The following is a 72,089-nucleotide window of genomic DNA, read 5'->3' as shown; positions in this document are numbered from 1 at the left end:
TGATAAAGACGCGGGATGAGTCGAAAATTTAATGTTTAGATAACAAAATATGCCGCCCCGTCAGTGCAGAGAGAGAGAGAGAGAGAGAGAGAGAGAGAGAGAGAGAGAAAGAGAGAGAGAAAACTATTTGTCTTTTTTCTCTCCTTTCCACTAAATTGTACGTGAAAAGTTTGTAAAATTTCCACACGCTTCTAAATGTTCACTCAGCTTTATTTTACGGCATTCCGGTACTTGAATGTGTTGCTTATGTACACGAATTCTGGCTGTAAGAGTTGTTCCAGTCTCTCCGATATAGATTTGTCTACATCCGCTATATGTAATAACATACATTGTATATCAAATTCTTAGAGCCATAAGACATATCCGCATTTACGATGAATTCCTTTCCGTTGATTTTCAACGTTTGCCCCATCCGCTAAATATGGACAAGTTTCACACCGGGGATCTTTGCATCTGTTGACTCGGAAATCAGATTTACTATGAAATTTGGATGGACATAGTATTCTACGGAGATTTTCTGGTCGTCTTTTACTGTTAATGAATGTGTTATTTCGGAGGACATTTGTCATTTCTTCATCTGATTTTAGAATAGTAATAAGTTGATGAACCACAGGAGTTTTGGTTATGGTGGTTACAAATGGTAATATTTTGGAATCTACGTGGTTTCGTTGAGGCGGGTTGATAAGTTATTCTCTGTTAAGCGCCTTGGCTTTCTTTTTTCCATCTTTAATGATGTTTAGGGTAATTTTGTTCTGTCAAGTAAATTTCAAGTTGATGTAAACGCTCTCTTATTTGTTCATCATCGACTATGGCGCATATTCTCCTAGCTAGTTTGTACGGAATAGAACACATTGTGTGTCTGGGATGAGATGATCCAAAGTGAAGATATTGATTCATATCCGTACTCTAGTAGTACCTGTCTGTTGTTCATTTATCATGTTGTTTAGTAACCAGTACATCAAGGAATAGAATGCCCGTGGAACTTTGGTAGGCCGTGAATTTTATATATGGACAAATATTTTAGATATTCCATTTTAACTTTTTACAAACTTAGTGGAAAGGAAAGAAAAAAAATATTTCATTCGCTTATTTAGACCTACACTTAAGGTAAGGTTTGCGACAATTTGACATGTAACAAACAAAGTTGTGTTTCATATAGGTATGTTTAGTAGGAATTTATCTTTTACAAATTGACTTTTTAAAACAAATTACCCTCGCCGTTGTTTGAGCAGATGGACATATTTATGTAATGTTTTACATTTTCGGGATCTTTGTACAAAAGGGAATACTAGTGGTATAGAAGCATAGATATGGGTTACCCCATATCCAAGAAATTCGACTTTTGATTTACTCGTAGCAAATACTGTGACCAGTCTTGCTTCTCTAGCAAACAGTGCGCACACCTGTACTTGACCTTTTAACCTTCAAAAAAAATGTACAATTACATGAACAATACTAAAGAAGGATCATTGAAAATATTGTTTTTATATTAGCTGAAAAATACATATATAGAGTAATGCAAAAATCAAGAAGGTCAAAATCACTTTGTATATTCACTATGATATTCCCCACCCCATCTAATTTTATTTCCTAGAAAATAAATTGCCCAATTAGGTTATTTCTTTTTTAATTGAAAAAATGCCCACCCCAGAATCAATTGTGTGTCCCCTTTCTTGATAAAAAAAATAGTAGAAATATCTTATCTCCAAACCTTTAATCCACCCCTCCTATTTTTTTAAAATTATCTTTGATATGGTTATATTTGTATTTTCTAAACCTTATGAATTCATAAATTTTGCACATGAGGATCCCAATCTATGCACTTATTCATCAAGAAATGTATACTTTGCCCTTATAGATTTTATCTATATATTGGAAAACAACCTGGGAATCATTTTGAATTGCAGGGAATTTCGTAAACGAGAGACTTAAATAAAGTGTTCTGTGTAATTGTTTTCCCATGCAAATATACCACCTAAAACCTCATCTACGCAATACCGAGCTGTCTAGTAGAGAATATTGCAGATGTAATTATTTTTTACACGTGTTTCTTTACTTTGTTCACTGACAACAAGCATAAATCATATTAACTGCAATATAAATGTTGATAAGTTGAGTACCTTTAAAAAAGAAAAAAAAACTCGTCACTCGTACATTTTTACATGTGTTATATTTTTAGAAGTTGAAAAACCCCACATATATGTATAACTTTAATAAAATGATTTGATAGCCTTTTGTCTTTCAAAACTACCGTTACCAGTGGTAACATGTTTTCCTTTAGATATCACATTTATTCTCTTTTCTGTTCAGTTGTTTCCCTCTGCTCTGATTACATGTATTTAATTAATACCAGCGTCTATGAAGCCATGTTGACAAAGAGTCATGCTTGTTTATAACAGTCGATAACTCGTGGTCGTACGTATTGTATAAGACAAATACCGATGTCAAAATCATCGGCATTTACCAGAAGTGCTCTGTTATACATATAAATCCTTATAAAAAAGAAAACAAACTCACAAATTTAGTGATTAACATTCTCTCTCAGAAGAAATTGTATGATAATAAACGAACAATAATCATGAAAGGAAAATAATTTCAATCGAAGAATGGTCTATATATTTTCGTGAAAAACACTGAGGAGGCAGCTATCGTAGGAATATGACTACTTCTTATTTACATTTCTGGTGAAAAAGTGATTTTCTTAAAATCATTTGACGTTAATTTTGTTTTCTTCTACGTATTACATACACATCGACATTCTAAACATTTGTTGTATCTGCTGATCATGAATGGAACTCTATTTTTCAGAGCAATTGTTTGAAGAGTACCTGAATCTAGTAATAAATCTTGAATAGATAGTATGCACTGATCGAATTTAAGGGGTAAAAAGCTTGTAGAATTTGTCGGTAGAGTATTATCTGTAAGATTATACTAATTGGTAAAACAAAATATCAAAACACAAAAATAGCACTTTTTATATCTAGAATAAAATTTGAAGTAGTTGCCATGACAACACAAAATGCATATTGAGCAGCTTTACAAGATCTACGTCAGAAATTTTTTACTTTAAACATACTATTTGGACCATGAACATTTAAGAAAGCATATAAATTACTACCCACCGGACTTTGTTGTCATGTTAACAGATTAAAAATAATCATTTCATTCATGCTGTTTGTAACTTTGTTATATAATTGTACAACTTTTGAAGAGTGCGTTGAGCATTTTCATGAACAAAATACAATTTCAGCCCAAAAATGATAAATGATATTTATTTGTCAAGTATTGTAGTATTACATTTATAAGAAATTAAGATGTTTGATTTTTTGTTTGTTGGTTTTTCCTCAATTCAATACAATACAATATCTTCAATATGAATTCCGTGTTTTAGTAGCCCGAACCTGTCTTATCTACAGTGTACTATATCTTTGAAATAAATTCCCTATTATTGTTCCATAGTTTGATGTTTGTTTACATAGTTGAACATATATTGTAAAATTGTAACATTCGCGACAGCCCTGTCAGTGGTGGATCCAAAGTGTGGGGGGAGGTAACGTAAATTAGTTTGTTTGTTTTGACGTTTTCCTCCGCACTCAACAACTTTTCAGTTATCTGGTGGCGCCCAGTTTTTATTAGTGGAAGAAAGAACAAAGATACAATGTACCTAGGAAGCGATCACCGACCTTCCAAAAGTAAACTGGGAAACTTTCTCACTTAACGGGGACCAGAGGTGAGATGTCGTGTGATTTTGAGCGCGATGCTCTAAGCACTCGGTAAAAATGACTCTATTAGATATATTTTATGTCGACAAGATCCATCTTGTTATGCAGATATTCCTAAGACAAAATTAAGACTATTTTAAGATATACTAGAGAAGACCCCTCTTTTATTCTTACGTGATCATATCAGTCGCAATTTCTACATTTCAAAGGTCATGTGATAAATCGCTTGATCAGCGCAAGTAGATGGCATAGCATTGATATGTAAAGTGTGTGTAGCTAGAGAGGTAAAGCATTTTCGTTGTTTTTTTTCATGCTTTTGAATGTCATAGAAATTCCTAGCTTCGTTAATGTCGAACCTTGTTTTTGAGGATACTAATTACAAACAATGATCGATTATAACAGCATTAAAATCAACCCGTCTTTCCCTCGCAAAATTCGCAGAGATTACATGTGATCATCTTTCACATAAAATGTCAGCAATCGTACCCGATCATCATCTTTTACCAGAGTCATGTCGTTGTTTACAAATAACTTTATCCATGTATTCCAACTGTCGATGCCCATTAGAGGTGATTTCAATGTCACAACAAGTTTTGATGGAAATTAACCGTAGCACATACTATATATGTATATATAAAAATTGTAGACTTTTATAATATCAAAGAAAATAATTTATAAATGATCATTTGAGAAACATTATTATTATTTTGTCACAGATATGTACACATAAGCCCCTTGACACTTGACAGCAATCGTAACTAATCGCCTATTTTCTTAACCGCAAATGAACCTCGTATGTGGATCGACGCCATCACAGTCTGTTGCCATGTGTATACAAATGCAACTATGACGTCACAGGCGTACGTTACAATATGAAACGCAAGCTTTCAAATGCATCTAAGATACCGCATATGTGTAAGGTATTCTACCACTATTATTTTTTTACTTTTATATTTATGTATTTGAGTGAATAAGACGTTAATGATACCGAAACTTAATCTCTTGTGGAAAAAATACATTATACAGGGATTCGGTTTTGGCCTTTAAACCTCATCCACAGGCCCGATTCCGGCGAAGAAATCCATCGATCTGATGCTATTATTGTGCCGATCCACGTCCGAGTCTTCTTACCGGTTACGGAAAAAGACGAGCGCGTGATCCGATTGACTTGACAGCGGCAATAGATAGCAAGTAAATATTATAACATTTCCCTCGACACAACTAAGACGTGACACATTTTTTTCATTATGAAGTCATTAAGCGCGAAGTGCACTGAGGTAAATCAAGAGTTACCTCCCTGTTGTTGCAAACCTTACCTTAATATGCTAATGCAATGTTTTTGCATTACGTCACAATAATACGCTCCAAATGACTCCCTCTGTATTGTGACGTCATTATATTGCTATAGCTATAACAACATAGTTTGTTTTGATATTGTAAAACGTTTCAAAATTATTTTTTTTAAATGAAAGCGCATACCTTTTACAAACTGTTGTCATATATTTTTTTAATTGTTTACCTATTGATTACTAGACACTAAAACAATTTTTCATATTTCATATTTGGATATAAAAAACAACTAAAACAAAACTCTAAACACTTTCTAGAAATATTTCGACCGTGTTACCGGTCTTCTTTAGTTGTGTTTATCTGCCATAGCAACGTAATGCAATACTACATACACAAAAGTACTATGGCGTCACAGTAAGTATTTTATAATTGAAAAGTAACGTCAAAGTTAACAATGCGCGAAAAACAATTGAAAACGGTAAGAGTCTTATAATAAAATGACAATACTCACCCAACCTCGTGGACACATTCTAAAATATGACTATGTGTACAATTGTATCAATTAATTGCTATGACAGATAAACACGACTGAAAAAGACCGGTTACACGGTGGAATTATTTCTAGAAAGTGTTTAGAGGTATATATATATATATATATATATATATAATTATATGTAAAAAAAACTTTCATAAGTCACAGTGGGAGTGTGTATAATCAATTTATATGACAGCTTTCATTACGAACAATGGGAATGCATGTACATGTATATTCAATTCATCCATTTTCTGTACCCTTAGTAAAGTACAGCTGCAAACACAGTAATATATGCAAAAACGGCGGAACATGCATTCCTCACAGAAGACATGGACGGTTCAGGAGATGCATCTGTCCGGACGGGTGGACAGGCAGACGTTGTAACGGTAAGCATTGTTGTTTTTTACAATGTAGCTCATTACAAGCTATTGTCATCTACTGGTTTTTTTTTATCATGTTATCAATATAATTTAAGTTGCCCTGTCATCACAAACCTAAAGTAACCCAAGTTACTATGCTCTATAGAATATTGCTCATTCACCCTATAGTGTTATGCCTTTTAGAGAAGCAGACGTTGAAACGGTAAGTAACGATCGACTGATCACAGATTAAACAATTATATATTGTCACTAGGTACATGTATTACAGACACGGTGAATAACTTTACCCTTACACAGTTTAAAGTATCTATGATTAGAAAAGTTCGCAGTGTTCCTGAATGATTTTGGTCAACATAAGCGAAATATTTTGGGTTGGTTGAAAATTGATGCAGCATCCACACCTTTTTAATTTACTAGCCTGAATATGATAGATAAGTTTTCACATGTAAGCAACTTCATAAGTAACCTTAACTACACAGATGACCTAAAGCATACATACGCATCGAGTTTGTAGTGAACAGAAATTCAATGTGCCACCATCTACATGTACCTACGTTTTATATTCACAGCTTCTTCACATTTAATATTCATTCTGCAAATTTAACATGTCCATCTAAGCCTAATGGAATTTGAGACAAATGTATTTCAGAATTCATGTCAACTATTACGTGAACGCTGAATTAGCCGATCGTAATTCTACACTTATTATTTGTTTAAATGTGATTTTAATTTTAGTTCCTTTGAGGAATAAAGTATGCAAAAACAGGAATTTCTGCAAGAATGGCGGGACCACCGTGTGTTCTGGGAGATCCAGACGATCCTGGAAATGTATTTGTACGGACTGTTGGTCTGGCAAGCGTTGTGATGGTAAGTAGTATGTTTTGCGTTAAAAACGAAAGTGAAAGCAAATAACCTATGATCAATTTCTGACATCAAATTTACATACCTATTAATCATTCATACGTATTAATTAGTCAATGTATATGCAAAACAAAAGTAAGTACCAATAGGACAAGGATCAAACACCCCACAGTTAAGTAGCGTGTGCTTGTAGTATTCACACAATAAAAATGTTATAGCCTCTTTTGGACCTGTTTATCTGCCGCCTACCGATTTGTAAGATCGAAAGAGATTATCGGTTTCTTCTCCGTATGTCCGTCCCACTGACTGTCATATATTGTTCATAAACCTTTTCCTGTTATGCTTGCGGGAATTTATTTGAATGTTTCTACAGATCAAGTTCGAATTTTGTAATGTTTGGTTGACGCTTTTATATTCATTGAAATCGTATTCCGTTTGAAAGGCTTTACAATTAGGACACATGGACTCCCTCAATTGTAAAAATTCGGCCACTAATTGTGCAAATAATCACTTAATTAATTCAAACTCATCAATTGTAAATGTATTTTTCTGTAGTTGGTGAGCGAAGTCTGATCAGTCGGCAGACAGCATTCCTCAATTTACCCCATTCCTGCAAACCAACTTAAATCATGGGTATTCGAAATCCCATGGAAAGAAGGTGTTGCACGCCTAATGTTTATTTTCCTAAAGGTGTTGCATGAAAGGTCGATAAATTTACGCTATTCAAATATATGATAAAACCAATTGGAACGTATGTTCTGATTCAAATTTTTTTTTAAAATAAGTTTAAAAGACGTGTATTGACCAAAATTAGCCAAATAGTTCGAGTTGAAATCAAGCAATAAGCGATTTATATGATATTTTTAGCGTTAAAATGGAGGGGTATCTCCAAATTTCAAACAAACTGCCTTCGTGAAACAAACTGAACTTAGCTTGAACATGTACTTCTAAGTTTTCCGCTAGAGAATTGTCGCTTTTCAATTTTATTTCACGAGGGCATTTTTTGTAAATTTCAAAAAATCGAAACGTCTTCAGTGATCTTATTTTCAACTTCACTAGTACGTTAAGTGTCCGTAGTAATATACGGTCTACTACATGTACGTTGTTCAATGGGTAATGTCGTCGAATTTTATTTGTAAAGGTGTTTTCTTTTTTAAAACGACCGTGTTCGAATACCTCACGAATACAGTTTTTTTTCATGTTACGTTTTCCATCCTCCTTAATTGAAAAACGCTTCTAATTTTTATAAATGATTCATGTCAAATATCTGTATATTGCTATGTGCCGAATTTGAACTAAACTTCCAACCTGGAGACTGTTTGGTTTGTGAATAGGACTCGCAACAAACACATCGAATACAACATGCAATGTCTTAATAGTCAAGGTTGCCAACAAGAACTTGTATGTTTTCTGAGTGAAAGGTGTTAACAAATACACGGTGCCTTCTACGAAAACCGTTGTGAACTTTGCAAAACTTTGGAAGGAAAACTTTAAGGCCAAACAAAGTAAATAAGCGTTAAGCACTTTAAATGGATGACATGCGTTCTAGAAGCAAATTGATATGGTGAATATTTTTTTATACGTGCTTGTACTTCGAATTATGTTGAACTTTGAACATGCGTATTAAGCTCCCCATATACAGTTGCCAACTGGTTTTAGAAAATGGAACATACGAGTTTAAAGCTCTGTTACTAGCTTGAAAATACGGATGTATATTTAATTGCTGTTATAAAATTTAGAAATTCATTTCAAAATTAAGGATTATCTCCCTCATGCATAGCCCTTATCCTTGGACGAATTTGGCTCCACTTGTTTGGCACGCTGTTTTTGGCTATATTTAGATCTAAAACTTCATAGTTATTTCGGATTTCAAACATTTCGGTTGAGCATCACTGAAGAGACATTATTTGTCGAAATGCGCATCTGGTGCATCAAAATTGGTACCGTATAAGTTTTACATGTAACCGTATTCATTGTATCTGATACACAAATGAGATAAGACAATTTAATTTTCACGATTTAAAAATATATGCGTATACTACATGTGTAATGTATTGACACATACAATGTATCAAGTTTGTCCTTAGTACTGGGGAATCCTACAGGTATCTAAACGGCAAATACGCAATAAGAACATAAATATGGATGAAGGTCTGTTCTACGTCACAAGTGCTGGCAGACACGGAGCTCCGATTAGAGAAAGATCTCGCTTCGGTGTAACACCTTCATTTGTGGGTGGTACAGGTGGATTCAACATGATCGAACTAGCTTGATTCTAATCCTCTGCAATTTTAAAAAATATTTTTGAAGGGGATTAAAATTTAACGTTACTGTTGAATGGTGGTTTGGCTTTAATGGACAATAAAGGTGGATCTGACTTGATCTAACTGGTTTCTTTCCAATCCGCTACAATGTAAACAAAAATATATCAGAAGTGGCCCTTATTTCACTTTCAGCACTGCAGACTGTAATTTATGTAATTTTAATTCGTATTTCAGAATATATTGGCAAGGAGGAGTACCAGGAGTTCGTGTCCTTTATATTGCGCGATCCTCAAATGCAACAAAATCCTCCATCTATTTTTATGACCACAGATACACCAACCGATGTAAAAATTACTACACCGGAAACATCTGAAGACCAAATGACTAGCTTCGACTCCTCGATAACAATACCGTATCCAGAATTTGGAACCAATGTCTCGCCAGAAATGAAGGCGATCCGTATTCGCTCGAAAGAAAGCATAACAGTTGCTGTAAGCGCTCATCAAGATATCACTACCCTTATCCCCACAGAAAAGTTGTCCACGTCATATATATTCTCAACGCCAATTAGAGATTCTGCATTTCAGGCATTTATTGCGATATCGGTAACAGCAATTCATGATAATACCTGCATTACATTTTCTGACTTGGGGGATTCTACCTCCCAGGAATACACCCTCAATGCCTTAGAAACTCGTATACAAGAATATCGCGGTACAGACCCGAGAGCTTATAATGTACAGTCCTCTAAGCCAGTCGCCGTTTTTTGTGGGATGTACTGTATGTCGGATGCAAACTGCAATAATATAATTGAACAGATACCACCATCCAGTCAATTGGACACCGTCTATATCATCCCCCCTAATATTGATAAGATAACGGCTGTACTAATTGTACCTCAAAAGGACACAACATTGTTTGAAGAAAACGATAGCTTCCCTGTCGTCGCTGGTAATATCTACCCTGGTGGAATACTTAATGATGTCTTAATCAGGCGAAGTACAGATCCCATTATTGTGACGACTTATGCCCTTGATGAGGATTTATCTGTCGGAGCCCCGTATTGGACAGTGGTTCCTGGAGTGAACCAATATTTACCTAGGTATAAAATCATCATACAAAATGGATGGAATAGTAACTACATTGCTATTATGATCAGGAAAAGTGCTGTTGGTGGTTTGCGAGTAAATGAGCAATCTATTGACGCTAACTCAATTCGATTCGAGAAAGATGTTGTCGTTGAAGCCGTGGAATACTCGGTCATTGTAGCAGAAGTAACAGAAGGCGAGCTGACCTTGGATACCATCGATGATACTCCCTTTGGTTTAATGGTGTATGGTTCTCGACCGGTAGCCGGATATGGATTTGCAGGCAACGTTATTCTTCCTTAAAGAACGTCACGGATAGTACTTTGAACATTACATACGTGCATGTGTTTCTAAATCTCACAAGCCATGTAAAAATAACAGTAAATTATATTGCAGACAAATTGTTAGGTGTTGTCTTTCTGTCTGATGGTTCGTTGGGTAATCATTTTTGTATTCCCGAACTCCAGCAGTGATACCCTTAAAGATCATAGGAGACAATTAAAAAAAATGTTTTGCACGAAACGGTGTTCTTCTTTAATAACTTAACATATGTAAATAAGTCAATCAGGAAAAAAATCGTGAGGTAACAGACGCTATAGATCGTCAAATGTTGCTCTAGTATGAAGAATTGCTTGATGACTTAAAAAATGACCAGCTTGACGCAAAAGTGAATTTGTTTATACTAGAAAGTCAGTTGTTTCAATGTACTTTCGTCCAAAGGATCGAACGTTCAGAAAGACTTGTGTGTGAAATTTATGTATATAAAGAACTCGAAGTTGTGTAACAATCATTTTACGCAATCACGGGGGTTGATGAGGGTCAGTCTCGTTATCGTTTAGGTCTACAGTCTGTTTTGGCAAGCATAATGAGTATAAGAAATTAAATCTTCGACCAGATGCACTCCCAAAATGAAGAAATAATGCGGACCAACAGCAAGCACGGCGAAGACAAGAAAATCCTGCAAAATGTTGACTGTATAATGACCGTAGTGCATGTACAAATATTAATAATTTAGTATTTACATGATTCAATTTGTTTATAAGTGAAATTTAACAATGAAACAATCATATGAAGTTCTGCTGATCGGAATTTTTACTCTAAATATATACATGCAAGTAAGTAAACTGAAGACGAATATATCTAACTTTATATTATATGTTGATAATCGCAGTACATGCATCAAACATCCCCCACTTTCGTTCTGTTTGAAAAAAAAGAATATCAAACGAAAATGGCGATGCGGTCATTGAGATATTGAAATTACAAGTTTATATATTACGTGAAATAAACGAAGTCTAGGGTCATGCAAGAGTTGGGAGATGATTTATTTTCTAATGAATCACAAAAAAACATGTTGGTATAAGAACCTCCCCACTAAACTTCTTTCTCCCCATCGCATCTCCTTCCTCTCATCCTGTCCGCCCCCTCTTATATCATGTATGCTGTTACTACCTCTTATCAGTTTTGGGGAAATAGCAACGGTTATAGATATGTAAGGAACAGAAAGTAGATCGAGTACAGGACAGCCTGAACCCAAATGGACCCCTACAAACGACATGCGTATCTTTGATGGAATTTAACCAATTATCCGATATCCAAATCTACATAGACATATATACAAATACATATAATAATTTCTCTGATATGTACTGGTCAGATGACAAAACACACACGATTCTACAGCATAAAATATACATAAATGTAAATACAAAACTTTTTTGAATTATGTCAGAGAAAAGTACGATTGTGTACGGTGCCGTCGAAGACTCTCTGATCTGCATATAGTACTAAATAGTGATGCTTTTAAAAGTACGCTTAAATATTACTAATCAATTATCACTGCATGTATAATCATACAAGAAACTGTACTGTATTGATTGAATATTGTTTAACGTCCCTCTCGAGGATTTTTCACTCATATGGAAACTGTGCTTTGTAAAAATCGAATCTATTATATACAGTACAGAGTACACAAGGACCTGCAGCATAACGGCATTACGGCATACATATATTTTATATAGGACAGGAACTTACATGTATATAGCATAGTTTTTCAACAGGGGGAGGGAAAGCCGGAAAAAATTCCTACACCATTGTCTGAATTCCTTGACGAGGAAATAAAAATAAATAAATAGATAAATGAACAGATAACCCCAAAACATAAAATAAATAAAGTTCTTCTTTGGGTCAATCAGCACTTAAATTATATAAACTCGGGATGGGGATGCAGAGGTAACTTGCAACCTTAAAAACATTCCGAAACATTTTTTTAATTCAGGGGTGTTACATGTATTAGCGTCGACTAATAAATAATCCCAAACTTCGACTTCTTGAGTAGGGGAGGGGGTTGCGCACCTTTCAATATACGTAGACAAGTTCAATTCATAACTTCGACTTTACATTTTTATATTTCAATACTATTATAAAATATGGGAGGGGTCACCAAATATATATTTTATCATTAAAAGGTGTTGCGAAAAGTTGGGGATGGCAACATCCCCTCCCCCTATTCTACGTGCCTGCAGGAAACACAGGTTTTGTATTATATGGTTGAACAACCCAGGTACCGTGAAACCTCACATACATTACTCTCTAATTTATTTCTCACTAGACGTCGCTCAGTGTCTGATCGGGAACTTCTTCGTTCCGATGAAAAAACGGCTTACTGTGAGACACATCAGCGAAAAAAGCATCGGTGCCGATGGTGTAGTTATATATGTGTGATCGAGGCAAGACATTTTATGCATAATCGTTATAATATATATAGAAAAAAATTAGTAATAATTAATTTAGATCATAAAACGCTGTAAATATATGGCACACTGTATTATCAATATATTCACCGTCGCAAACCATGACTAATGTACATACGTACCGTACTCCCGGACTTAGTAAGCGTGACTAGCACGGATGAAATATACATGTATTTGGCTTATTGTATTATAATCGTACCAAGCTATTGACGCATTTTTGATCTACTGAACAATATTAAATTGGAATTTGAAGAGTAAAGGTATCTAATTTCTATAGGCATATGGTTTGTATGTATTATAGGTTTATAAACCTTATATTTGAACTTATACTACTAGTTTTTATGACATTATTACGTACCTGGCGTAAATATTGTGATAGTTTATTGGACAATTTTTCTATTTCAAGGAAAGAAAAGGATGAACAACTTATTTGACCGATTTATGGATCATTGTGTTGCCATGGCAATCATAACATCAAATCATACTACATAATTCAAAACTTACTGTAGCAGTTTACTGGTCAATTTGTATATTCCTGTAAAGAAAGGATGAAAAATCAACAACGTAAATGTACCGATAAAAACCAACAACATAGTTTGTGATCCATGGGCACATTTAGTTGCTATGATAACTGTAAAAATTCGGTACGCTACATAATTAGAAGCTTTTTTTTCATTTTGAAAATTGTATGAGTTATATTCTAAAAATATGCGTAGAGAATGTTTTAATTTTCATTCAATTTTTCTTCATCAAGTTTTAATGAAAATCTTAAAATGATTACAGATAGTCTATTGTAACTTATGCACATCTTGGACTTCAATGTCAATGTACATGTATAATTATATTTACAATCAGGGGCGGATCTAGGAATTGTGGTTAGGGGGACACCACTTTATGAAGCAGTGGGTCCAGGGGTCGAGACTCCCAGAAGCTCCTGGATTTTGCAGATTGTATGGGGCTTGAAATATTTCTCTTATTAAGTCGTTTGTACTATTTTCTATCATTTTAATAAGGTGGAATGAATAACATGATCCAAATGTTAAGGGTTTTTCGGAAAAAAAATTAAGTTCTCCCAGTAAAGTAATTCAAGAAGTCAAAGGTTTTTGTCATTTATTTCTCCGGGAGTGGAAGAAATTATTGCTTCTTTTATCGTTTAGTACATTTTCCGAAACAAGACACCGCGATCTACCTTAAATTTGAAAATGTTAAGGGGGGGGGGGGGCTGCGTCCCCTCTAAATCCGCCACTGATAAATGACATTTAATTTCATTTCACTAATCATAAAATTTATTTAAATGATGGCTGATAAACATTCAAATGGTATGATTTAGGTGACGGAAATGGTGAGAAAAAAAACCCACATTTATGGGATTCGTGGGGTATTTTGTTATCATGGCAACCGCTACATCACTTTTTAGTGCATGATTAAAATCTTCAAGATTGATCCTTTCAGAATATGCATAGGTTATGTTACGAAAATGTGACTAGAAAATGCTTTAATTTCAATATGAAATATTTGTATCAGCTTTGAAGAAAAACTCAAAAATGTCTGGTAGTTAAAGGGTTAATAAGGACATATTTAAAACAAAAACACGTTATATTAAAATAGCTGCACACGATATGTTCGGGTAAACGCCCTAATGAAAACAAATCCAATATACAGCGATGTGCAAAGGAAATTCGGATCTGGCTGTACAATATATCAGAATCAGGGTGGGATTTAGACTTCAAAACTTCTGAGAGAAAAAAACACGATGCTGCGCGTCTGCATGGGTTTAACATATTGCAGGTAATAACTACCTTTATTCATCTTAATGTAATCAGAATATATACTCTGAAAATAATCATACATTTATCATTAACCACTGAGTCAGTATTATTTCAACCGACTCCATTTAAATGGGATATTGATCTTTCTTGTTCGTACTCCGATGAAAGTGCGTCGATGTGGCTGGCATTTGCATTACTTATAAGTTCAAAGTGATATCCTTGTTTAACAAACTCTGATTCCTCATTCAAAAGCTCCTTCAGTTGCATATAAATCGTTCATGGGTGTGCTTTTGTTTCCATTAGCTAATCTGATTGTGGTCCCTTATGACGTCAAAAATACGGGGAATCAGGAACGATAGTCGGGTAACGGTTTTCTATTCCGAGTAAGTGTGCACTTCTATTTCTTAGAGTTGATATCACTAGTTATCTTTGAAAACACTTTCTATGAGGAGTCTATGAGACAATTATGGAGAGAAAAGTTATTGTTAAAAGCTGTGTCCTATGACCTTTAAGTGTAGTCAACCGTATACAATTCGCTATACGTATATATTAATGATTAATACCTTTATACATGCACATGAATTATTTTACAAAATCCGCTTGTGGAAAACATACTCTTTCTCTGAGAGAGAGAGAGAGAGAGAGAGAGAGAGAGAGAGAGAGAGAGAGAGAGAGAGAGAGAGAGAGAGAGAGACAGAGAGAGAGAGAGAGAGAGAGAGACAGAGAGAGACAGAGAGAGAGAGAGAGAGAGTTATGGACAGATCAGAATCCATCTGTTCCAATGGGTATTACATTTTTCGTTATCACCATTCATGTAAAATATTAAGTTCATTTTACTGTATAAATATTGTTTTTCAACCAAAACATTACAGTATTTTGAATACAAATGATTTACCAGGAATACGTAAAATGAAATCGTTTTGGTAAAAAATAATTGAAAGTTTGTTATATCTTCTATGTGAAGTCGAAACTCACCTAGGAAGGTTTAATTAATCCAGAATTGTTTTGATGACTTTAAAAGTAGGTTACACAACTCTCGATAAACCGCCACCTTTTTGAGGAGAAAGAGTTACTTTTTGTATATGTAAGAGTTGTCTTTCCTCTATGTACAAACGTAATGTAAAAGATATCTCGTAATTATTTTTCAGGATTAAAATAGTTTTATCAATGGTAAGGCTTCATTTCAAAACAATACAGACATGACAAAAAATAAACAGCATGTTTCAAGTTTTTGAAGTAAACCTTGTCCAGTGTCGGTATATGTATTTAGCGCACCGCAAGGTTGTTTCCTGGTAGATGAGCCGTCATTAAATGGACGAAGATCAACGAGTATTTTAAAGACAATTTTTTGCAGCCAAAATATATCTCATTGTCTTCCTGTTCATGGAATGTTCCCATAAAACAGTACAATAACTGGACATTTCTTGTTGGGAACATTTCGGATGGTTTCCGTGGTATGTATTAATTTGCTTATTTTCTTAGAAACTCATCAGATACCTCTTATTTGGCGAAGCCATAACTAAACTGAAATATTTTTCAATGAGGTAAAAACAAGATTACAGTTCATTTTAAGTAAATATCTTGTTTATTTAATACTGGGTACCTCCTGTCCAGGTGTACGCCAGAGATCGATAACGACCAATTTTCTGCATCACTGATCACATGCAGCCATGGTGTTCTATCGAGTAAAAAGGTACGATTGTATATATAAAAAGGCCCAAAAATTTTCTCTCTATAAAATATGTCTGGAATTAACCTTAATAAGCGTTTTAAGAAAGTAAAATATATGCCAGGTATACTATGTCAACAAATTCAGAATGGTATTTCTAATTGGATAGCATTATGGCATCATGAATAAGACATTTCCCGCCTTTTTTTCAAAATAAGCCTGAAAACTGTCAAATGTCATACAGATTATTGCTCAGGAAAAGATGTGCGCATTTGTCGAGCAGAATAAAAATGATATATATTGTGTATTATTTTAAGATGAAAAACATACTTGAATATGAATTTGCTCGACGCATGCGCTGTATGTTTTCTGAAAAGAAAACCACCTGAATTTGTGGATATTTTCATTGAAAATGGCATTTTTGCAATTTTATGCCAACTTCTAGCTCTCGTCATATGACATAAATCATTTTGCTGACCAAACTGAGCGGATTTTGGGTTTGCTAATCCATTCCTTCTTTGAATCCCAGGGTTTGAGCTCCTAGTGAAATCATCGATATTTTGGGCCAAATTACTTTAGAAACTGTACCTACTTCTTAACACTTTGATATAGACTTTTGTACTAAAAAGACCGTGGCAAATGGCGATATGGCATTTGGCGTTTTAACGAGAATTTTAAGTAATAGGAAAAACATTCTTAGAAATATGCGGCGTTATAACGAAAATAGCGATAAATTGAGTGGCGATAACTCGAGAATTAGCTGTAGCGTATTCAATTCACAATATGTGAATTTATTTACTTTCAAATTTGTTACGAAATTACTCCACACCTATCTGTAGAGAGAAGATGGCTTACCCAAAACAATTTCATTGAAACTATAAATGATTTTACCCAGTTAGGTTAAGGGCTTCCAAAGTAAAATGTACAATAATCATAGGGTGAAATTACACCTCAAATCCACAGGTATCATTACACTTGTTACGGTTAAACACCGAAACGATATTACCCATATGTTGACTGTGACTGAGCTACCGTAAATTTTCCTCATGGTAATTCCCTGTGACGTCAGTTGATTATCACGTAAAACTTTAAATTTGGAAAACAGCAAGAGACCCTACTTGTGAACAAAAGTTCAGGTTCATACGGGTAACCAGCTGCATTTTTTGTAATATACTCAGAAATGAATAAAAATCCTTAACATGAAAAGTGTTGGGAACAAATGTATATTCAAACTTAACATGATATATAAATTCTCAACATATCAACAGTCATCAGCCAATTACCGGGGTTGTCCATATTCCTATGTAAGTTGAAGATAACGAACAGTGATCAATCGCATAACTCCCACAAGCAATACAAAATACATAGTTGGGCAAACACGGACCCCCCGGACACCCCAGAGGTGGGACCAGGTGCCTAGGAGGAGTAAGCATCCCTTGTTGAACAGTCACACCCGCCGTGAACCCCATATCCTGATCAGGTAAACGGAGTTATCCGCAGTCAAAATCAATGTGCCAAGAACGTCTTAACAATCGGTATGAAACACGTCAGACAGCATTTGGCCCAATGCAAGGTTGTATTGACGAACTAGATCGTTATAACGACCATATAATTTGCAAAATGCTGACTTCAATCGAGACTGTTGAAACCCCTGTACCATCAACTAGTTTGTCAGTAGCTTACCTCGATTTAAAAACTGATTATATGCAGAACAAGCTCTTGCATATTGAATCAGTTGCGATATATAAAGACCATATGCAGGTGATAATGGAACATTGCTACATAAATATGGGAAGTTGACGATGGAGAAGCTGAAATCATCCCGTTTGTCATACAGTTGAGTTGTCAGTTTCCCGTTAGTATCTACTTTCAATAAAATATCTAAGTATGAAGCAGAAGTGGATGACTCTGTGGTGTCCTTTATTTCGAGCTCACAGGGATATATCAAATCGTCATATGAATGAAAGATATCATTGTTAATAGACAAAACGTCATCGATATATTTAAATGTCGAATTGAAGGCCACAGCGAGGGATTTATTCTTCTCATGAAGAAGTTTTTGAATAAATTCTGCTTCATATGAATATAGAAACAGGTCAGCTAAGAAAGGAGCAACATTCGTGTCCATGGGAATTTCAACAGACTGTTAGAAGATCTGATCACCAAACACCACGGAAGTATTGTCAATGAGGAACTTTAGCATATATTTTTATTTCAACTTCAGAGTACTTGTGCGTGGAATCAGAGTGGTGTTTAACAAAGTAACTTTTTGAATGACTGATCACTAGATATGAATATTTCCGTTTTCCCGTTTTTTGTTGAACTGTCTATGATGTCAAAAAGTCTAGTCTTTAATTTATTGTGAGGAATGGTCGTGTATAGTGTTGAAAATTCATAGCTTTTAATGTTATTGATTTGGGTAAAATTCCGCGATTTCACGTTTACTATAAGTTCTTTGGAATTGTTTAGAATCCACATTTGATTAACACCACTGCTGGCATATGTAGTCGCACAGTAAGTTTGACATTTCTCCTTCACAGCTGTTATTATTATCGTGAGGAGCAAAGATAGGGGCTTGGTAGAACAATTGCTGGATCCAGCAATGTATCTTTGTTTGTAAGGTTTTTATGTAGGTTAGGAATCCGGTATAGGTACGGTAACTCATATTCATTCGACCTATTGACTGGGATATGAAATGTGTCTAAAACTGAAGCATGCTTTTGAAGAATTTCATCTTTTGAAAAGGCAGTTGGAGTATAAGTATGATTACCAAAAGTGGAATTAATGCCAAATTCGTTTAAATTATAGTTGTAATAATGAGCTTTACAAACAAAGACAATGTAGTTACTAGCTTTTTCAGCTGGAACCAAAACATATTCCATATCTAACCTATCTAATTCTTTTATCTCTTCGGGTTTACTAAACACAGAAGGATAGATGGTACGTACTTTTGTTTTCATATGTCGAATGTGGGATTTTAATATCCCTCTTATGCTTTTAACCCATTCTGACAATGTATCAAGTTCTTTTGCATATGTAGCCCATCGTCTGGCATAATCTTTGACAGAATTCATAATAGAGATGAAGTTATGTCGCCAAATAAAAGACCGAGGTTCTCTGTATTTAGGACCTTTTAGAATAAGTGATTTGAGGTCCTCATTTTCAACGATATCAACATCACCAGTAATGGCATGTCCAGCTGGACTATAGTTGAAAGAAGATGAAGAACAAGAACATGTTGGTGGATTACGTATAAATTGGCCTATATCTAAACACTGTACAGTTTGTTTATAAATAAACAGTTTGGATGCAATGGTAGAAGTATAGTTGTAGGAAATGCAGGGTGTAGACTTGAACTTGAAATAAGTTGGAATACATGATTGAATGTTGCTTACGTTGACGGCATATATTCCTTTGTTTATAAATTTGAGCTTAAGGAACTGGCGGCATGATTTGGAAGGAATATCAGCCATGGTCCGTGCTGGTTTATAGAGCCTGTGGTAGGCAACATCCATAATCATAGAGTTCAGTCTATATTCAGGTGTTGAAAAATCCAAGTATAGACTAGCCTAACTTCTTCAAATAACATGTGTAAAACTCTCAATGGACCAGAGTAAAGTTTTGTACGAATACGATGTGGACCTAATTGTCTGTTGACGTAAAGCAAAAGGGAATCAAACGTGACACCATTTATACTTGGTCTTTTATATGAACGAAGTCCGTGACAGTTGATATACCAGACATAAATTGTTCCCCGCACTTTTCGAATGCATAAATATATCTAGATTATATTTCAGAAAAATTCATATTGTTTTATTCCACATCACTCGGATAGCCTTAACTCAGCTGCGTAAATTCATCATTTTAAGGTGATCATCCTCACATTTTTGACAAGTGCATCCTTCTTTGCCCTTTTCTGATTCTTTACAGTAGGCAATAGATGGGTTAGGGATGTACTGCATGATATGATACAACAATGGTAACACTATTGTTTTAATAACTAATATCTTTACAATTGGAGTTAAATACCCCCCCCCCCCTTGATTTAGCATGTATATAATTTTTACTAATTTTGAATCATGATTTAATTTAGGTATATTTTGAAAATTGACATCAAAATGTATTCATACTAAAGTGGATTTAGTGCTACTCAAATTGAATTTACTTTTGGGAATAAGAACATCGTTACTGTATCTTTTTGAGCCAATCCATACTGTTTGAGTTTTTTTGGGTAATTCATATATAGTCGAGACATGTCTGTGAAATCATGGGGAGTTTTGAGAGTTTCTGATAAACATTGTTCACTACCATCCAAAATAATTCACGTGTCATCAGCAAGTGGTAGTTATTCTATCTTGGAATAAATACGACATAGAATTAATCATTGACCAACAAGTTATCCATATATGATCAACAAAACTAAAAAGAGGAAGACTAATTTTGCCTGACAGTATCTTAAACTGTTTTATACGAGCAACTAATCTGTTCAATATGTTTCCTATTTCATCTACATCACACATGGTGCAAAATGTGGAATATTTCGTCGAAGATTTGATAGCTTCGAAATGAATCCTTTGTCCACCATAACCCCGTCATCATTCAGTATTTACCACATTGTTTGAGTTCTGACAATTCTTTAAGGAAACCAGTTTCCTTTGTAATAATCTTATCAGATATTGATCCAGAGTTTAGCATGGACACATATATATAACAGAGTCCCTTGGACAAATGCTCACACGTCCTTTCAAAATTGTACATGATTTATATTCAGAATAACATTGATTCGTCGATTTAGATAACTTGAATTTTGTGCTTAAAACTCCGTACAGTCAATAATGACGAGATGGGTTTTTTGTTTTTTGTTTGTTCTTTTCAGGCACATTTTCAATTATTACTTCAAGATGAGACAATATATATAAACTTCAACGGATCTGTGTCTCACTTTTGTATACCCTAAGAAAGGTGAAAATAACGAACAGTGATCAATTTCATAACTCCTACAAGCAATACAAAAAAGATAGTTGGGCAAACACGGAACCCTGGACACGGCATAGGTGGGATCAGGTGCTTAGGAGGAGTAAGCATCCCCTGTCGACCGGTCTCATCCGCCCTGAGTCATATATCCTATTCAGATAAACGGAGTTATCCGCAGTCAAAATCAATGTACCAAGAATGGCTTAACAACCACTATGAAACACGTCAGACAGCATTTGACTCAATGATAGGTTGTATTGACGAACTAGATCGTTATAACGACCATAGAATTTGCGAAATGCTGACTTCAATCGAGACTGTTGAAACCCCTGTACCATCAACTAGCATGTCAGTAGCTTATCCCGATTTAAAAACTGTCTATACGCAGAACAAGAGTTATGAGATTGATGGCTGTTATCGTCACCATACACTTCCTAGTCTGAAAAACATGGGTGGATATTACACTGCAGTATTGCACAAATATATCAAACCTAAAGAAATGTTTAAATTCAACATTTTATCTCAGTTTCATAAAAAAAGAAGAAAGAGCGGATCCTTTCTTGACAACGATTATGCACTTTAAGTGTTTTATTTCCATGAAATAGAATATTCCTCTGTTATACTAATACGAGTATAGAACATTGAACTGGTATTAGAAAACACTGTGTAATACTGATAATCAGTGTCCTAATTAAATCGCCCTGAATTATGTTGTTGCAACTCAAATTTAATTCGGAGCAGTTTCCATCTCTTCAGTTAAAGTATTATTGTAAGCAACAATGACCAAAATTTGAAATGGACATGTCTTTCTTTAGTATCCATGGGTGATAAGATATTGTAAAACATCAAATAAAAGAATCCTGGGCGACCTTCATTGGGGATGATTTACATCCAACTCAACAAGGATCAGTGATAAAAACACGACCTTTTCTATAAATGCCATGTAAACCAAAACCCATCGGATATCTCATACGTATCTACCCTTCCAATGAATTTCAATCGCATAATTTAGGCACAACTGGTATTACCCATTACAAACTCCGTGCAGCAGAAAGCTGTGTATATATTCCAAAACCCCATCCTTCCTGTTTTGACCTTGATTGCATTCAATCCCTTACACAGGGATGGACTGAACTGAATGTAACACTGAGGGATGCAATTAATTTGGAAACAAACTCTATCTGAAAGTCTGAACCAAATATGACATACATAACGAAGTAAGAGAATAACAGTAAACAATTTTGGACTAATAATCAGAAGAAAAACCGATGTAAAACAGAAATTTGTAAATAACCCGTTTCAGATATGAAAAAAAATGGTTTCATATCTTCCACTACAACATATGCCAAACAACTGTATATCAGAAAAACAGGACACCAGCTTCACAATATAGGTTAGAAGGTATACACAGGACTATTGTATAGGTGCTACTCTTGATGACATTTTGTGCGACAAATATGAAAGTGGCTTGATTGAAATATAATGAACCAAAGAAATGGTGACGCATTCAACTTAAAACATGAGCATTTCCACTGGTGTCAAGTCCATGGAGAGCTTCTAATCTAAGACTTCATTACATACACCATACACAACTTCTATGACGACATATTTTATACAAACAAATCTCCCATGGATGTGTTAGTTCAGAAACTAGCTGACGGTTTAATGTGACTGCAGACGGCCTGATGGGATGGGTGACTACAGACGGACCCATGATGTCATTGAATCCAGACTGACCCCATACTATTACGCTTACTATTTATACCACATGCGTTAGTGTTAAAAATTTTAACTGTCATTTGTAAAGTTATATCAAAATCAATACAATTCTTATAATTTACATTTTATAGGTTATGAAAGAGGAGTTAGTGCCCTTAGGACAACAAAGAAAGAAATAGACTCCGTAATAAAATTTGTTTAGTGATGATTTCCACCCAAGGACCAGATCATGATGACTCCCCTTCTGAGGAAACAGTAACCTTATGGAAAAGCTCAAAACCAAGAATGACCAACGTTTACTAATTTCATCATATATGTATGAAATATTGATTCGTTTAATCCAGGTTGTTGTTTTTTCCCTTGTTTATAATCAAATATAATGTATGATACATATCAAACAAAAACTTCGTGGGGCGCTTCGCTTGGTACAATGTGTGCTTGGGTGAGGAGGATTTGTCACTTTGAATGGGTATGTCCTGTCCATTGAGAAACATGATAAAGAAGCCTTACTGAAACGGCCTTGAGTGGCATACTATGTATAGGTCTAAGTTTGTGATTCTTTACCTAAAGCCCGTAATGTTTGTATACAGTAAAAACGTCTCCAATAGATAATGTACAAAGACACAATCAGGAAATGTTTATTCATTAAATATCCTCGATTAGATAAAAACTCTCAGCAACAATGATGATGTTTAAATTCAATATGTAAGCATGTTAATGTAGCATAAGTTGAAGACTGCCCATATATATATATATATATATATATATATATATATATATATATATATATATATTTGTTATTCTTAATTCAAAGAAATATTATTGGCATATTAATTCAACAAACTTGACTGAACGCAAATCCCAGAGAGCATTGGAAAATCGAAGTCACAAAAATTCAGATCAAGAGATAATTCATTCTATCCTACATGATAACTTTATACGAAGTAACCAACCAGAGGTCTCAATTTTGCAGACCTTCACAGGTAATAGTGACGTCTCCATCCGAATGAAATTCAACCAACAGAGAGATGTTGAGAATTAAACCCGTAACCTCCCAGCATGCAATCTCCCCACTTGTCTACCACAATCATTTTATTCAACTTTACGGCTTCTATTGCAATAAAAGGATTTCATTTAACTTATATTGGAAATACTTTTTTGAATAATCTGAATGAACCAAATATCTAATTTGCGAGAGCTATTATAAAATCGATGTTGTGTTTTCATACGAATAACAATTAAAATTATGTGATTACAATTTAAATAAGACATTCTTTTAGAATATCGGGAAATTGTTCTTGAAATACAGTATGTTGTTAATTAATTGAACAAATTATTCATCCCGGATGTAATTAATGATACTTAAGGATTCACACATTTTGAAAAACAAAAAGATTACCAAGTGGATTTTACGACCTAATAAGACTGCTTAAAATGTATTTATTGATTTTATTTAAAGCCACTATAGTCATTATTTTTAGATTAAAGTACGATTATTGATGGAGCTGCAAAAATACGTAGTTAGAAGTACATTTCTCTAAGCTATAGGGATTATTTACTCGTATTTCCTGATAGCATCTTCTTCAATTTGTGAACGGATATGCAGAGTGTCAATCGTGACCGATACATTAGAATTGTACTTGAAAATCGAGTTGCATCCATATTCGTTATATTTGGTTTTAAATGTGGAGAGGAATCCTTGATAAAAAAAAATATCATTGGGGGAGGGGGTCAGATATTAAACCAATGCTTGATCATTATGTAAAGGGAATATCATTTCCCCTGCAATTATCGTCAGAAGAGGTTTTAACGCACTGCTAGTATTACGGATTAAAATGGCTTGGCGATTAAAGCGCTCCTATCGTGACTGGGATGCCACGTCAAAAGTAGAAGGTAACTTACCTTTGCAAAATCCTCGACATTTTGAAATAAGAGTTTCGGGTCATTGACATTTTCAATATAGACTTGCGGACCTTCCGCATGAGAACTTACGAAATAATGTGTCACATCTAGGTAGGCGTTGATTTGTGTCACTTGAGTTATAACTGATGACGTCACAATAACAGTGTAAAAATAACGCACAATAACGTTAACAGCGATTCATGACAATACCACCATTACATTTCCTGACTTAGGGGATCCTACCTCCAATGAATACACCCTCAATGCCTTAAAAACTCGTATACGAGATTACAACATTACAGATCTGAAAGTTTATAATATATAAACCTCTAAGACAGTGGCTGTTTTATCTGTGATATATTATATGTCGGATGCAAGCTGTGGTAACATGATTAAACAAAGTCTCCCATCCAATCAACTGTACACCGTCTGTATTACTCCTCTAACATTCATCAGCTAACCGTTTTGAAAATTGTACCTCAGCATAACACAACATTGATGGACCAAAACGATAGCTACCCTGCCGTCGCTAGTCATATCTACTTCGGAGACATGCTTAATGTTGTCTTAGTCAGGCGAAGTTACTGATCCCATTTTTATGATAACTTTTGCCCTTCATTAGGATTTATCTGTCGAGAGTCAGTATGGGACAGTGGTTCCTGGAGTTAACCAATACATACCTAGGTATAAAGTCATCATACAAAATGGATGAAATTGCCATCATGATCAGGAAAAGAGCTGTCGGTGGTTTGCGAGTAAATAAACAATCAATTGACGTTAACTCGATTCGATAGAAATGCGTTTGCTGAAGACCTGGAATACTCGGTCAATATTGCTGAAGTAACAGAAGGTGAGCTGACCTTGGAATCCATCAACCACACTCCATTTGGTTTAATGGTGTATGGAAACCGAGTGTAAGCTACGTATGGTTTTACGGGCAATGCTCTACTATCCTTTAAGGAACGTCTCGAAAAATACTTTGAACATTAGAAAGATTTGTTTAGAGAATCAAACCGGAAACCTCCCAGGATTCACCCTTATAACTTCTCTACAACAATCATACGGCCTGATTTATATTGAAATGAATGCATGATAAATGCTGTCTGATGTGTTTCATAAGGATTGCTAAGCCGTTCTTCGCACACTGATTTTGACTGCGGATAACTCCGTTTACATGATCAGGATATAGGGTTCAAGGCGGGTGTGACCGGTCAACAGGGGATCCTTACTCCTCCTAGGCTCCTGACCCCACCTTTGGTGTGTCCAGGGGTCCGTGTTTGCCCAACTATCTATTTTGTATTACTTATAGGAGTTATGAAATTGATCACTCTTCGTTATCTTCGCCTTGCATATGACTTATAATAGAAATAGCATTTCTTAAATAATCTGAATGAAGAGGTCATATTTAATTTCTGACAACACGTATCAAATTGATGTCGTCTCTGCAGGGGAAGATCAATGAAAATGATGTGATTACACATGCTCTTGAAATATCAATCGAACAAATTATTTATCCCGGATGTGTTCAATGATACGTAAGAAATCACACGCTTTGAACGAAAAGATTACAATTTAAGTGGATTCACGACTTCATAAGAGTAGTTAAAATGTATTTATTGAATTTATTTATAGCCACTTTTTTACACTGTTCTTAGATTAAAGAACATTTATTGATGGAGCTGCAGATATTCGCAGTAAGAAGTAAATTTCTCTAAGCTATAGGGATTATTTACTCGTTTTCCCCGATACCATCATCTTTTATTTGTGAATGGAAATATATAGTGTTAATCGTGACCGATCCTTTAGAATTGTACTTGATAATCGAATTGAATCAATATTCATCATATTTGGTTTTACATGTGGTGGGGTATCCTTAATGAAAATATCAATTAAATTGAATATGATATAATCTCCCCTGCAATTTTCCTCGGAAAAATCCGAGGGATAAAGTTTAAAAGCACGGTTAGTATTACGGATTACAATGGCTCAGCGGATAAAACGTTCCTATCGTGACGGGGATAGGGTCGCATGTCTTTGCCATTTTGAATTAAGAGTTGCGGATCTTTGCCATTTTGAATTAAGAGTCGCGGGTCTTTGACATTTTGAATTAAGAGTCGCTGGTCTTTGACATTTTGAATTAAGAGTCGCGGGTCTTTAACATTTTGAATTAAGATTCGTGGGTCTTTCGGATGCGAACTTCGGAACAAAGCTGACTTGTCGAGGTAGGCGATGATATTATAAACAATTCTCGCATCTACCGTCCTGAGAGCCATATATAAACCTAGATTTGTTTTACTGATAGTAAAAGTCACCAGACAAACGGGATAACGTGTTACCATACCTTTTATGTTTTCAGCAAAACCCACTTTGCTCATGTTTATCACTACTTTAAATGTGTTTTAAATGAAATATTGTGCCTGGTTTTCCAGTGTGAAATGACTTTTTGACAACATAGGCAGTTGCTTCTTCAACAAAAATAGAAAACGCAAATAATCCTATCTAGTGACCAGTCATCCAAAACATTACTTTGTTAAACAGCACTCTGATTCTACGCACAAGTACTCCGAAGTTGAAATAAAAAAAATCTGCTGGAGTTCCTCTTTGACAATATCTTCGTGGTCTTCTGTGATAAGGTATTCTAACAGTCTGTTGGAATCCCCATCGGCATGAATTCTTTTTCTTTGTTAACTGAATTGTTTTTTATTCCTATGAAGCAAAACTTATTCAAAACTTCTACGTGAGAAGAAAAAATATCTTGCCTTGGCCTTCAATTCGACTTTTAGATATATTAACGACGCATTATCTATTAACAATAATATTTTTTATTCGTTTGACAATTTAATATATCCCCATGAACTCTAAATGAAAGACACCAAAGAGTCGTCCATATTTTATTCATGTTTGGGTATTTTATTGAGAGTAGATATCAATGGCAAATTAACACACTTTATGACAAACGGGCTAGGGTCAATTTTCCCATTTTCAACTTTCCATATTTATGCAGTAATATTCCATTATCACCTGCAAATGGTGGTTATATCTCTCAACTAATTCTATACGCAAAAGCTTGTTCTGCGTATAGTCAGTATTTAAATTGAGGCAGTCTACTGAAAAACAAGTTGATAATACAGTGGTTTCACCAATTCTGTTTAAAGTCAGCATTTAATCAATTGTATGGTAGTTATAACTATGTAAAACTTATACGGTACCAATTTTGATGCACCATATGCGCATTTCGACAAATAATGTCTTTTCGGTGATGTTCAATCCAAGATGTTTGAAATCCGAAATAACAATGAAGTTTTAGAACTATTATAGGGGAAGACAGTGTGCCAAAAAGCGGAGTCAAATTTGTCTAAGGATAAGAGCTATGCGTGAGGGAGATAATCCTTAATTTTGAAATGAATTTCTAAATTTTATAACAGGAATTAAATATACATCCGTATTTTCAGGCTACTAACGAAGTATTTAGCTACTGGGCTGTGGAGACCCTCGCGGATGATAGTCCACCAGCAGAGGCCTCGACCCAAGGGTAATAATGTAAAACTTATATGGTACCAAATTTGATGCACCAGATGCGCATTTTTGACAAATAATGTCTCTTCAGTGATGTTCAAGCCGAAATGTTTGAAATCCGAAATAACTATGAAGTTTTAGAGCTATTATAGGGAAAAACAGTGTGCCAAAAAATGAAGTCAAATTCGTCTAAGGATAAGAGTTATGCGTGAGAGAGATAATCCTTAATTTTGAAATGAATTTCTAATTTCTATAACATGAATTAAATATACATCCGTCATAACGTAAAACTTATACGGTACCACCTTTGATGCACCAGGTGCGCATGTCGACAAATAATGTCTCTTCAGTGATGCTCAACCGAAATGTTTGAAATCTATCTAGTTTGCCAATACAACCTATTATTTGGTCAAATGCTGTATGGTGTTTTTCATACCGATTGTTAGGCTGTTCTTGGCAAACTGATTTGACTGCGAATATATCTGTTTAGCTGATAAACATATATGGTTCACGGCGGGTATGACCAGTCGATAGGGGATACTTACTACTCCTAGACACCTGATCCAACCTCTAGTATATCCAGGGGTCCGTGTTTGTCCAACTCTCTATTTCCTATTGCTTATTGGATTTATGAAATTGATCAATGTTCGTTATCGTCACCTTTCATGTGATTCAAATATGTGAAATCCCTTTCAATGTGCTTGAAGATCAGATGGCTAAACTTGATCTTGGAGACTGTTTTGCGCGCATTTAAGCACCTGTAGCCAACCATATATAATGCATTCTAAAGCAACCATTTTGTAATCTGCATTTTGATTCACCAATGCAGTGAGATATGTGGCAATTAATAAAGTGTTTATGAGCTCTTAGCAGAATTACGCAAAAAATATAACATCTTTATAATTTTTATAAAATAATAAAGCAAAACAGGACATAAATTTCAAGTAAGAATCGAGAACTTTATTTTACAAAAGGAATAAGTACCTTCTCACCTAATTAAATGTAGTTCTAGAGGGATGGAATACTACGTAAGAGAGTTGAAAGGGTACTTCTTGGTATATCCCTATAGAAACACATGTAGCCTGTTATGTTAAACAGAATGGTATTGTTTCAGGGATTATTGATTTGTCATGTATTTGGCTTACTATCTGGGAGGTAATTATACGAATCACGTGTCACAAGATTATAATCGTTTAACCAATAACAGCTATGGTTTTAATAAATCTAACCAATCAGAGTCACATAATACATACTTCAGTATATAAATAAGACGGAAATTTCATGTTGCGATATTTCATGTGTGTCACACAGTATCATCATGTGGTGTTTAAAGGTAAGTCAACTTTTTACAGTGACTATAATTAACTAGGATATTGCTCCAATGTCACCGTTATTTAGTTTATTTGTAGTCAGTTGTCCCAATCAAGTTTTTGCACTATCATAGGGACGTTGAAAATCAACTCTTGTAATACAATACAGTGTTCCCTAATTATAACGCCAGCATTTGTAACTCGGTAATTTTTGCATTATAACGGGGTGACATTATGTAGGAGGTGGAGTAGGTGTACAGCTGTCATTAGAGATCAAACAAATGTTATCCACAATGTCCTTTAATTAACGCTTTTGGGTTTAATAAAACCATACAATGTACATATGTATTTCATCTCCCGTCTAATTGTCATGTAATTCAATATCTTTTTTTAAAAAGCAATTGTTCACTGCTTCCATGGTTTTATTTTATCAATCATTCGCAGTAAAAAGTCCATTTCAGATTCAGTTGTTCCTTTTGTTTCTAAATCAAGTGAGTCTTGAACTTGATAAAAAGAAAGTGCAAGGTCATGATCGTCGACAGGTGTGCTATTTATAGATATATTTCCATCAGTGACTAACCCACTGTGGAACCAACACTTGCCCAGTCTAGTTTAATAAAGCAAATAACTTCATTGAGTAATACCTTTGGTGCAATATTTTTGTCAAAGCAATCCTCAAAATTGTGTAATTGTTGTTTGCGGTAATGTGCTTTGAATGCCTTGATAATCCCGGCGTCCAGTGGTCGTAAATGATTCGTAATGGAAGGGATATTTAATGATTTCCAGGTTTTTGTTTGATATCCATAATAACACGCTTAGATTTCGGTGTGTCCGCCATACTCCGATTTCAAAAACAAGACTACATATTTGAACTCAGCTGTTTATAATTTACATAACTTAATAGGGGTGAAACGATACGCCTACCTCACTACACGATACGTATCACAATATTTCACTACGATACGGTTATTTTCGATACGATACAGTCATTTCTTTTTTTTTAAAACCTGGGCTTTAATAACAACAAACAAGATATTTCCAGACCCGATATCTAAATTTTGCCGGTGGATCCCTTAAGTTAATGGTAAATGCTACAAATCCACTCGCCCCACTGTTGACATTGTTATTACTGTCCTTACCATCATTTTTTATCGTCTTTTGGATCCGCCATCTTGAATTTTCTGTAATTAAGTGAATCTCGATCTCGAAAAAAGGAAAATTGTGACTTTTTAAAAATAACCTGTATCGAACCGAAATTAACACATTTTGTACCGAAACCGAACCGGGCATTTTAGACCGCGGAGAACCACTACCGCGGTGAACCGTTTCACCCCTATAACTTAATATCTGCTCCAAGATTTGATACCTGGGGGACTAACGGTGGATAATTGCTTACATCCTCTTCCCTGACATCTTCCTGGCGTTGATTGACGATGATTAACGGGTGCGAGTATAACAGGAAATACGTTGGACGGATGGCGGTATACGAGGGATGGCGTTATAATGGGGTTTTAAATAGTGAGTAAAAAGGAACTTTGAACTCTTATGGCTAAATGCAGGGGTGACATTATAATGGGGGTGGTATTATAGCGGGGAATCACTGTATATTGTTTAATAACTGAACAAAATATCCCTCTCGCGTGTAATTCATGACATGTAAGAAATAGCACGTTTTGAACAAATAGATTACAAAGTGGATTTTATGACCTAACAAAACTTAAATGTATGTAATGAATTTTTACAGGCATTATAACAATTTATATTAGCTTAAAGTACATTTTTTTAATTAAGAGTCGTGGGCCTTTGATATTTTGAATTAAAAGTTGCCGGTCTTTCAGATGAGAACTTGGTAACTAAGGTGACGTATTGAGTTAGGCGTTGATATTGTATAGAATCATCGCTGATGCTGCCCTGGACGTCATATATAAACCTGAATTTATGTTACTTCACCCACAACTGGTGTCATCTTCATTAGAGTAAAACATTCCCATAAGAAACGAAGGAAAATATCTTTCTAAGTAAAAATGTATATAATGTTTCCTTTTACGTAAATAGTACACGACGTTCATAGTTATTTTCTCGACTATTGATCTTTCTTTTTCAAATCATCCTTTGGGGATTCAGGTTAGAATGGGATCTCATTACACCTTACTAGTCATAAGAGGTGACTAAACGGGATGAAACCTCAAAAACCGACGTCCCGTGTCACAGCTGGTGTGGAACGATACCCCCCCCCCCCCCTGCTCAAAGGCCGCAAGCATCTAGTATAAGACTAACTTTTCCAGCCCTTCACCGGCAATGGTGACGTCTCCATATGAATGAAAAAACTTTCGAGTGGAACGTTAAGCAATACACTACCAACTAAATCAAAACGCATCGTTCACAAAATCAATCATTTCTTCACTAGATTTGGTTAACAGTGATCGTGGTGTATGTAGCCTTCACTTCTATCAATGCCACCAAGAAATTTGACAGGAAGAGGCACGACAATGCGAGAGGTAAGTAGGGTGGGGTGTCGGCGATTGGTCAGTTTAAGAACGATGAGTAAATGCCAAGTGAAAATATACATACTACGCATTATCTAGTGGAGAGGAAATCATTTTGAAACGAGAGAGAGAGAGAGAGAGAGAGAGAGAGAGAGAGAGAGAGAGAGAGAGAGAGAGAGAGAGAGAGAGAGAGAGAGAGAGAGAGAGAGAGAGAATGATAAAATGCAGAAATTACCAATTTTATTCTCAAGGTTCACAGTGTGTGTTTGTCTTTTTCTCTCCAAAATCCCGAGAACTTTCATTATTACCAAAAACAGTATGTATATACAATCTTTCCATTTTCTGTATCCTTAGTAAAGTACAGCTGCAAACACTTCAATATGTGCAAGAACGGCGGAACATGCATTCCTTACAGAAGACATGGACGTTTCATGAAATGCATCTGTCCGGACGGATGGACAGGCAGACGTTGTAACGGTAACTGTTGGTGTTTGGAGAATTTAGCTCAACTTGTCTACAACCGTTTTAATATGTAGTAGGATGTAGGTTTCCGAGTAAATTGATTACATTTTCTTTTTCTTTCTTTAATTCAGTATTATCACAGACGCAATTTGCTCATTACTTCAAGAGTTTTATATCTCTTTGTGCAACACGAATAAGAATGCTGATGAAAACATTTAAGTCGGAAACCTTGCTTTTAGGAGGCTCTTAAAGACAATTTCGTAAATATTATACCATTTTGAGACTTGTTATAACCACCATATTTCATATCTAGTAAATGGATGGTGGGTTTTGTTGTACATTAGAATTTACAGTATTCTGATAACTGCTTGATTCATTTAACTTAGAATCTTAAACAGAAATTTTGGGAAGCGAATGTATAGTGTATTATCAAATTGTTTTTAAAATTCTCCCAAATATCTTGGTAAATTTACATACACTTTCTCGTCATGAAAATGTGAAGAAAAAAAATAATCATTTACACCACACATTTTTAGAAAACTATATTTTTCTTATTTTTATGAAGGGCAGATAATTCTCCAAAAAATGCAATGGTTTGCTTCTAGTTATTTACCATTTGAATTTGATTTACTTCACTTACATTGACATTTAACAATAAATCATTTTACAGTATACTTAACTCTAATTTGCATTTTGCTTAGCAGCACCTAAATATAATGTACGCATGTTACATGATAGAATGATTATATTTTACAAATTTGAAGCAAATGAATATGTTCATGAAATCTTTATTCCACCGGATCTGATAGTTTGAGCAATCATCTCTGTAGTTTAGGGGAAGATCTATGTTCCATTCAAGGCCGCTTGAGTAAACCACTCAAAATCAGTTCAAATTTTAACTAACCGACTTTCTCTTATCGTAAGCCGCATGTAATTGGCCATGTCAATATGTAACTAGTATATGCACATACATATACATGTATATACACGTCCCGATGCGTAATTGACAGCAGGGTTATTAGTATTATATATTACCACTTCCGGTCCCATCACACCTGAATCCAATTGAACTTGACAGGGGTAGAAAATCGGCGATTGACAGATTTAAACAGTATAAGTAGATTTATTTAGTATCAGTTTGGACCGTGAAAGCTGGTTGATATACACAATACGTATTATCCAAAGTACAAACCATCATTTATAAATGATCAGTTAAAAACTCTTAGTGACTTAGATTCTCCGCGGGGCTGGGATTGATAAATTAGCTTCAGAGGCCGGTTATATAAGTGTTCTGTTACAAGTATTTAGAAAAAACTTCAAAGTGAATGCATATTACCAAAACTTCGACGAAGAAATAATGAAAGCACAACACTGAACAGATCCTAAGAGCTTTCATGACCAATAATGGGATGATGTGTATATTCAATTCAGCCCAGTAGCTAAGTACTTCGTTACTAGCTTGAAAATACGGATGTATATTTAATTGCTGTTATAAAATTTAGAAATTCATTTCAAAATTAAGGATTATCTCCCTCATGCATAGCTCTTATCCTTGGACGAATTTGGCTCCACTAGTTTGGCAAGCTGATTTTGGCTATATTCAGATCTAAAACTTCATAGTTATTTCGGATTTCAAAGATTTCGGTTGAGCATCACTGAAGAGACATTATTTGTCGAAATGCGCATCTGGTGCATCAAAATTGGTACCGTATAAGTTTTACATTATGACCCCTGGGTCGAGGCCTCTGCTGGTGGACTGTTAGTCCCCGAGGGTCTCTACAGCCTAGTAGCTAAGTACTTCGTTACTAACTTGAAAATATGGATGTATATTTAATTGCTGTTATAAAATTTAGAAATTCATTTCAAAATTAAGGATTATCTTCCTCATGCATAGCTCTTATCCTTGGACGAATTTGGCTCCACTTGTTTGGCACGCTGTTTTTGGCTATATTTAAGATCTAAAACTTCATAGTTATTTCGGATTTCAAAGATTTCGGTTGAGCATCACTGAAGAGACATTATTTGTCGAAATGCGCATCTGGTGCATCAAAATTGGTACCATATAAGTTTTACATATAGTAGGTTACATTACCAACAATGGGAGTGTATGTACATGTATTTTCAATTTATCCATTTTCTGTACCCTTAGTAAAGTACCGCTGTAAACACAGTAATATATGCGAGAACGGCGGAACATGTATTCCTCATAGAAGACATGGACGTTTCATGAAATGCATCTGTCCGGATGGGTGGAGAGGCAGACGTTGTAACGGTAAGTAACGATCAGCTGGACAAGAATCATACATTAAATAATATGTTCTTACAAGTTCCATACATTACAAATAAATGAAGTGGTCTTACATTGTTAAAAATCCTCATATTTAGAATTGTTACAGTGCCCGTAAATGTGTTTGATCAAAACAAGGGAAATGTTTGAGTTGTTTGAAATTAAAGCAACATCTAATTCAAATTAAAGCTTAATAGAGGACGCTTAGAAATGTATACGCCATGTACCAATTTTAGAGTTACAGATAGAGGGTGTTGCGCAGAAACTGTAACTTTCCCTAATTAGAGCTCCGTGTCGGAATTTTAAGCATTCGTGTCGTAGACCTGATCTTCGTCCATAATTAAACTCTTCATCTGTATTTGGCATTTATAAGGAGGAATGCTACACCAGAGAATTTTGGTATGAATGAAAAATGGAGGACGTGCACAAAAATATTTTGAAATTGAAAACTTTCAAATATACTTTATTTAGTCAAAAATGTAATTTTAGTAGAACAAATCTGGAAAAAAAAATATTAAAGCCCCTGCTGGACTCGAATCCGCGATTTACAGTTCAGAGGTCGACATGCTAACGTACTGAGCTACTCAGATAGTCGATGATTGATTTTAAAGAAATGAATCGGCAAATATTGTTGATATTTATATTTTCATGCGTATTTAAAAGGAAGTCGACCATCATGACGATGTAGAGTACCTCATTAAGTACCACTACATGTACCTGTAGGATTCCCCAATATTAAGGGCAAGTCTATATCATTTTATGTGTAACACATTATAGTCTAAACATACGTTTTGAAATCGTGAAAGTTAAATTGTCTTTTTTTTTCTGAATACGAGAAGCAATGTATATGGTTACGAGTATATCAAATATTTAATATCTTATACTAAGACAGTCTAAACGTATGTTTCATTTTTTACAACCATTTGTACAGGACTTCCGCCACAAAACAAAATATAGGACGTGTAATAAACATTAATAAAGTTCAACAAAAGTATAAGAAAATGCACCTGAGAAAGTTGATTTATCTTTGCATCTTGTTACGGAAATTCGTCTTATATTATTAGCTTAAACTGTTTAACAGTTCTTGTCCTTGTTTGGTCCCTTTTATCGTAAAAGGTCTGATGCTATGGACACACCCTTCACTCAGAAAAACATATAATATTAGTTCTCGTTATCAGCTTTTACTAATAAAACACAGGTATCGTTTGCTGTATTCGGCATTTTTCTTTCTTCTTTTTTTTCTGCGAGTCCCATTCACATCGTTTATCACATAAACAAAGTAAACGATATTTATTCTAAACACGGCACACGGTGTGTCCAGGGGTCCGTGTTTGCCCAACTATCTATTTTATATTGCTTATAGGAGTTATGAGACAGATCACTGTTCGTTATCTTCACCTTGCATTATAATAAACGGAAATATGATTTGAAGCATTTGTAAAGACTAGAAGTGTGTTTCAATTAAGACAAAATCTGTATGGAATGCGTAGTATGAAGAAGGGATAAAAGGTCGTTTAAAACATATTTAAATACATTTAAAAGTCGATTACTTTTCCCCACTAAACAAGGTAGAAGACCATACATTCCTACTGAACGTTAACGCCGAGGTGAAGTTGAAAATAATATCAGTCAAATTGTTTCGATGTTTTGATATTTACCAAAAAATGCCCTCGTGAAACAAAAGAACTGTGAACGATAGTAATATGTCGCCGCCCACATTCTGGCCATTTTTTCAGGTTATCATTTTAATGAATTCTATGTTAATATAGATATTTATATGAATATTCATAAAGGTTTATCTATTTGATCCAAAAAAGAGGGATAACCCTATAATCTGGGTGAAAAACCAGACATTTCACTGTAGAAGTCCGTGGAAAACGGAAACTATTTTTAACGCTCCCCCATGAAATGCAAATTTCTTTTCACGGGTATTATGAATTGTCGATATAGCAAATATGCACCATAATTTTGTTGTTTCATAGGGAATATTTATTCAGAAACCAAAACACGGCGGACATTTTCACTCTTTGTTCAATTGCAAATGAAAAATGAAGATTAAACGTTTCTAACACAATCATGTAAAGTAATTTGACAAATTAAATAACTGTTTATGTATATAAATAGCTAATTTTAAAATATGTGACGTTTTAAAGACTCATTTCAAGTGCCATATTTTTCTACCCTCTTATAAAAAGAGTAGTCATTATGAGCAACCAATCAACACTGGTATTAAAGTTGATAATAAATTAAAAATGAATTCTACCTCGCATTAAAAAACAATTTCCATTAGCAAATTTACAACGCTTTTCTATTTTAGACCTAAAATCATATCAAAGGTGGGTGAAATGAATTACCGTACCTATACTGGTTTAATAAACTACATAAAAGCCCTTTCAGAGATAGATCGCTGGATCCAGTAAGTGCTCTACCGAACCCCTATATTTGCTCCTCACGAAAATATTAAGAGCAGTTAATGAGAAACTTCAAACGCACTGCGTCACTACATATGCCAGAGGTGATGTAAATCAAATGTGGATCCTAAAAAAATTCTACAGAACTTTTAGTAAACCTGAAATCGCAGAACTTCTTTCAGACCAACAACACCAAAACATATGACTTTTTAACACTTTACACGATCATTCCTCACGATCAATTAAAGACTTTTTGACATCATAGAGATTTTGCTTCTTCAACAGAAATGGAAAACGGAAATATCCATATATATTGATCAGTCATCCACAAAATTTATTTGTTAAAAACCACTCTGATTCCGTGCACATGTATTCTAAAGTTGAAAAAAAGAATATGCTACAGTTTCTCATTGACAATATCATCATAGTCATTGGTGATCAGGTCTTCCGACAATCTGTTGGAACACCTTGTCACCAAAGACCACGAAGATATTGTCAAAGAAGAACTCCAGCATATTTTTTTTTAATTTCAACTTCAGAGTAAGTGCGCATGGAATCAGAGTGGTGTTTAACAAAGTAATATTGAATGACTGATCATTAGACATGAATATTTGCGCTTTCTTTAATGTGCACACTGAATTAGCCAAATGGAATTTTACACAGATTATTTGCATAAATGTGATCTTAATTTTAGTTCCTATACCGAATTCCGTATGCAAAAACAGGAAATTCTGCAGGAATGGCGGGACCCTCGTGTGTTCTGGGAGATTCAGACGATCCTGGAAATGTATTTGTACGGACGATTGGTCTGGCAGGCGTTGTGATGGTAAGCAGAACTATTGACTTTAAAAGTTACATTACCTATGATCAGTTTCTGACATCTACAAATTATTGGTATTAATGACGTGGTGATATAAGCGAAAAGTCTGAGATTTTTAGTGTGAACAGTTTCTAATATGACGCTGAAAACTTGACATTTACAACAGATACATTGGTTTCCAGAGAGACTTCCGGTTTCACGAAGAAGGGTCTCTATCTGTATTTACACCAGGCTCTCTATAGCGCATGTAAAAGAAATGTTAACACAGTTTCTTCATTCACCTTGCGTCCCGTTATATTTGCTAAGTCTATTTTTGTTGATTTAGTCTGTCATTACTAATACGTACTCCAGTGCATGACGTGTTTCGATTGATTGATTGTACTTTGTTAACCGTTTCACTAGAGAATTTTTCACTCATATGGAGACGCCACCAAGACCGGTGAAGGGCTTCAAATGTAGGCCTTTGCTCGGCGCTTATGGCCATTGAGCAGTGGTGGTTCTTTAGACTGCCACATCTATTGTGACACGGGCCATCCATTTTTCAGGTCATGTCGCTTGGCGATGGAATTGTCACTACCTCTTTTAACGACTTAGGTCTAATGTTGCCGGGATTCGAACGTGTTTCGAAACCAGAACTCAAAATAATCATGTTTCAGAGTGGCAAACTACAGATCAAGTTCGAATTTTGTAATGTTTGGTTGACTGGTGTGAAATACTTAATTTTTTATATTCACTTGGATTACGATTGAAAGGCTGTTTAAGTAGCAAACTACCTCAATCACAAAAATGTCGATCGTTGATTGTGTAAATATTCACTTAATTTAACATTTCAACTCATCATTCGCAAAAGAAACATATCAATGAAAATATATACAGTGATCTCCCGTTATAACGCGAACATTTGTACCTCGGCAATTTTGGCATGATAACGGGGGTGGCATTATATCGGGGGACGGGTGTGTGTGTGTGTGTGTGTGTGTGTGTGTGTGTGTGTGTGTGTGTGTGTGTGTGTGTGTACAGCTGTCATAGAAAATCAAACAAATTTTATCTACTACATAGTGCTTTAAATGCCTAGATAATCCCGGCGTCCATTGGTCGTAAATGTCTCATAATGGTAGGGGTATTTAATGATTTCCAGTTTTTGTTTTATGTCCAACACGCTTAGACTTCGGTGTATCCGCCATACTCAGATTAAAAAATAAATACTGCATATTTGAACTCAGCTGATTGTAATTTACATAACTAATTATCTGCTCCAAACTTTTATACCTTGAGGGCTCATGGCGGATGATTGGTTAGGCCTGCTCACTGAAATTGTCCTGCCATTGATTGGTGATAATTAGCGGGGGTGAGTATAATGGTAATTGGCCAAATCGTACCTGGAAATAAGTTAGCGGATGGTGGTATGCGGGAGATGGCATTATAACGGGGTTTTACATAGCAAGGAAAACGAGACTTTGAACTTTTTGGCGATATGCTGGGATGGCATTAAAATGGGGGGTAATATAGCGGGGAATCACTGTATAAAATCTGTAAATTATTCACGCAAATAGTTTTCTGAAGTCGATGATGGAAATCTGATCAGTCGGCAGGCAGCAGTCCTCAATTTACCCCAATCCTGCTATCCAACTTAAATCGCGGGTATTCAAAATTCAGAGGGGGGAGTGTCCAGGAGTTGAAGTTAGGGATCTGGGGGTTAGATTCCCAGTGGGTCCAGGGTCAACAAACAGGGTACATTTGAATTACATTTGCAAAATGCTGGGGGCTCCGATAGGGGACATGATTGCTTAAACAATACTTTCAGAATGGTTGTTTACTATACATTAAAAACCTTTTACGTCAAATAAAAAAGATATACGTCAAAATAATTACAACTCGATAAACACTCTTAGATGACTGGTTTTTCATAACATCAACCTTTAAAGGGGTTCTAAATTTAGTATTACTTTTAAATGGTGGTTTTGGATTTAGTGGGCGATACAGAGAGATTTGACTTGGTCGAACTGGTCTGATTCCAATCAACTGCAATGTAAACAAAAAATAGATTATAGGTAGACCTTATTTCACTTTCAGCATTGCAGGCTGCAATTCATGTACCTTTGATTCGTATTTCAGAATATATGGCAATGAGCACGAGGATGAGTACCAGAATTTTGTGTTTTATATACTGCGCGATTCTAATCCTCTGCAATGTAACTTTGATTGTCATTTCAGAATATATTGGCAAGGAAGAGTACCAGGAATTCGTGTCGTTTACATTGCGTGATCCTCAAATGCATCCCACATATATTTTTATGACCACAGACACACCAACCGATGTCAAAATAACTACAATGGAAACATCTGAAGACCAAATGATGAGCTTCAACTCCTCGATAACAATACCATATCCAGAATTTGGAACCACTGTCTCGCCAGAAATGAAGGCGATCCGTATTCGCTCAAGAGAAAATATAACAGTTGCTGTAAGCGCTCATCAAGATATCACTACCCTTATCCCCACAAACAAATTGTCCACGTCATATATATTTTCAATGCCACCTAGAGCTCCTCAATTTCAATCACATATTGTGATAACCGTAACAGCGATTCATGACAATACCAGCATTACCTTTTCTGATATGGGGGATTCTACCTCTCAGGAATACACCCTCAATGCCTTAGAAACTCGTATACAAGATTATCGCAGTACAAACCCGAAAACTTTTATACAGTCCTCTAAGCCAGTGGCCGTTTTTTGTGGGATATACTGTATGTCAGATGCAATCTGCAATAACAGGATTGAACAGATACCACCATCAAATCAATTGGACACCGTCTATATTATTCCCCCGAACATTGATATGCTAAGCGTTTTACTAATTGTACCTCAAACGAACACAACATTGTTTGAAGAAAACAAAAGTTACCCTGTCGTCGCTGGTAATATCTACTTTGTAGGAATGCTTAATGATGTCTTAATTAGGCGAAGTACAGATCCCATTCTTGTGACAACTGTTGTCCTTAGTGATGATTTATCTGTCGGGGGCCCGTATTGGACAGTGGTTCCTGGACTGAACCAATACCTACCTAGTTATAAAATCAACATACCAAATGGATGGAACAGTAACTACATTGCTATTATGATCAGGGAAAGTGCTGTAGGTGGTTTGCGGGTAAATGAACAATCCATTTATGCTCACTCAATTCGATTCAAGAAAAATGTGTTCGTTGAAGACCTGGAGTACTCGGTCATTATTGCTGAAGTATCAGAAGGCGAGCAGACCTTAGATACCATCGACGACACTCCATTTGGTTTAATGGTGTATGGAAATCGAGCGGGAGCTGGATATGGCTTTGCGGGCAATGTTGTTCTTCGTTAAGAAACGTCTAGGATAATACTTTGAACATTAGATTCATGTATGTGTTTCTGAAATACACAAGCCATGAAAAAATAACAATAAATGTAAATGGAGATACATTTTGACGTGTTATATATCTGTCTAGTTGTTTGTCGGGTGTTCATTTTGTTATCCCTGAACATCTGTAGTAATACCCTTAAAGGACACATCGCATGTTTTTAAACGTTTTAATTTTTTCAGCGAAAATAATTCATTTCATGCCTAAAACTACTTTACATGTGTTTTAAATGAAACAGTTTGCGTAGTTTTCGAGTTTGAAAGCGATGAAATTCAAATCTTGCGATATGCATATTTTCTTCGATATTTTACGCGCCATTATCTGTGACGTCATATGCGACCTCGAGCGAGAAGATTTGAAAACAGTTTTTAGTCATTTCATAAACAGATTAGATTTAATTGACAAACAAACAATTATCACATTAACGGCTTGTAAATAACACTGCATTAGGGTGTTTTGAGCCGTTTAATGGTGCACTTGCTGTCAGTGGAGAGGATTTGGACTGTGTTTTTTTTTCAATTTTCGAAGGAAGGTATGAAGGACAAGACGTTAATATTTTTTGTCGGCACAACGACTTTGCCATAAAAAAAAAAACAGTAGAATTTGTCCCTGTACTTTTTTAAACAAGCACTTAGACAAAGACATAGACAAACTGCGAGAAAATGGTTCTATAGAAGCTACCCACTGTTACATATAGGCCTACGGCATATGCTTTCCGTTCTGCTCTCAATTTTTTAACACACTCGCACCAACTGACCTTCACCTTGTAACAACATATAAGCAGAACTTCGCTAGCAGTGTCTACCGACTGGTAGTTTAAAAAAGAAACAAGTTAAAAGATAATTGAACTTTCAATTATAAATAATAAAATATGATATTTCCCAACTTTGAATTGAATTATAATGCTTACATTTTTTTAAGGAACGCGTACGTGTTTACAACAACAGCACGCCGCGTTCCTATTTCATATGTAACAATGTGTATATAAAAAAAATATAATCAATAAAATTGCTTGAATAAAATGATTTAAGAGCTTGTCTCCGAGAAAACCATGCAAATATATAAAAATGTAGGAAATGGTGGTCATCAATATCATTTCTTATTATTTATATCATTGGAGTATATGGTTGGAATAATTATAATTTGAGGTCAATTTATTAATAGTCGTTTCTATTTTTAGTAACAGCGCATTCTGTATTTACAAGTGGATTAGTCTTTGAACACAAGAAAAATCCTTAAATATTAGGGTTTTATTTTTTCAAAGATGCAAATCAATTCTGAAGGCTTATGAAAAGAATGGAAGTTTTATGATATTTCCATGTAAACCACTTATGGAGAAATCATGTTTGACATCATAAGTGTCCATATAGAGATTACGTGGAGCCTGTAATTTGGCATTGTGCCAAACTTTTTTCATTTTGTGTTATATGGTCAATTTTTAAATAAGTGTTGCTGCAAAAGTAACGCTTGAATTTCTTTAAAAGTGTATAATACTTTGATATCAAAGCCTTGTCTGTAAAATATAAAAAATTGTACTTTGGACTTTTGGCCGTTCATTTGCAATTGAAATTTAAAAACTGACAAAAATGAATATTTTTAAGCATTTAAAATTATCTTTTAAAAGATTAAAGATTTAAAATTTGTGATATTTGATGCATAAATTGTTTGGAAATTTAATTTTATTGATATATTTGTCATTTTCTAATAAATAAATCCCAGTAATCTACTATTTTATATGAAAAAGGGGGTCTTTTAATGAAATAGACCTGTTGCTGGAATTACCTCCCCTTTGATGCACTCTTCATACGTAGAAGGTACAAAATGATAGCAATATTATGAAGTGTTATGATTTCAACTTGAAATGGGATTTGAGAATTTGTACATCATGTTTATGTGATATCAGTGAAATACATAACAGTATCTGTGAATGTAATCCAGAAATTTCTAAATATTGGCAGGATTTAAAAAGTATCCGGTACTTCGTCCTGTTATACTGCACATTAGTACTAGTGGTCAGGCATTTTGCCATTGAAGAATTGAAAGTGTTCTTTCCTTGATAATTCATGCATTAACCGAGAATGCTTAGATGCTATATGGAGGAAATCAAATAAAATATGCATCTATAGTCAGTCCAGATGGAGCATGTGAGGATCTAGTGCACCCCCCCCCTTCCCCGAATTTGCAAAATGTATTTGCCATCATGATTGATGGCAAAAAATTGTTATTAGTTTACATATATGCACTAAGTAATGAGGACAGGACTAAATAAGAAAAGTGTGAAATAAAAATGCATAAAGTGGACTCAAAGAATGTATACTGTAACAGTTTGCTCGGTATCTTTCTTCTTCAGTGCTCAATGTAACAATATGACATACTTGATGCTTAATCATAGGTTACGATTCAACATGCGAAAATTTACACCTTTCTCTATTTTACCAACAACAATATATAGATATTGTAAACTGATGGTATTACGTATATGTATATGCTAATATAGTTTCTTAAAGTCAATGATGTAGGTAGAGTTTGGATCGTCACTATACTTTGTTCATCATGAGAAATTGATGGGGGGAAATTTGGAAAAATCATTTAACTGACAGGGAAACCGAAGATTATTTTGATCAGGTCTCTTTAGCTAAATCACCCCCCCCCCCCTCTACTTTTTAATGGCAATCAATAAACAATTGAAATGGAAGCTTGAACTAATGAATTAAATCCTTGGAACCCCCCACCCCCACCCCATTATTATCATTATCAAGGATTTTGAGCTTCGTGTTGTGTTAAAAGTAATTTTTAGGGAGGTTGGGAGGTTCTATAAAAAAATTGCTACCCACCCACACCCTCCGCCCTGGTGATGAATGCTCTCCACTTAGCTACATTGTATGTGTTTAGACAGGGCAGACTATACCAGCCGGGTCAGGTATAAACAATACATTTCATTACAAATTATATTACAAGCGAGCTTCTTCACTTTTGTGCGAATTCGGACGTTATCATTATCTGACTTTCATCTTCAGTGCAATTTATGTGATTACTGTCAGTTGGTTTTTAAGCTATATTTCATTTGTACGTGTAATGGTGTTGGGAGTTGAGTGCGAATGCAAAGAATATTTCTGTATTTAGATATATTCAACAATATTGATTATTTTATGATTTTAACACAAACATTCACTATTTAAGAGCATTTTACCATTACCAACCCTCTCCTCTCAATATAATGTTTATAATCATTAATTCCCGGTATTGAATATGGCTGTTTTGAACCCTTTCGCATGGATTTAGAATGTAGAATAATACGCTACGTGTAAGAATAAAAAGCAAAAGAAAGACAAGAAAAGAACATGCACATTCCTTTTAGCTCACCGGGACGACTATCCGGAGAGCTACATGTATTGTATTGACCCCTGTGTTGGCGTCGGCGCCACTTTAAGGAAACATTTTAACCTGGGTTATATCTTCTAAACCAAGGGGGTAGGGTTTTGATATATCCCTTATTGATTCCCCATGAAGAGACCTTTGATGTAGTACCAAGACTTTCGACCTTGTGACCTTGACCTATTTTTTCAAAAACTTCAACCTCGGCTATATCTTTTGAACCAATGGGGATAAGGCTTTGATATTTTACATATATATATGCCTCATGAAGAGACCTTTGTTTTGGTTTGACCTAACGACCTCTGCCTTGAACTTTGACATACTGTTCAAAAACTTTATCTTGGTTATATCTTTTGAACCAAGAGTAATAGATCTTTGATGTTTCAAACATAGATGTCATTAATTTCTTTTGTTACCAGAACTGTCAACGTCAACCTTGGACTTTGACCTATTTTTCAAAAACGTTTAACCTTTTGAACAAACGGTTAGGTACAGTCATCTGACAACTCTTGTTTTTATGTATATATTAAGCATGTTATTTAATTGTTTAAGGGTTGCTGCTCAATTTTTTTCTAGGTACTTCATTTGTCAAAGTTTGATGACATCTAAAATTCCTAACCACAAAGTACTTTTTATCTAATATATTGTACCTGACAATCTCATATGACGTGTTAACTGTCCCGGGGAAAAGATAAAGATTTGGGGTATTATACTGTGGATATTTATTAAGTCTGTTTATTCTGTCTTCACACAAGTTTTACCTTTGAACTTAAAGCACGTCAGCCTTTAAATTGGTCTATATGTTACTATGGCAACAATCTTATTTGTTTTAGAATATCAATGTTGTGACTCTCATACAAATGTTACATTGCTGTCTGGCTTAGTATTAGTGATTGAGTTTGATTATTTCAGAATGTTTTCAATAACCAGTCAGATTTTCAAAAAATAGATTTATCCTTATTGTATCCATGGGAAAAGCAAATCTATGAAGAAATATGATCCAATTGCTTGTGGTATATTTAAGTATGCAAGGTGAAGATAACGAACAGTGATCAATCTCATAACTCCTACAAGCAATACAAAATAGATAGTTGGGCAAACACGGACCCCTGGACACACCAGAGGTGGGATCGGGTGCCTAGGAGGAGTAAGCATCCCCTGTTGACCGGTCACACCCGCCGTGAGCTCCATATCCTGATAGGTAAACGGAGCTATCCGCAGTCAAAATCAGTGTGTCAAGAACGGCTTAACAATCGGTATGAAACACGTCAGACAGCATTTGACCCAATGCGAGGTTGTATTGACGAACTAGATCGTTATAACGACCATAGAATTTGCGAAATGCTGACTTCAATCGAGACTGTTGAAATCCCTGTACCACCACAATGTAAAGTAGTCATTTGTACTAATCGTGCTATCCTGTCTAAATAAAGAATTTACTATATATAGCATATACATTGGCATGATTTTTTTTTTTAATTGCATTTTAAAAGTACACAAATATCAATTTTGTTAAATTACAACTATTCACACGATGCATATTATTTTTTTTAGAAACGTTATTTTTTCAAATTTTGCAATTTGTCACCATGGCAACCAGGACCCATAGCAACAAAAAATGGTTGATACATACTTCTGGTCATCTGATGTGAAATCATAAAATTATATAAGACTTAATAAGATAACAAGGACCATGCATGGCAAACAGGTTTAGGTGGCTACCAGAATAAAAGCTCTACAAGCAGGAAAAAAATGCCCAACTTGAAGTGTTAATATATTTACTATAATCGAGAGTCCAAAGACAGATTTTTGATATATCGTAAATATACTTCTTTTCTATAAGATGAAAGTAATTTTGAATAAATCAAAGTGTTACTTTTTGACTACTAGTTGATTCAAAAGTGATCATTTTCTGCAATTTATCAAAATCTGTAATCGTGGCAAATTTTTGACCTTTGTGCACTTAAACGGAAGTAAAATTTTAGATTCCCACTAAACAATATGAATATGCATATTCAGTTGTTTTATAAACTGTGTCAATTTTTAAAAATCCATTTTCAATAACCTGTTACAATTTTTAAATAGAAAGGGTAAAATATACATAATTTTACCCTTTTGTCAGTGCTATTTTTAGTAACATGGATGCAAATCCCTATCCAATGACTAAACCCCGAAAAAAATATGCCAAAGTATTTGATATTGATGTACTTTATTACACTCAAAATATGTTGTTGATCCGACAACCTTGCTTCCATCACATTTTGTATGGTTTTGTCGTAGACAAGCTCTTAAAAGTATTGTGATTTTCACAATAAGTTTGATCATTTTTATTATTATTATTATGTTTTGAAATGCACCCGTGACAACTAGTAGGCCTAGTTGTCAATGATACATAATCGTATCATAATTTAGGTCTATCTAACTTCTCCAAAAATAAATTTAATAATAATTGCACTGTTTATTTTAGAAAATCAACAACGCTAATTACAGTTGTTTACAGAAATGGCATTACCAAATAGTGTTTACACAGTGATCCCATGTAAACATTATTTACTCGCAAATTTATGCAGATTTCATACTCGCTTTCCTCGCTACATTTGGGTCGCTATTTGTATGCACTGGTGGCTAAAAGATGTAAGACTCGGGAAGTTTGTCAACATCGAAATAAATGTTACCCATGGTAAATAAATTAGGCCCCTAAAACCCGAGTTTTTTAAAATATCTAACACTACTTTTACAACAAGTTGATCGACGAAGGTCGCATATGATGTCACTGTACCACGTGACTACCTATCTAATTAACTAGGCTTTTTGAAATCGGGGCTAAGATTTAAGTGCATATTGTGGCTTATTATCGCAATACTTCAGCGAATGAACTATTACAATTAATATCTATAAGCATAAGGAAGACAAAATGTATATAATTCGGTATACCTTGAAAACACGAGATGTGTCCTTCAAGGGTAGACAACCGCAGATATACTCATTATACGATATATATTTGTGATTAATACTTTTTCCATATGCACTTTAATTATTTCACAAAATCATTTTTTTTCTATTTTATCTGTGGGAACAGAGAGAGAGAGAGAGAGAGAGAGAGAGAGAGAGAGAGAGAGAGAGAGAGAGAGAGAGAGAAGGGTATCAATTTTTTCGTTATCACCATGTTTGTAAAATATAAATTTTTACTTTTAAAAGAATCAGCAAAGGATAAGCGTATTCTGTATACAAAATGTTTGACCAGGAATACCTAAAATAATATTCATTGGTAAAAACTAACTCAAAGTTTGTTTTATCTTCTATGTAAAGTTGAAATTCATCTAGGAATGCTTAAACACAATCACATTCCCACAGTATGTGTTCTATTGTCTCTTTCTCATTGTGACAAAACTGAAACTGGTTTTATTTGATTTAACGCCTAATTTTACACAAAGTATTCAGTGTCGTTGTACATGTATAATATGAAAAGTTTTAAAAGAATAAACAATACATCATCTACATGCAAACGCACTCTACATATACTAAATTAAAAATATGTACATTAAAATTGTCTAAACAAGTGTGTTTTCAATTTGGCTTTAAAACGTACATATATTACAATTTGCTTTCTTCATTTTGAATAAAAATAAATTTGTTGCTAAAATTATGTTAATTATTCTGTATTGAAACCATTGGAGCTTGCAGTTTTTAATTATTTTGAAAGTTGGTGTTTTGAAAATTTTCCATTTTCTGTTATCAATATCTAACATATGACTCCATTTTATTGTACCTGCATTCACTGAAGAGTTCTTGTTTAAAAATTCATAAAAGAATTTAGATTTTTACACTTCCATACATTATAGATGTTTCTTCTAAGAAATGATTTGATGTCCTTTTAAAGTTAGTGTCTGCACCTGACTGCTTAATCCAAGTTTTTATAGCATGGTTAATACTTGCATATTCTAAGAAGTTAATTTTTTTACATTTAGATAAGTAGCACTAAAAGCCTCATAACTCATAAAGTATCATTTTCCTCAATATTATCATTAATGTGTCTGATGTTATTGTCGAATAAATGTTTATGAAAGTACATTTTCTTACTAATGTAGAGCATAGGGTTGTAAAACAAAAGTGAATCTGCATTAACATCATACTCTGTACAATCGTTATGTAATTTGATCCAATCCTTTACACATCTATTCAAAATTGTTTTAATTACTTTAAGAGTAGATTAGTGTATTCAATCCCACAAGATGTGAATTTATCTAGGTTAAATTTTCATATGAAATTACTAAACCCCCTATTTGTAGAGATAAGATGTCTTAACCAAAACAATTTCATTGAAACTATAACTGATTTTGATTTATTATTTTTAGACCGCTATCCTTATATTTCTTGACATGTACATCCGTATTTACCCTGTGGGTTGAGAAACCCCACAGAAAAGAGAAAAATACCCTTTCCAATTCTTTACAATTGGGAATAGATGGGTTAGGGATGGACATCAGGATATGATTCAACAATAATACCACTAATGTTTTAATAACTGTTACCTTGCCAATGGGCGTTAAATACCCCCCCCCCCCCAATTAATTTAGCATAGATTTGATTTTTACTAATTTTGGATTATGATTTAATTTAGGTATATTTTGCAAGTCGACATCAAAATGTCTAGTAAAGTGACGTTAGTGGTATTCCAATCAAATTTACTGTTGGAAATAAAAACATCGTCACTGTATCTTTTTGAGCCAATCCATACTGTCTGAGTTATTGTGTAATTCATACAAAGTCGGGACATTTCTGAGAACGCGTTGAGAGTTTTTAGAGTTTCTGAAAGACTTTGTTCAATACTCTCCCAATTAATTGACGTGCTGTCAGCAAGTGACAGTTCTTTTTATTTGGGATTAAGTATGGCATAAAATTGTTCAATGACCAACAAATTATCAACATCTGATCAACAAAACTAAAAAGAGAAAGATAAATTTTGTCTGACAGTATCTTAAACTGTTTTATACGAACAAATAGCCTGTTCAATATGTTTGGCTATATCATCCGTTTCACACATGATGCAAAAGGTGGAATATTTCGTCGAAGACTTAGTAGTTTCGATTTGAACCCTTTGTCGGCCATAACTCCATCGCTATTCAGCGATTCCCAAATAGTTTGAGGTTTGAAAAGTCTTCAAGGAAACCAGGTTTTTTTTGGTAATGCTTTTATCTTATATTAATCCAGAGTTTAGCATGAACATCAAAGAGCCCCTTGGACAAATACCCACACGTCCTTTCAAAGTTGAACGTGATTTATAGTCATAATAACATTGAACATAGAACATTGAACTGACGCCAAGACCATAAACTGAAAATAGAATTAAATCAAAATATTGATTACATATATCTTAATTAAGATTTATCTAGCAGAGATGTTAAATAAGACATACAGGTTTTAAAAAAATCAAAACATAAATTATTTGTTTATAAAAATTATTTCAAAAGTTAGCAGGATTTGAAATTTGTACTTAAGGTATTCAATGTATAATGACCATATTTCATATCTAATAAATGGATGGTGGACTATTTGTAATCATGGTATCATTTTGAAGGGTTCATCAAATAAAAATAATCCACCATAGGAATTTTCAAAATTTTGTTTATTGCTTGATTTATTTCACTTAGAATTTAACATTGAAGTATATGGGAAAAGCATGTTTTATTACAATATTTTAAAAACAAATTATATTTTCATACTAATCTCTTGGTAGAAAGTTGCATACACTTTCTTTTTATGAAAATATGAAATAAAATTAATCATTGACCACACACATTTTTAGAAAATTAGATTTTTCGTAATTTTACAAAGGGCAGACAACTCTTCCAAAAAATCTTAAGTGCAAAAAGATCAGCTTCTAATCATTTACCAGTCATGTGAATTTCATCTGCTTCGCTTTCATCATTATTTAACAATAAACTTTTATGTTGATCTAAATCCTTCAAAATTGTTCATTATCCTTTCATTATACATGGAATACCTTAAGTCTATTCTCAGTTTACGGTTTTGAGGTCTGGTCTTAGAAAACCCTGTGTAATACTGATAATCAGTGTCCGATTCAAATCATCATGAATTCTGTTGTTGCAACTCAAATTTAATTCGGAGCAGTTTTCCTTCTCTTCAGTTGATGCAGTATTGTCGGCAACAATGACCAAAATTTCATGTGCATTACAACCTGCAATATATTTAGAAAAGTTTTTTGTTTAGTATCCATGGGTAATAATATATTGTAAAACATCTGATAAAAAGCATCCTGTGTGGTTTTTATTAGGCATGATTTACATCCAACTCAACAATGATCAGGGATAAAAACACGATTTTTTCTATGAATAGCATGTCAAACCACAACCCATTGGAGATCTTAGTATAACTCAAACGTTATATATCATATCTACCATTGCAATGTACGCGGGTACGTTAAGGAAGGTTATGAAAATATTTATTGGGATAAAATCCGCGAAACAATGTTATAATATAAATAAGCATGTCACTAAATACATATCAAATCCCGATTTTATTTAATGTACGTTTTAATTATGCGTAAAATAAACCATGCAGCTAATGAGATCAAAAGAAATATGGAATGTTATACTCCTGTCGTGCAATTTCTGTGTAAATATTTTGAAAGTAAACCGATGATGTCATAACTATACATCGAGTGACGTTGACACATGTGAAGAATTTATTAAAGTGTGCCGTGTAAATATCAAGAAAATGTGGAGTATTTGAAATATATGACATGGGGTGTATGTGATGTATATGTGAACTGCTGAGAATTTATTGATATCATTAAGGTATGTTGATTTCATTCATTGACAATTTTGTTTAATGGGGAGAACATTCCATTTAGCATGGCGATCCGATTTTCCTCTGTCACAGACTGAAATAAAACTACAAAAGTAACACACTAATCCGCATACTTTTAGAGAATTTTTATACACCGTGTGGAAGGTCATAAACTAATGTACACGGTAATAACTTATAGAATCGTCTGTTAAGAAAACGTTTAAAGAAACTGCATAACATCAGTGCAAAATGTAAAACATGGGCTATATGGTTTCGTGTTTAACTGTTTAATAATTATTTCTTACTGACAGTGGTAGGATTCTATCAGTAATTTTGATAAACTATGGGTGCTTTAGCATCATTATCGCCCGTTAGACCAATATCTAAATTCTGGGGTAGTGTGTTACTTTTCTATTTTCTATAAAGTTACATATGTCATCTATATATAACAGTCATGCAATGACGTCATACGGAAGCGCATGTCGCCATGTTATGATACAATATGTTCTCATGTAAACGACCAAAATAGTTTTTAAAAGTTAGAAGCTTCATCTCTCTGTGTAGGACAGATTTTATGTGTACAAACACCATATACATGTTATAAAATTTATAGCATTATATATCATAATTTCAATAGTCCTAGTGGTTTGTGAATTACATTTACGTTTTGTAAGACTTAAAATTAACCCGGGAGAGGGGTATATGAACCATGGAGACGTAAACTATGACTATTATTTAAAAGATATACCTAATTAAATGATTAAAACACAATGATGTTTTCATTTGTATTTCTAACCATATTTTTCACTGTATCTTGTGTCTGGTTAGATATGACAAGTCTTTTTTCCATTGTTTGACATTATTACTGATGCTTTGTGCCTGACGTATTCCGGAATCGGAAACGAAAATAGTCTCTTTTAGATAATACATGAATAAATCACGTGATGTCATGCAATCACTACTTTAAATCGCAAAATTTTAGACACATTGGTTTTACTCATTACAAACTCCGTGCAGCAGAAAGCTGTGTAGGTATTCAAAACCCCGCCCTTCCTGTGTTGACCTTGATTGTATTCAAACCCTTACACACGAATGGACTGAGCTGAATGTGACACTGGGGGATGCAATCAATTTGGAAACAAACTCCATCTCAGTCTGAACCAAATATGGCATACAGAACGAAGTAAGAAAAATCCTGTAACCAATTTCGGACTAATTACCAGAAGGAAAACCGATGTAAAGCAGAAATTTTGAAAGAAGACACTTCCGAAAAATGGTCTCAGATCTTCCGCTACAACATACGGAAAAGCCAATGAACAAATAGCCAAGCAAATGTACATCAGGCAAACAGGACACCACCCTCTCGATATATGTTTGATGGTTAACACATAGTTTATTTATAGGTTCCACTCTTAATGGCATTGTGTGTGACAAATCTGAAAGTGGTTTGATTGAAATATAATGCCTCTACTCTGTCAAAGACAAGACCATCCGTGAAACGATTGATTTCTTCCTCCAAAGAAATGGTGACACAGTCAACTTAAAACATGAACATCCCTACAGGTGTCAAGTCCAGGGAGAGCTTCTAGTCACAGGAGCTCCATTCTAAGGCTTCATTACACACACCATCCAAAACTTATATGAAGACATATTTTATACAAACAAATCTTCCATGAATGTGTTAGTTCAGAAACTAGCTGACGGTTTAAAGTGACTCTAGACGGCCTGATGGGATGGGTGACTCCAGACGGATCTATGACGTCATTCACTCCAGACTGACCGTAGACTACTACCCTTAAGATTTATATTGCATGGGTTAGTGCTCAAAAAAATTGACTCTCATTTGTAAAGTTATATTAAAATCAATACAATTCTTATAATTTACATTTTATGTATTATGAAAAGAACAGTTAGTGCCCTTAGGAGAGCGAAGAGAGAAATAAGTAATAAAATTTAAAATTGTTTAATGATGGTTTTCACCAAAGGACCAGATCATGATGGCATCCCCTCTGAGTAACCAGTAACCTTATGGGAAAACTCAAAACCAAGAATGTCCAATATATACTAATTTCATCATATATGTATAAAATATTGATTCGTTTAATCCAGACCATTTGGTTGGTGGGTTTTTTTTTTCCTTGTTTAGAATCAATTATTATGTATGATACATATCAAACAAAAGGTTCGTGGGGTGCTTCGCTTGGCACAATGTATGCTTGGATGAGGAGGATTTGTCACTTGGATTGGCCTTGTCCTGTCCAATGAGAAACATGATAAAGAAGCCTTACTGAAACGGCATTCAGTGGCATATTATGAATATGTATCAGTTTGTGATTCCTCACATAAAGCCGGAATGTTTATATACAGTGAAAAAGTCCCCAATGGTGAATATAAAAAGAAAAAACAGGAAATATATTTAAATACACTCGATTAGGTGAAAACTCTCATCAACAATGATGATATTAAAATTCCATATGCAAGCATGCTAATGTAGCATAGGTTTAAGACTGTCCATGCCTATGTGTCTCTTTTTGTTATTTCTAAGAAATATTATTGGCGTTTTGATTAATTGAACACATTTTGACGGAAAAGAAACAAAAGCCATAGAGCATTGGGAACTCGAAGTGTTAAAAATTCAGATCAAGGGATAATTCAATATAATGTACATGATAACTTTTTACGAAGCAACCAACAATACGTCTCAATTTTGTAGCCCTTCACAGGTAATAGTGACGTCTCCATCCGAATGAACTTCAACCAACAAAGATATGTCGAGAATTAAACCCGTAACCTCCCAGCATGCAATCTCCCCATTTGTCTACCACAATCATTTTATTTAACTTTACGGCTTCTTTTGCAAGAAAAGGAATTCATATAACTTATATTAGAAATATTATTTTTGAATAATCTGAATAAAACATTACCTAATTTGTTAGAGTTTTTATAAATTCGATGTTGTGTTTTCATAGGAAGCGCAATTAACATGATGTGCTTACACTTTAAATAAGGTATTCTTTTAAAATTTCACAACATTATTCTTCAAATACAGTATGTTGTTAATTAATTGAACAAATTATCCATCCCGGATGTAATTAATGATACCTTAGAAATCACACGCTTTGAACAAAAAGATTGACAAGTGGATTTTACGACCTAATAAGACTGCTTAAAATGTATTTATCGAATTTAACAAAGCCACCATAGTCATTGCTTTTAGATTAAAGTACAATTATTGATGGAGCTGCAGATATTTGCAGTTAGAAGTACATTTATCTAAGCTATAGGGATTATTTACTCGTTTTTCCCGATGGCATCTTCTTCTATTTGTGAACGGAAATGTAGAGTGTTATTCATGACCGATCCATTAGAATTGTACTTGAAAATCGAGTTGCATTCATATTAATCATCTTTGGTTTTAAATGTGGAGGGGTATCCTTGATAACAAAAATATTAATTTAGTTTTTTGGCAGATCAAATGTTTGCTATTTATGTAAAGGAAATATCATTTCCCCGATGATTGTACCTCAAAAGAACACAACATTGATTGACCAAAACGATAGTTACCCTGTCGTCGCTAGTAATATCTACTTTGGAGACATACTTAATGCTGTCTTAGTCAGGCGAAGTGCAGATGCAAGGTGAAGATAAGGAACAGTGATCAATCTCATAACTCCTACAAGCAATACAAAATAGATAGTTGGGCAAACACGGACCCCTGGACACACCAGAGGTGGGATCAGGTGCCTAGGAGGAGTAAGCATCCCCTGTTGACCGGTCACACCCGCCGTGAGCCCTATAAAGATAAAGATACCTCTCTGATCAAAGGTCGTAAACGTTGAGCATAGGCCTACATTGTACAGTCAATCATTAGGAGTAAGCATCCCCTGTTGACAACTCATGCCCTTCATTAGGATTTATCTGTCGTTTGTTGAAGACCTGGATACTTGTTCATTATTGCAAAAGGAGCAGAAGATGAGGTGACCTTGGACACCATAGACAACACTCCCTTTGGTTTAATGGTGTATGAAAACCGGAGCTGGATATGACTTTGCGGGCAATGTTATTTTTTTCTTTAAGGAATGTCTTAGATAATATGTTGAACATTAGATGAATGTATTTGTTTCGAGAATCAAACCCGAAACCTCCCAGGATGCACCCTCCCCACTTGTCTACCACAATCATGCGGCTTGATTTACACTAAAATGAATGTATATGACTCAGAGACGTAAGATTTCTTAAATAATCTGATTGAAGTAATAATATTTAATTTATGACAACTATTATGAAATTGATATCATGTTTTCCGGAGAAGAGCAATGAAAATGATCTTATTACATATGCTTTTAAAATTCAGACATATTTTACTCCTCTTGAAATACAGTATGCTTTTTATCAATCGAACAAATTATTCACCCCGGATGTATTTGATGATACACAAGAAATCACACGTTCTGAATAAAAGGATCACAAACTAAGTGGATTTTACGATCTGATAAGACTGCTTAAAATGTATTTATCGATCTTATGTAAAGCTACTAGAGTAATTGCTTTTAGATTAATGTACAATTATTGATGGAGCTGCAGATATATGCATTAAAAGTACATCTATCTAAGCTATAGGGATTATTTACTCGTATTTCTCGATAGCATCACCTTTAATTTGTGAACGGAAATATATAGTGTTAATCATGACCGATCCATTAGAATTGTACTTGAAAATCGAATTGAATCCATATTCATAATGTTTGGTTTTAAATGTGGTGGGGTATCCTCGATGAAAATTAAGCTAAATTCTTTGTCAGATATTGAACTATTGATTGTTCATTAAGTAAAGGAATATCATTTCCCCTATAATTATCTTCGCTAAACTCTGCGGGATAAGGTTTAAACTCACGGTTAATATTACTGATTACAGTGGCTCAACGGTGATAGCGTTCCTCTCGGGACGGGGATATTGCAGGTTTAAGTCCTGTTCTTACTCTAGTCGCGTCAAAAGTAGGTAGTAACTTTCCTTCGCCAAACGCTGGGCATTTTTTAACTAAGAGTCGCTGGTATTTGATATTTTGAATTAAGAGTCGCGGGTCTTTGACATTTTGAATTAAGAGTCGCGGGACTTTTGGATCAGAACTGGGGAACGAAGGTGGCGTATCGAAGTAGGCTTTGATATTATAAAGACTCCTCACAGGTACCGTCCTGAGCGTCATATATGAACCTAGATTTGTGTTACTGATAGTATAAATCTAGACTAAAAGATGTATTGTGCGATTTATTGTTACAGTGTCACCAAACAAAGGGGATAACGTAGGCTTCTCTATCATCAACTTCCCATAGTTATGTAGCAATATCCTATCATCAACTACACGAGTTGCTATAGGATATACCACATGCTACCAAACCAAACCATTTATGTTTTCAGCAAAAATCATTCTTCTCATATATAAAACTATTTTAAATGTGTTTTAAATTCAATATTGCCTCTAGTTTTCCAGTTTCAAACGATCAAATTCAAATCTTGAGACAGGGGATGCTTACTCCTCCTAGGCACCTGATCCCACCTCTGGTGTGTCCAGAGGTCCGTGTTTGCCCAACTATCCATTTTGTATTGTTTGTAGGAGTTATGAGATTGATCACTGTTCGTTATCTTCACCTTGCATATGCATATTTACTTTCGATATTTTGAGGGTCATTGTGTGTGATGTCATTTGCGTGCAACCTCGAGCGGAAAAGTTTGAAAACAGTTATTAGCCATTTCATAAACAGATTAGATTTTATCGGTAAAAAGTCATTTATCACGTTAACAGCTTATAATTGAATAACATTGCTTTAGGATGCTTTGTGCCAAGTTCTTGTCGGCGCCAGGTCTTTTCCATAAAAATGAGTGACATGTGTCCATGTAGCTTTTCAAACAACAGTTAGACAGAGACTCATAAATTGCAACAAAATGATCAATGTTCGTCATTTTAGCCTTTGATTATAAAGAAGATAGGAACAGTTAGGCCTACAACATGTATGTTATTAAATGTTTTGAGTACTTACTCTGCGATCAAACTCATAATCCGTGCTCCAAGGCTATACTCATACACAAATGTTCTACATAGACTAGAGGAATAGTGAGTATGATTTGAAGTTCTGAGTTTGGGTAAGTATTCAAAAGGTTTCATAACTTCCAGGCATCAGTATTCATATTCAATAAACATAAATACCATCTGACCTTCACCTTATAACAACATACATGGTTTTTTTTACGTCCTGTCGTGAATTCACCAACTGTATGTAAACTTCACCGGTATTGGTAAGGTCTCCATACAAGTGAAAAATTCTCGAAAGGGACATTAAACAAAATAAAACTAATACAATCTTAGGTTTGACGCAGTCATGTCACAAACGGGGCTCACACTCACGACCTCCCTGTTGCGAAGCGAATACTCTATCACTGAGCCACCGCAGCCGGTTCCATGACTTGTGCTCCCAGTTTCTACCATCTGATAGATTTTTACAAAATTAAAGATAAAAAAGCAATTGAACTTTCAATTCTGAAAAAAATACAAATATTGATTTCGTAACTTTTAATTCAATTAAAGATTTAAAATGATTGAACTTTCAATTATAAAAAACGAAATGGTGTATTTTCAGACTTTGAATATAACTTTCAAAGGTACAAGTTCCAGAGAGCCTCGGTCTTTTAATTGGCGACAGATCTTATATGATTTATGTTGAATATTGTGTCAGAAGGTGTGCTAATCATGAAAAAGAACTTGATAACTTCTCAAAATGGATTAAGAGTATATGAGGAATAATAAGATCCCGTATTAGACACATCAAAACAAAAGTACGTACCATATATCTTTTTCTGCTTAGTAACCCAGAGGTGATGAGAGAATTAGATGGGTTCCACGAGGAATATGTTTTGGTTCCAGCTAACAAAGCTTGTACCATTGTTTTTGTTCGTAAGGCTCATTATTACAACTGTATTTCAAAGGAAATTGGCATATTAGTTCCACATCTGGTAATCGTACTTAAACTCCAACTGCCCTTTCAAAAGATAATTTTCAAAATCATGCTTCAGTTTTAGACACATTCAATATCCCAGTCAATGGGACGATTGAAAATCAGTTACCGTACTAGATTCCTAAACTTCATAAAAACCCTTACACAGAAAAATACTTTGCTGTATCGAGAAATATAACACCTGTGGAAGAGAAATTTTAAACGTATTGTGCCACACATATGCCAGAAGTGGTTTAAATCAAATATGTGTTCTAAAAAATGCCAAGAAGTTTTAGTAAGTTTGATTGATTGATCCATTGATTGAATATTGTTTAATGACCCTCTCGACAATATTTTACTCATATGGAGACGTCACCAATGCCGGTGAAGGGCTGCAAACTATAGGCCTATGCTCGGCGCATATGGTCTTTGAGCAGGGAGGGATCTTTATCGTGTCACACCTGCCGTGACACGGGACCTCGGTTTTTGCGGTCTCATCCGAAGGACTGCCCCATTTAGTCGCCTCTTACGACAAGCAAGGGGTACTGAGGACATATTCTAACCCGGATCCCCACGGGATTTAGTAAGTTTGAAAAAAATCCCAAATTAACAACATCAAAATGTATGACTTTCAACACTTTACACGCCCATCCCTTACAATAAATTAAAAACTAGGCATTTTGACGTCATAGGCAGTTACTTCTTCAACAACAACAACAATGGAAAAAAGAAATATTCATATCTAGTAATAAGTCATCCAAAAAATACCTTTGTTGAACACTTCTTTGATTTCATGCACAGGTACTTTGAAGTTGAAATAGAAAAATATGCCCGTGTTCCTCATTGACAACATTTTCATAGTCTTTGGTGATCAGGTCTTGAAGAAGTCTACTGGAATTTCCATGGGCAAAAATTGTGCTCCTTTGTTAGCTCACCTGTTATATGTTTCCATGAAGCAGAATTTATTCAAAAAGTTTCTACATGAAAAGAAAACATCATACTGTGTCAATTCGACATTTAGGTATAACTACATTTCATCTATTAACAATAAAGATAACAATGAAAAGGTTCATTCAACTGTCGATTCAATATATCCCTGTGTACTCGAGATAAAACACAACACAGAGTTATCCATATCTGCTTCATACTTAGAAGTTTTATTGAAAATCATTATTAATGTCAAACAAATAACTCAACTTCAGTAATATCCCATATTTATGTAGCAATATTCCATTATCACATGCATATGGTCTTTATATCATTGAAATGATTCGATATACAAGAACTTGTTCTGCTTTTAAATCTAGGCCGACTACTGACAAACAAATTGATGTTACAGGGATTTCAACAGTCTCAATTGAAATCAGCACTTCACAAAGTCTATGTTAGTTATAATGATCTAGTTTGCGAATACAATTTTTCATTTTATTAGGTCAAGTGCCGTATGACGTGTTTCTTACTGATTCTTAGACCGTTTCAGTACACTGAATTTAACTACGCATTACTCTGTTTACCTAATCAATGCATAGGGCTCATGACGGGTGTGACCGGTCAACAGGGGATGCTTACTTCTCCTAGGAACCTGCTCAATTCTCTTATATGTCCATGTTTACCAAACTCTTCATTTTACCTTGCTTATAGGAGTTATGAGATTGATCACTGTTCGTTATCTTCACCTTTGATTGAATTATAATGTTTTATTTTTTTAAATGAACTTGAACAATGTAACACCAGAGACATAAATATGTGTCTGGTAACATTAACCTCTGCTGGTGGACTGTTAGTCCCCGAGGGTCTCTACAGCCCAGTAGCTAAGTACTTCGTTACTAGCTTGAAAATACGGATGCATATTTAATTACTGTTATAAAATTTAGAAATTCATTCAAAATTAGGGATTATCTCCCTCATGCATAGCTCTTATCCTTGGACGAATTTGGCTCCACTTGTTTGGCACGCTGTTTTTGGCTATATTTAGATCTAAAACTTCATAGTAATTTCGGATTTCAAACATTTCAGTTTAGCATCACTGAAGAGACATTATTTGTCGAAATGCGCATCTGGAGCATCAAAATTGGTACCGCATAAGTTTTACATTAAGTACAGTATAACACCGTGTTCCCACTTCCTAACGATGTGTTGCTCACAATTCATAATTATTAATAAAACTGCTTGGTTAAACTAAGGCATTGTGATTTTCACTTTAAGTTTTATTATTTTCAATGATGTATTATATTATAATTTGTCCTATCGAAAAATACATAATAACTGCACTGTTGATTTTTTTTTAATTCCAGATGCTCAAAGGAACAATATGTTTAAAAAGCGATCCATGTAAACATTTACTTGCAATTGCCGATTTCATACTCCTTTTCCTCGCTAAATTTGAGTATTTAGATAGCTATTTATATGCAGTGGTGGCTAAAACATACAAGACTCGAGGAAAGTTGGCAACATCGAAATAAAGTTTGTCCATGGTGAATAGGCCCCAATAGGATGAGTTTTTAAAAATATTTAGCATTAATTTCACAGTCAGTTGATCGAGGAAGGTCGCATGTGACGTTACTGTACCACATGACTACCCAACTAATTCATGAGACTTTTTGAAATCGTGATTTAGATTTGAATCCATATAGTGGTTAATTATCACATTTCGGCGAACGATCTATTACAATTAATTACTATAAGCATAAGAAAGGCAAAATGCATATAACTTGCATACTTTGGAAACATGCAATGTGTCCATTAATGTCCCCCAGTTCATCCTGTCCCGTGGGGATCCGGGTTAGAATAGGTCCTCAATATCCATTGCTTGTCGTACGAGGCGACTAAATGGGGTGGTCCTTTGGATGAGACCGCAAAAAGCGAGGTCCCGTGTCACAGCAGGTGTGGCACGATAAAGATCTCTCCCTACTAAAAGGTCATAAGCGCCGAGCATAGACGTACATTTTGAGTCCTTCAATTGCAATGGTGATGTCTTCAAATGAGTGAAAAATTCTCAAGCGGGACGTTAAACGAAATACAACTTTCAACCCAACCCATCCGATACTCGAGAGCATATTCTGCATATGATTAATATTTCATGACTTCTTATACTCTCACTTACGGTCAATATTTGGCAAATCCTGTGATTGTCATAATGACCTCATTCACAAAAACAACCTGTCATTAGGTTAAATGCTGCCCGAACGTTTCATACCAATTTTTAGGCCGTCCTATTCATTTCTGATTATGAAAACTGATTACTATACAATACAGTTGAAATGATTATTCAAAGTATAACCCCATACAAATACATGGAACATATTGCATTAAACAGATAGATATCGTTACAGTGATTAATGACTTCATCAGATATTTGGATAAATAATACCAATCACGTGTCACAAGATTATAATTTTTTAACCAATAATAGCTAAGGTTAGAATAAATCGAACCAATGAGAGCTTCAGAATACATACTTCAGCATATAAATAGGACAGAGATTCCATGCTGCGGTACTTCGTCTTTGTTCATCCCACAGAGTCACCATGTGTTTAAAGGTAAGTCAGCTCTCTACGGTAAATATGATTTACTAGGGTGGTACTTCAACGTCAACCCCCCCCCTTTCTTTTTTTGACATTTATTTGTTGTTTAAGTCCCATTCAATTTTTTTTACCATGCACAGAGTTGAAAATTAGACAAATTTTGAATGCGACGGTTTTTGTTTTTGGTTGTTGTTGTTGCTGGGGGGAGGGTGTATAACTTTTTTGTCACATAAATAGAGACGTACGCCGTGGGGATCGGGGTTACAATCGATACTTTGTAGCCCTTGGTTGTAGTAAGAGCCGACTAAATTGGATGCTCCTTCGGATGAGACGAAAACATCCGTGTCACAGCAAGATTTCTCCTTGCTCAACGGCCGTAAGCGCCGAGCATACATGTAGGTCTAAATTTGTAACCCTTCGCGGGTAATGGTGACGTCTCCATACGCGAGAAATATATCCAACATAGAAACGTTGAAAATCAAACCCGAAACCTCCCAGCATGCACTTTCCCCACTTGTCTACCACGAACGTTTTATTCAAGGTTACGTCTTGTTTAACACTGAAAATGAATTCATATAACTTTAGTAGAAATACTATTTTTTTAAATAATCAAAAGGAACTAAGTATCTAATATATGACAGATATTAACACGAAATCGATGTCGTGAAAAGCAATTAAAATGAAGTGATTACATTTTTGTTAAAACTCAGATATATCACTGCTCTTGAACAACAGTATATTGTTTATTAACCGAAATAATTATTCGCCCCTGATATACATGTAATTCTTGACACGTAAAAAGCCACACGCTCTGAACAATAAAATTGCATGTGCTTTTAAAATTCAGACATATTTCACTGCTCTTGAAATACAGTATGTTGTTTACCAATCGAACACATTATTCATCCCGGATGTATTTGATGATACACAATAAATCACACGTTTTGAATGAAAAGATGGCAAACTAAGTGGATTTTACGACATAATGAAACTGCTTAAAATGTATTTATTTATGTTTTTAAAGCCAATACAATCATTGTTTTTAGATTAAATACAGTCATTGATGGAGTTGCATATATAAATAGTTAGAAATACATTTATCTTAATATAGGGATTAATTACACGTATTTCCCGATAGCATCATCTTCAATTTGTGAACGGAAATGTAAATAGAGTGTTATTAGTAATCGATCATTACAACTGTACTTGAAGATCGAGTAGGATCCACATCCATCATGTCTGGTTTTAGGGTATCCTTTATGAAAATATCAATTACATTCTTTGTCAGATATTCAAACATTGCTTGTTCGTTACGTAAAAGGGATATCATTTCCCATGCAATTATCCTCGGACAACTCCGCGGGATAAGGTTTAAATGCACGGTTAGTATCACTTATTACAGTGGTTCAGCGTATAAAGCGTTCCTATCGGGGATGTTGAAGGATCGAGTCCTATTCGTACATTTGCCACTTCAAAAGTAGGATTGTATCTTGTCTAACGTCCAGCTTGAGAATTTTTCACTCATATGGAGAAGTCACCAAGACGGGTGGAGGGCTTCAAATTTAGAACTATACTCGGCATTTATGGCCATTGAGCAGTGAGGGTTCTTTACCGTGCCACACTTACCGTGACACAGGGTATCCGTTTTAAGGTCATATCCGAGGACCCGTGACATTCATACCTGATGTCGAGCGTTTGACGATGGAACTGTCACTACCTGTTGGAACGACTTAGGTCTGCCGCGGCCAGGATTCGAACCGCATGCGGGGCGAACGCTCAAACCTCTAGACCACCGAAGTAACCTTTCCTTCGCCAAATGCTCGATATTTTGAATAAGAGTCGCAGGTCCTTGACATTTTCAATGTAGATTTGCGAATCCTTCGGATGAGAACTTACGAAATAATATGTCGTATCTAGGTAGGCGTTGACAAACCTAACTTTGTGTGACTTCACTTATCACTGGTGACGTCAGAATCACAGTGAAAATTTTCCAAAGGGACGCAAAATCATAAACGAATGAATAAAGGTAATATGTAATGATACATTTAAAAGTTTGTATAGCATTTTTGCCTAATGATATTTCTTTCTGGATCAAACCCACATCATTGTAGTTCATGAAATCAAATAATATTTCTTCATTAGATTTGGTTAACAGTGATCGTGGTGTTTGTAACCTTCACTTGTATTGATACCAGCAAGAAACTGGAATTGAAGAAGCGTGACACGGCTAAAGGTAAGGAGGGGTGGGGTGTCACGTGACACGGCTAGAGGTAAAGAGGGGTGGGGTGTCATGTGACACGGCTAGAGGTAAGGAGAGGTGGGGTGTCTCAGACAGGTTTCCATACATATGTACTATATGTAAGTAAACATCCAAACAAGTAATGGCATAATATCAGAGATAACTCAGAACGCGGGAAATCCCTCAACCAGTTTCATTCCCAAACTTCAAGAGCTATATCAAAATGTGTTTGTCAAGCAAAAGAGAGTTCAATATATTGAGCGTACAGTATATTTCAATGTGCAGCTTGACCTTGGACTATGTGACCTAAAAAGCAATAAGTGTCATCTTCTCATGAAGCTGTACCAGTGTACCAAATTTGGTGTCTGTCAAACAAAGGGTTCTGAAGATATCGAACGCACAGTATATTCCTATGTCCAGGTTGAACTTTGACCTTTGATCATGTGACCTCAAAATCAACAGAAGTCATCTCCTGAAGATGTACTAGTGTATTAAGTTTGATGTATGTCAAGCAAAGGGTTCTCTAGACATTGAGTGTCCAGTATATTACTATGCCCCGTTTGACCTTTGACCATCTGACCTCAAAATCAACGGGGGTCTTCCACTACTTAGGACTACTATGTCTAGAGTACATTTACCTTTTGACCTGAAAAACAATAGGAGTCCTCGTCTACTCATAACCAACCAACATATGATCATCAAGTAAATGGTTCTCCAGATATTGAGCGCTGCGGACAACATGTGGTTTACCGACCGATCGACCAATCGACAGGTGCAAGCAATATGCACCTCTTCTTTGAAGGGTGCATAACAATTATATATCCTCACTGGGAACATGTATTATGAAAACCGTTGAATAAGTCTTGCCTTACACAGTTTAAAGTCCTCATAATTAGAAAAGTTTGCAGTGCTCGTGAATGATTTTAGTCAATACAAACGAAATCTTTTGAGTTGGCTGAAAATTGAAGCATCAACCAAACGTCTTTATGAAAGATAAAGATAACGAACAGTGACTAATATCATAAATCCTATAAGCAATAGATAGTTGGGCAAACACGGACCCCTGGACACACCAGAGGTGGGATCAGGTATCTAGGAAGAGTAAGCATCTCCTGTCGACCTATTTACTAGCCTGAATATGATAGATAAGTATTGACATGTAAGCAACTTCATAAGTAACCTTAACTACACAGATGGCATGAAGCATACATACGCATTGAGTTTGTGGTGAACAGAAATTGAATGTGCCACCAGCTACCTAAATTTTCTATTCACAGCTTCTTCACATTTAATATTCAGTCTTCAAATTTAACATGTCAATCTAAGCCTAGTGGTATTTGAGCAAAGGTATTTCAGATTTCATGTCAGCTTTAACGTGTACGTTAAATTAGCCAAATGGAATTCTATGCTCTTATTTGTACAGATGTGATCTTAATTTTAGTTCCTACACCGAAGGCAGTATGCAAAAACAGGAAATTCTGCAAGAATGGTGGGACCCTCATGTGTTCTAGGAGAACCAGAAAATGTATTTGCACGGACGGTTTGACTGGCAGGCGTTGTAATGGTAAGTAGTAATTTTAGCGTTAAAAACGAAAGTGAAAGCAAATAACATGTGCTCAATTTCTGACATCAAATATACATACGTATTAATCATTCATACGTATTAATTATTCAATGTATATGCAAAACAAAAGCAAGTACCAATGGAACAAGGATCAAACACCTCACAGTTAAGTAGCGTCCTCTTGTAGTATTCACACAATAAAAGTTATAACCTTATTTGGACCAATTTATTTGCCCCCTACCGGTTTGTAAGATCAAAGGAGATTATCGGTTGCTTCTCTGTCTGCCCACTCATCTGATTGTCCTTGGTTTTCCAGAATTTTTAATTTGTTATGCTTGCGGGAATTTATTTGAAAGTTTCTACAGATCAAGTTCGAATGTTGTACTGTTCACAGGTGTAAAAGACTTTTTCAAATTATCACGCTTTTGTATTCATTGAGATCGTATTCCGATTGAAAGGCTGTAAAAGTAGGACACATGAACTCCCTTAATGCAGTAGCTAATTGTGTAAATAATCACTTAATTGATTCAAATTCATTAATCGCCAACGTATTTTGCTGTAGTCAATAAGCGAAGTCTGATCAGTCGGCAGACAGCCCGCCCCCAATTTACCCCATTCCTGTAATCCAATTGAAATCGCGGGTATTCGAAATCCCGTGGAAAAACGGTGCTGCGCGTCTCATGTTAATTTTCAAAAGGTGTTCCATAAAATGGCAATCAAATTAAGGCATTCAAATATCTGATAAAACCAATTGGAACATATGTTTTGATTCAAGCATTTTTGAAAATAAGTTTAAAAGACGTGTATTGACAAAAATTAGCCTAATATTTCGAGCTTAAATCAAACAATTAGCGATTTATATGATTTGTAGCGTTTCAATGGAGGAGTATACCCAAATCTCAGAAAAAACTGCCTCCATGAAACAAAATAAATTTAGCTTGAATATCTTCTTGAGTTTTCCTCTAAAGAACTGTCGCTTTGAAATTTTGTTTCACGGGGGCATTTTTTTGTAAATTTCAAAAAATCGAAACGACTTCACTTATCTTATTTTAAACTTCACCTGCACGTTAATTTTCCTAATAATAAATGGTTTACTGGATGATTCCATGGGTAAAGTCGTGGACTTTTATTTGTAAACATGTTTTCTTTGTTGAAATGACGGGATTCGAACCCCTCGCGAATACATTTATAAACGTTTCAAACGTTTGTTTATTACTATGTGCAAAATTTGAAATAAGCTTCCAAACTGTTTACTTTGTGAATAGGACTCGCAAAACGCCGAATACAGCATGCAATACCAGTGTTTTAAAACTCAAGGTTGCTAACGAGAACTTGTATATTTTTTGGGGTGAAAATTGTTAACATTGACATGGTACCCTTTACGAAAAACCGTTGTGAACTTTGCAAAGCTTTGGAAGAAAATTTTTAAGACAAACAAGGTAAATAACCGTTAAACAGTTGAAGTGTATAAGATGATATGTATTCCAGTAGCAAAATGCTATGGTGAATGAATTTTTATACGTACATATGCAAGGTGAATATAACGAACAGTGATCAATTTCATAACTCCTACAAGCAATACAAAACAGATAGTTGGGCAAACACGGACCCCTGGACACACCAGAATTATGTTGGACTTTATTGATGCAAGGTGAAGATAACGAACAGTGATCAATCTCATAACTCCTACAAGCAATACAAAATAGATAGTTGGGCAAACACGGACCCCTGGACACCAGAGGTGGGATGAGGTGCCTAGGAGGAGTAAGCATCCCCTGTTGACCGGTCACACCCGCCGTGAGCCCCACATCCTGATCAGGTAACCGGAGTTATCCGCAGTCAAAATCAGTGTGCCAAGAACGGCTTAACAATCGGTATGAAACACGTCAGACAGCATTTGACCCAATGCGAGGTTGTATTGACGAACTAGATCGTTATAACGACCATAGAATTTGCGAAATGCTGACTTCAATCGATACTGTTGAAATCCCTGTACCATCAACTTGTTTGTCAGTAGCTTACCTCGATTTAAAAACTGACTATACCCAGAACAAGCTCTTGCATATCGAATCAGTTGAGATATATAAACACCATATGTAGGTGATAATGAAATATTGCTACATAAATGTGGGAAGTTGACGATGGAGAAGCTGAAATCATCCCGTTTGTCATACAGTTGAGTTGTTAGTTTGCCGTTAATGTCTACTTTCAATAAAATATCTAAGTATGAAGCAGAAGTGGACGACTATACATGTGTCCAAGGGTCCGTGTTTGCCCAACTATCTATTTTGTATTGCTTGTAGGAGTTATGAGATTGATCACTGTTCGTTATCTTCACCTTGCATTTAAATAGCAAATACGCAATCAGAGTATAAATATGGATGAAGGTTAGTTCTACGTCACGAGTGTTGGCAAGCAGCTCCAATTAGGGAAAGTTCCTCTTTCGTGGATGGTACAGTTGGATTCAACATGGTCGAACTGGCTTGATTCTAATCCTCTGCAATGTAAACAAAATTAATGGTGGCCCTTATTTCACTTTCAGCACTGCAGACTGTAATTTATGTAATTTTAATTCGTATTTCAGAATATATTGGCAAGGAGGAGTACCAGGAATTCGTGTCCTTTATACTGCGCGATACGCAAATGCAACAAGATCCCCCATCCATTTTTATGACCACAGATACACCAACCGATGTCAAAATAACTACAATGGAAACATCTGAAGACCAAATGACAAGCTTCGACTCCTCGATAACAATACCGTATCCAGAATTTGGAACCACTATCTCGCCAGAAATGAAGGCGATCCGTATTCGCTCAAGAGAAAATATAACAGTTGCTGTAAGTGCTCATCAAGATATCAGTACCCTTATCCCCACAGAAAAGTTGTCCACGTCATATATATTCTCAACGCCAATTAGAGATTCTGCCTTTCAAGCATATATTGCGATAACGGTGACAGCGATTCATGACAATACCAGCATTACATTTTCTGATTTGGGGGATTCTACCTCCCAGGAATATACCCTCAATGCCTTAGAAACTCGTATACAAGATTATCGCGGTACAGACCCAAGAGCTTATAATGTACAGTCCTCTAAGCCAGTGGCCGTTTTTTGTGGGATGTACTGTATGTCAGATGCAAATTGCAATAATATGATTGAACAGATACCGCCATCCAGTCAATTGGACACCGTCTATATTATTCCCCCTAATATTGATAAGATAACGGCTGTACTAATTGTACCTCTAAAGGACACAACATTGTTTGAAGAAAACGATAGCTACCCTGTCGTGTCTGGTAATATCTACTTTGATGGAATGCTTAATGATGTCTTAATCAGGCGAAGTACAGATCCCATTATTGTGACAACTTATGCCCTTGATGAGGATTTATCTGTTGGGGCCCCATATTGGACAGTGGTTCCTGGAGTGAACCAATATTTACCTAGGTATAAAATCATCATACCAACTGGATGGAATGGTAACTACATTGCTATTATGATCAGGAAAAGTGTTGTTGGTGGTTTGCGGGTAAATGAGCAATCTATTGACGCTAACTCAATTCGATTCGAGAAAGATGTGTTCGTTGAAGCCGTGGAATACTCGGTCATTGTAGCAGAAGTACCAGAAGGCGAGCTGATATTGGATACCATCGATGATACCCCCTTTGGTTTAATGGTGTATGGTTCTCGACCGGTAGGTGGATATGGATTTGCGGGCAACGTTATTCTTCGTTAAGAAACGTCTCGGATATTTAATATGTGTTTCTCAATTACACACGTTATGTAACTGAAACAATAGATATAAATATAAACAAATTGTTTCGTGTTTTCTATCTGTCTACATGTGTGGATTTTAGTATGCCTCACCACTGGTAGCGATACCTTTACAGGCCCCTTATCACCGTTAACGATACCCTTACGGGCCCCCATTTTGCCGACTGGGAGTCCAGGTGACGTCTTTACACGATTGACGTTTTCGAATTGTACGTAAAACAATATACTACCAAGTACAACACTCCCCTAACTAATACCATCTCACCTTGTTTACCCATAATGTATTAAGTTCTAAAAAGGCTGTTGGTTGTTTGCCTTACGTCCCGTCGAGAATTTGTCACTCATATTAAGACGCTTAAGAGGTCTTACTCACCTTTATGAGATCAGCAGTGCATTTTCTTTGAATATCAAATAACATGGGACATAAGACTTTTTCGAATTTGAGACACAAATTCGATTATTACATTGTTAATAAAAAAGATAAAACAACATGTACAATTTTGGGAAACACTAATGCCCCCATATGACAGCAAAGTTGATTATATATAAGGTTACGTTTTTCAAATTAGGTCAAACTTCACCTGATCAAAAAACTGTGTTGCCCATAGAGAAGTATTGCCAAATATGGAATATGAAGGTTATGGCCAAGGTTGAGTTGTTTCATTTTTTATATCTTAGTTTTACATCTCACTTAGAATTTTTTTACAACCTGTAAGTGATGTAACACAAATGAAGACGTATGCATTGCACTCATGGTCACAGTAGTGTGGATTCTTTAACGTGTCAACGCCTTCTGCGACACAGGACTTCCAGTCTAAAAATAAAACAATAAATGTGACTACCAGTTCTGAATGCTGAACGTTAGACAAACGCGTAATCTCTACCTTTGTTTGCATCTTAAGTTTGGTGCGACCACGGCACAGGCGAAGCTCGAACTCAAAACATCCCGGTCTCAGCGCAAATTACAATACAACCTGTCACTGGGTCATATACATGTACTGTATGGTGTATTTAATACAGAAATGTTAAAAGGTTCTTTACCGGTTGACTTAAACTACGGATTACTCCGTTTAAATGATGAAGATAAGGAGTACACGATGGGTACAAGAGGTCGATAGGGAATGATTACTCCTCTTAAGCACCAGGCGGTCGTATCACTAACCGATCGTAGACGTAAATGTGAATGTAGCACGTACGACCGTTTCACTGAAAGTTACGACTTGTAATTTATTACATGCACGTAAATGAGCAAGAAAGTCGCCATGCTGGCCGTGTTTGAGATCATATAGTGGTAGTATTTACCTGACTGATTTTGTCGACACTGTGGTGGAAGAACTTGCAGTCTGCACGATAATATTGTGCAGGCCGAGCCCGAATTTGCATAGCTCTTATCCTTGGACGAATTTGGCTTCACATTTTGGCACTCTGTTATCCCCAAAAATAGCTCTTGCAAGTTTGTTGTTATTTCGGATTTCAAAAATTTCGGTTAAGCATCACTTAAAAGGCATTATTTGTCGAAATGCGCATCCGGTGCTTCAAAATGGGTACCATGTAAGTTCTACGTGGTTATTCTTCTTTGATATGAACAACTACTGAAATGCCAGTCCGCCAAAATAAATGTAAAGGCAATACATTTAACGCTTCACTACTGTGTCTGTATCCCCACTGTCATTCATTACTATTTTTATAATAAGGGGGGGGGGGGGGCAGTCAATATATCGACCTTTGGATGTAATAATAACGAAAGCAGTTGTCAAACAAGATGTGTCTGTGAATCACAAATACCCTCGATAATGGTCAATTCCAAGGTCACAAGGACACATATATTAGTACATGTACCAGTAGAAAGATCTTGTCATAAGAAATGCTCCTGTGCAATATGAAAGCTCTAATATTTACCATTTAGGTTATGACCAATGTCAAGTTTTTTAAAAGTAGGTCAAATGTCAAGGTCACAAGGTTTAGTACCCATGGAAAGGTCTTGTCACAAGGTATATTCATGTGAAATATCAAAGCTCTAGCACTTGTTGTTCATAAGTTGTCAGCAAAGTTAAAGTTTCAAACAGATGACAGAATTACAGAATGACAGACAGGACAAAAACAATATGTCCCCGATCTTCGATCTCCGGGGCATAAAAATGGGGATGTAGTGTCATGTGTCTGCACCACCGTCAGTGTACATGCACATATAACA

General features: G+C 35.2%; 2 protein-coding genes across 2 annotated transcripts; both read left to right on the top strand.

Annotated features, from left to right (window-relative positions):
- Positions 1-8,929: 8,929 nt before the first annotated feature.
- On the top strand, positions 8,930-10,443 carry LOC125663268 (IgGFc-binding protein-like). Its single transcript, XM_048895566.2, has 2 exons — positions 8,930-9,026; positions 9,287-10,443. The coding sequence occupies exons 1-2, from the start codon at positions 8,930-8,932 to the stop codon at positions 10,441-10,443; spliced, it is 1,254 nt and encodes a 417-aa protein (XP_048751523.2).
- A 24,502-nt stretch (positions 10,444-34,945) lies between these two features.
- On the top strand, positions 34,946-69,857 carry LOC125663266 (IgGFc-binding protein-like). Its single transcript, XM_056147650.1, has 5 exons — positions 34,946-34,972; positions 38,093-38,224; positions 64,456-64,546; positions 65,994-66,116; positions 68,701-69,857. The coding sequence occupies exons 1-5, from the start codon at positions 34,946-34,948 to the stop codon at positions 69,855-69,857; spliced, it is 1,530 nt and encodes a 509-aa protein (XP_056003625.1).
- Positions 69,858-72,089: the final 2,232 nt, after the last annotated feature.

This window comes from Ostrea edulis, chromosome 8 (assembly GCF_947568905.1).
Source record: "Ostrea edulis chromosome 8, xbOstEdul1.1, whole genome shotgun sequence".
NCBI lineage: Eukaryota > Metazoa > Mollusca > Bivalvia > Ostreida > Ostreidae > Ostrea > Ostrea edulis.
The sequence above is the reverse complement of the archived record's forward strand: the minus strand, read 5'-3'. Positions and strand labels throughout refer to the sequence as shown.

Excerpts from the sequence above, each read along its gene's own strand:
- LOC125663266 (XM_056147650.1), top strand. The coding sequence starts at position 34,946 with ATGGGTGGAGAGGCAGACGTTGTAACG. Across the intron at positions 34,973-38,092 it reads GAGAGGCAGACGTTGTAACG|TTCCTATACCGAATTCCGTA; the intron begins GTAAGTAACGAT and ends TCTTAATTTTAG. Across the intron at positions 38,225-64,455 it reads GTCTGGCAGGCGTTGTGATG|ATTTGGTTAACAGTGATCGT; the intron begins GTAAGCAGAACT and ends TTTCTTCATTAG.
- LOC125663268 (XM_048895566.2), top strand. The coding sequence starts at position 8,930 with ATGGATGAAGGTCTGTTCTACGTCACAAGTGCTGGCAGACACGGAGCT. Across the intron at positions 9,027-9,286 it reads AACACCTTCATTTGTGGGTG|AATATATTGGCAAGGAGGAG; the intron begins GTACAGGTGGAT and ends TTCGTATTTCAG.